The following is a 72,089-nucleotide window of genomic DNA, read 5'->3' as shown; positions in this document are numbered from 1 at the left end:
GGGCTTTTAGTGTCAAATATTGGTGGTAGTGGTTTAGTTACTAAGTCATGTTTGACTCTTGCAACCCCAAGGACTGTAAAGTGCCAGGCTCCTCTGTCCCTGGGATTTCCAGAATACTGGAGGCGGTTGCCATTTCCTTCTCCAGGAGCAGGAGAAGGGATCCTGATCTTCCTGGATCAGGGATCAAACCTCAGTATCCTGCATTGAAGGCAGATTCTACACCATCCAAGCCACCAGAGAAGCCCAAGTGTCAAATATTATGCTGATGCAAAATTGAGATTGTTTTTATCTCTGTTAAAACGGCAAAATTTTCTGTCCATTTAGCATGAAGTTTTAAAATATTATTCTTTGCCTTCTGCATAATGTTTTAGTTCACAAAGATTTTGTGTCTTAACAGAATAACCCTCTATGGTTTAATGTTGGTTTTAATGTATCTTTGAAGATTTAAGAAAATAAAAGCTTATCACTTAGGAAAAAGCACGTTACCTTCGGTGTTTATTTTTGGATGTTCCATTGTCACTTTGAAACAAGAAGCAAAATGTCTCAGGCACTCATGATGCAATTCTATCTTAGATGTTCAAATTTCCTAACAACTTTTGAGTTTTGTATTTCCAAAATACAGTTATAAATGATATCTTTACACCTAAAACTGCCTTTGGGATTTCCCAGAGGGCCCCTAGAAACTCACAGAGAATTTGTTCTTTCACCTTATCAAAAGAGAGGTGCTAGAAATAATCAAATTTATTTCCTATGTTACTATTGATGAAAAGCAAAGAGTTGTCAAATCAAAAGAGATGCTTAGCCTTCCCTAGGTAAATTTGTATGGGTGATATTATTAATACAAACATTTTAAATTGTATGTCATAGAGGAAGTTCCTAGTGATCTGTCGGTGCCCTTGCTTTCTACAGTATGTTTCTATTTATCAGATTCCTGGTTCTTCATTGCCTTATATTAGATAACATCAGTGTAGTATTAGTCATATTTTCAGTATTTAAAAAAAATTTAACTTTGTTGCAACTTTATTTCTTTACTTTAAATCTGATAACTTCTAGAACTGAAATCTGACTGCCTAGATCCCTATTAGGATACTAGATTGCCTTGTAGCTGGTGCTATTTCCCAAGATCTGAAGAGGCCCTGCAAGCTGAAGCCCAGCAACTTGCCATAAACTTCCAAGGGCTCACCACTGCAGCAGAATTCTCCCTGTACAAGCTGTGTTTGGATCACTAAGTGAGTGCAGTGAAAAGTTCAGATCATACATGCTCTTTTACAAGATGTAACCAAGACAGTGGACAACATCACCAAGAACAACAACGTCTCAACTGGAGAACTTTAAGAAATCGAGTACTGCCGAACAACCTTCTCCAACCTCTTGGAGTCCATTGGACTAGCTGCCCTTAGAATTCAGCTTCTGGCTCTTTACCTTAATACAACATTCAGTGCTAATATTTACCTTTCTAACTTTAGGTATCCCTCTTTCAAGATGCCTGATCTCCAGAACCCTAAAACGACTGATCTTCGCTACCACTTCTCAACAGATGGTTCACCTGGTCTTACAGGAATGGCATTAACAAGAATGCTTGCATTGCAGGAAGAGGGACCCTGAGAGTGGATTCTTGTCTAACACTTGGAAATGAATTGGCACCTCCTTTTGACTTTCCCAAGTTCTTCTATTAATCATTGTTGGTGGCTTGTTAGTTTCATGTTCCTTACCAGGATCACTTGTCATCAAATAACTCACACAAATTGTTACTGTGGTGGCTGGCCAGGATAGGCAGTTTCAGTCAGTGTTTTCTCTAACAACTACCTTCCTGCAACACCTGGGAGACTATTTCTTAGATTCTACTTTGCCCTCTCAAGAGGCTTATAATTACCTCTGAGTTGTTCAGCAATGAATGATGCTTGTCTGGAAAAAAGGGGTTCTGACAATGTTGAATTATTTTCTGAAACTTGTGCTCTCAGAAAGTTGCAACAGTTAAGAAATCCCTACACTACTGTATATAAAATAAACAAGGTCCTACTGTGTAGCATAGGGAACTATATTCAACACCTTGTGATAGCCTATAATGGAAAAGAATTTGAAAAGAAAATTAGTTGTGCATATGTGTGTGTGTGTATAACTTTGCTGTACACCAGAAAATAACACAGCACTGTAAACCAACTATACTTCAAAAAGTAAAGTAAAAATGAATGCCAAAAGTCAAAAATCCAAAACCAACCAACCAAACAAAAAAGAAACCTTCCCCCTAACCCTTCCTTTTTATACTCCAAGATCCATTCCCATCCTTTCTCCTGACTTCCATAAGACTTATAGATTACTTCCTTATTTATCTGCTCTACAAAACCCAGGTTCTCTTCCTTTTTATGAGATGCTCTTCATTAATGAATGTTGTCCTTGTTGCAATAGCCTGAACAAAATCATATCCTTAATTATCTGATACAATCTGTCACACTCTCATTTCTACGGTTGAGTTCTCTCAATTTCTTCATTTCTCTGAGCCTCAATTTCCCCATCTATAAAGGACCATTATGTCCACCTCCAAAAGATGTGAAGGTTGAGGCAATACACAAGATAGAACAAGCTAGTCTAATAGCAGGTGGTCAATAAGTAATAGTCCTTCTCCCTAGAGGAAAACAATCTCAATGCAATTGGTAGCCAGAGTGGGAACTGTGGTGACTCAAGATTGAAATAGCAGATGAAACCAAGGAGGGGCTTGGAATGCAGGAACAGAAAAGCCAGACCCTTATTGTCCTTCCCTCCCCCATGTTGTAACTATTAATGGATTTCAGGTCCTCCTGGGCAGTGTAACCTGTCTCCCCTCCTACCCCACAGGGAGAAGGTATTTGCCCTACTCTTCCCCCCACCCACTACATGTGCCTTATCCAATCAGCAAATGACCCGCAAGACCCCTATCCCACTCCTTGTACCCTGGGTATAAAAGTGGACTAAGGACCCCTGTTCAACGTCCCTTCTCTCTTGAGCTGGCCAGCTGTTCTAACAGCGCCTCCCACTCTAATAAACTGTATTTCCCTCTCATTCTGTCTCATGTCTGGAAATTCTTTTCCTACTACTGCCCGGACCACGACCTTTTTAGGGGCCTGTATGGGGACTTGGGGTCTCTTCCCCACCGCCTCAATTCTCCTTTCTCAAAGGGACCCTCTGCGAACACACAAGTGCTGTGGAGCAACTGAGGCACTCTGGCCAGGGTTATCCTCTGGTGTGTTCCAAAGGGCCCGCTGCCCGCTGCGCCCCAGTAGCTGCCGCCAGAACGGGTGAGGGTCTTTCCTTTGTCTTCTTTCCAATTGAGGACTAGGCCAACCAATATCGTGTGAGCACAGGTTAGGCACTTAAAAGCCACATGAAGACTCCCGTGTGAGGATAAGGGGCACACGGAACAGATCAGGCCACAAGGGCCTCCGCCCACAGCAAGACAACTTCCATGCACTGTGTCAGGCTCACAGTGGTTAACGCAAAGCAGAGCCCACTGTCCCCTGGCCACCGCCTCCCCAGGAGGCTCGGAAGGCAGATTCCTCAGCCTTCTTCCCTGTCACTCTCCCTTCTTTCCCTTTCAGTCCGGATTCGGTTACAGGAGCCTCGGTGTTGCCTCTGGGCCATGCCAAGAGTGCCCTCCGCGTTTCAGGGAGTCTCCCAGCCGTGCGTCACCCTGTTGCTCCCGGGAAGCTGTCTTTCTCTGCCCGGGTCACACGGTGCCCTAGCTGCACGGCTCTCGGGGGTCGCCTCTCACTGTCGGACACGGCTGTGGGGAAGGGCAGCCATTTTTATGCCGTTAGTGGCACAGAGAGATCCCTGGGACAAAGGGACGCCTTTCTGTCAGCCGGTGACTCTCAGGACCCACGTTCTATGGCAGGTAGGCTAAGAGTGGGTTCTGGGTGTCCTGGGAGCCCTCTCAGACTCACCCCCTGGCTACATTCTCAGAGACGGGAAAATTCTGACCTTGTGAAAGGTCTGGCCTCAATACAAACTGGGGGACGCCCCCAAAATGGCCTCTGAATGGCACACTAGCTCTTGCCAAGAGCAGGGAAACGACCCAGAATCTCCTCACATTCAGTCCTTCATGGCCCTCAGTCAGAATTCGGATTTCAGGACTCATGCCTCACGTGTCTGTCTGTTGCCTCCTTATCTCCCGTCCCCCTCTGACTCTCTCCACCAGATTTCCTAGGCGACCCCTACTCGACCTTTCATATCCACATGATTTCTAGGAAAGGATTCTGAGGTTCCCTTGGGTCCAAGTCTTTCTCCTATATTCAAAAGCCTGAAGGATTAAAACCTCTCCTAACATTCTAAAGAATGTTCTAACTACACTCATCTCACGGGTGTGGAGGGAACCAAGCTTTCCCCACTCCTGAACATCCTAAAGAATTCCCTTCTAACTACTTCTGTTTCTCAGGGTAGAGAAAGACCAAGCTTCCCCCACTCCTGCAAACTCCCTTAACCCTTCAGATTCTTCTGATGTGACGAAGACCTCCCTTCCCACCAGAGATTTTTATCAGCTGATATCGCCTGATATCAGAGTCAGTTTGAGCACTATTTGGTCTATATTTTAGCTATAGAACTATGACTACAGAAAGGAAAGATGACTTTTTGACACAGGATGGCCATGATATTCTTTAGACTCTGGAGAAATCTGGTTAAAATGAAATTTTTTTTTCTTGGAAATTGCAAAACCAATTCTTTTTGCATATGCAATTAAAAAAAAACTAGCTTGTCAAAAGGCCTGCCTAGGGAAAAGCTTGAAGTTAACCCCTTCCATGTCCTTGAAACACACAACCAATTTTGAGACCTCAACCTTGGCCAAATTAGAACTGCAAGCCAAAAAAGAGGGTGGGGGCCGGGGAGGTGGTGTCAAAGTGATATTTTAAAGCTCAAGCAGAAAATTATGAGATCTCGCAGAAAACTGAGATCTCTGTCTGTCTGTCTGGATTTATGCATGTCTCAGTGTGTGTCTTTTGTGTTTTGTTTTTTTGATAATATTGCTGAAGTTGTAAATGAGTTCTAAATTGGCCTAAAGAAAAGTAAGCACTTACAAATGAGATAATTCTAAATACAAGAGAAATTAACCTAAATGAATTTAAGATTCACATGAACTGGGAAATATTCAGTATTAGATATCTAGTATTAATGTTTGCTTGTTAATCTAATATAGGCATGTCCAAGAGTTATTAACATTAAGCATACTATTTTCACTGTCCCTAGGTTTATTATAAGTTATGTGTTATTATATTGTTATTATCTATTACAAGTTTATCCACAAGGAAAGAACCTCAAGAGAAGAAACTTCCAAAAAATATGTAAATGAGATATGAGCTTTTAGATAAACTCTGTTAAGAATAACCATACTTTAGAAATGTCTGTCTAAAACAGTCTCTCTAGATTTTGGTAACCTGAATTTCTAGGGTTGTGCTAAACTAAGTAACAGAAGTTTATTGAATAGATAGGTCATTTCCAAATAAAATAAGATTCTGAAACATTCATTACTGAATACTAACTTCCTCTTACAGAGAAACTAGAGATTTTGGACTATTAATGAATAATGTTTGATGGCATCCTGAGATGTTCTATAGAATTTTTTTTTTTAGAAATTGTCTATGTTCACCAATCTATAGAATGCTAATATAAAAGTCACTTCTTGGTTGCTTGAGGAAGGTAGGATGTGTGTTTTCAGTAAAGAAGGTATGAGGAATGAAATTACATTTTATAAATGGAAACATAAGTAGGTCTGACTTATAGGTGGCTGTTTCAGGATGGGTGAGGAAAGTAATGGGTACAGATAGTGATAAGAAGATTTTATGGAAAGTGGACCCCAAGGGAAGAGTTTTTTGCATAAATACAAGTTTTCTTGAGATGTTGAACTGCCTTTGATAATAGATTTTAAGTTTCTTTACCTCTGAAGTGATATGTTCTATGTTTACCTTTGAAATCTTCCTAAATACTTTGGTTAAATGAATATATTGTTTTACAGTGATCTATATGATTCTATCTGACTGTTATAAACCCTTTTGATATTTATCGACAAAACTTCTTAAATAACTTAACTTCTAGCTAACTTTGGGATGCTTCAGAGGGCCCCTGAGACATCCCAAGGAGCTATTAAACTACCTGGGTTCATTGGACATGTTAAAGTACATGGGAAGTACTATTGAAGGGGTGACAAATCTTCTCAGGTTATACTGAATGGTTGATGTTATTAATATAGATATCCTAAAGTTATATGGAATTCATATAGATCTGATATACCCTGAGAAAATGTGGTTAACTATAATGCTAGTTAGCATATTGAAGTGTTACATCTCACAGCAATGACCAGGCTATTTTGTCAATTGGAATTTAATCAGATTTTAAACATGCCTTCTATGGTTTCACTCTGATAAATGCAAGAATACTGCTACTTCAAGATTTATGGAAAAGACTTATCTAAGATTAACCAATAAACAAATTTTCTTTGTTTCTTATCTGGTAAACTGGTAACAGACTGGAATTTATTCTACTCTCTTTGTTAAGAGAACAAAGTTTTCTTAGAATGAAACTTTTGTTAATGGATTATGAATTTCTTTGCCTTTAAGTGATTTATATTTGTTTTTAAAATCTTTTGTTACTTTGATAAAGTAAATAAGTATTATTTAAGATTATGGTACATATAGGCAAAGCTCATTCTGCTTCTACAAAAAATAAGTCCTCACTGTTAGACCTTTGCTATCCTGATGTCCTTAAAACATGGCAACAGTCTACTCCTAAATCGGGGAATTAGAAATAGGTGAACAATAGCTGTAAATCAAAGAGTCAGGGCTGTGGGAAATCCAAGGTGGCCGCTTGGCTTTCCTTGCTCCCTGACAAACCTCATTTTCATTTGATGAGTTAAAGCCTTCCCTGGCTACAGGGTTAATGTCCTCACAATGACAAAAAATTATATTTCACTTAATATTAAGTTCTAGTTTTGCTAATTAAGGCCTGGTTTAGTACGATTCATTTCTGAGATAGTTCCTTGTTGTTATGTTATATTGCTAAAAGGTTTAATTAATTAAGTTATTAGAAAGGACATTCTAAGTTTGTTTCTAAAGCTTATCTCAATGACTAATCTTTGGATAAAGGTCAGAGGCTCCATGATGTACACCAGGAGATTAACACATGGCTATAGTCATTTAACTAAGTCAGATGACCTGGGGTATACTGGGCTATACCTAATGAAAGTTCTTGACTTAAATTCTTGCTTAAAGTGAAGTCGCTCAGTCGTGTCCAACTCTATGACCCCATGGACTGTAGCCTACCAGGCTTCTCCGTCCATGGGATTTTCCAGGCAAGAATACTGGAGTGGGTTGCCATTTCCTTCTCCAAAATTCTTGCTTATGACCTTACTAATACCTGCTAGCTATATCATTTTCTGTGTCACTTGTTTCAGAACTGTTTCTTATGTTACTAAATGTGTGCCTGAGCCTGTGATAAAATGCTGATATGCAGTTCCATATAAGATCAATGATTGTAATAACGGAACTCTAGAATTGGGAAGAAGCAACAAGAGGGAATACTTTCCTGGACCAAGAGGCTAGTAAGACAGGTATGGTCCAGAGACTTTTGCTACTCTCAAGGTCTGGTCCAATAACAGCACACTGAGTGGCCTCTCAATGGGATCTTCCCAAGACCTGGGAATGAGCCTTCCCAGCACCGTGGGACACAATGGCCATGAAATGCCCCCCAAACATGGTCAAATATGTGACTATGAAGGGATCCTGCTGACTGGAAATTGGTGCTTGCCAGCTATCTCTACAAAGATTACATCATGACCATTGCAAGCTGTTGACCTTCAACACCCCTTGAAAGAAATTCAGGGTGGAGATCAGAAATAAGGCACTCTGTGCTCTGGGAAAAACCCAAAAGAACTGGCCTTCAGAGGGTCAGATGCTTTCAGGTAAAGGTTTTTATGAGCCCAAATTCTTGCATCTTCTCTTACCTGGAAAAACACTAATGTCACAAACCAAAGTCTAGTCCTGGTTCTCCTGGCTAGCTCCTCAGAATCTTTTCTACTTCTATTAGTCTTTAGGCCATATATCTTTAAATTTCTCATTAAGCTGATTTCTTCTAGAAAACAAAAAATCTCCGAGTGATAGTTTGACAAGAATATTCCCGACCAACACCTAGACAATGCTGAAACAAGCCACTTTATTATTCCATGGACTCTCATCTCCCTCCATAAATGCACCCTGACAGAGAGCAGGCAAAGGGAACTGAAACCCAGCGCCCCAGTATGCCCCTACAGCCTGAAGAAACCAGAGTGGTCATCGCCTCTTTTCCTTTGAGACTGGGTTCCCAAATGCTTGAGAAGGAAAATAGGTAGATAGTTAGACGTGAGCAGAGTATCAACAGGGGCCAAAAATTTGGTCCTAAAAGTAAAGAGAGGGAGGAATGTGGTGACCCAAGGACGAATGAGCAGATGAAACCAAGGAGGGTCCTGGAATTCAGGAACAGAAAACCAGACCCTTATTGTCCTTCCTTCCCCCACATTGTAACTATTAATGGATTTCAGGTTCTCCTGAGAAGTATAACCTGTCTTCCTCCTACCCAATAGTGAGAAGGTATTTGCCTTACTCTTCCTCCCACACCATATATGTGCCTAGTCCAATCAGCAAGTGACCCGCAAGTCCCCTATCACACTCATTGTACCCTGGGTATAAAAGTGAGCTAAGGACCCCTTTTCAACATCCCTTCTCTCTTGGGCTGGCCAGCTGTTCTAACAGCCTCTTCCACTCTAATAAACTTTATTTCCCTCTCATTCTGTCTCATGTCTGGAAATCCTTTTCCAACCCGCACACAGACCATGACATAGATGATATAGATGTAGAATAGACTTATTAATAGATGGTATAGATATAGTGCAACTGAGTAGGATTCTAGGGGACTTTTTCAGACAAGCCTTCCTCGATGCCGTATGCTTCTCTCTAAAGTACCTAGATTTGATGCACATTTCCCGAGTTGTTTTGCAGATGTGAAAATCCCTCCACAGATTCAGTGCAGTTCAGTTCAGTCGCTCAGTCGTGTCTGACTCTTTGTGATTCCATGAATCACAGCACGCCAGGCCTCCCTGTCTATCACCGACTCCCGGAGTTGACTCAAACTCATGCCTGTTGAGTCGGTGATGCCATCCAGCCATCTCATCTTCTGTCGTCCCCTTCTCTTCCTGCCCCCAATCCCTCCCAGGATCAGGGTCTTTTCCAATGAGTCAACTCTTCGCATGAGGTGGCCAAAGTATTGGAGTTTCAGCTTCAGCATCAGTCCTTCCAATGAACACCCAGGACTGATTTCCTTTAGGATGGACTGGTTCAATCTCCTTACAGTCCAAGGGACTCTCAAGAGTCTTCTCCAGCACCACAGTTCAAAAGCAATTTTTCAGCGCTCAGCTTTCTTCACAGTCCAATTCTCACATCCATACATGACCACTGGTAAAATCATAGCCTTGACTAGATGGACCTTTGTTGGCAAAGTAATGTCTCTGCTTTTTAATATGCTATCTAGGTTGGTCATAACTTTCCCTCTAAGGAGTAAACATCTTTTAATTTCATGGCTCCACAGAATAGAAGACACTAATTACTTGACAACTAAAAGCACACAGCCTCAGGCCTCCTGGAGCCTAAGGACTGATAATGTGACACCACCCTGTTCCCTCCCCAAATCAGAGAATTGTATACCAGCTCACCCCTCTCCCCTCACCTGGCTTTTAAAAGTGCTTTGCTAAACTCTTAAGGGAGTTTGGGCTTTTAGGGTGTGAGCCACCTGTCTCCTTGCATAGCCCTGCAATAAACCTTTCTCTGCTTCAAACTCTGATGTTTCAGTTTGTTTGACCCCAGTGTGCATGCACAGGAATGTGTGCTAACAGTAGAATAAGTGTAGTTGATATAGATATAGAATAGATGGAAATAATAGAGACATAGACTAGATGTAGTTCATATAGATGTAGATGTAGAATAGATGGAGATGATACAGATATAGAATCTGTGAAGAGCACCCTGGGGTGACAGTGGGGATGATACTGGGCTGGTGGAGGGACCAGATCCAGGGCTGGCTTACAAGCAGTGGCAGTGACACCAACGAACCCAAGGTGGGGGCCCGCACCATCATTGTGAGGCCCGCCATTTCCTCCGACCTCAGCAGCCAAGAACACATGCCTCCCGCCAGCCCTGAAGTCTCCATGCTTATTCCTGACTGGCTTTGGGATACCATTCAGCAGCAGGAGAACCAGGAGTCAAGGAGAAGACCAGAGAGCCTGCCACTCCCTCACCCTGCCCGGAGGCGAGGACCGTCACCCCCAGCTCAGCCCCCTCCACTCACGACACCCATGATGACAGCAGCGCCCGAACCACCGATCACGCCGGTGACCGCCACGACACGTGCGGCGCCACGGCCGCGGGGGACCACGCCGAGGCAAGCGCTGCGCTCACGGGCAGGACCGGGCCCCCCGGCCCAGCCGCCGCCGTCGCCTACCACAAGCAGGTGTCCCTGTCGCACGTGTAGGAGGAGGCGGACAAGGGACCAGGAGCCGGGCGGGAGTTGAGGGAGCTAGGTTGTTTTCCGTTGGTAGCTTTGCCAAGGTCACTTCCGTTTTACCTTAATGGTGCAACTTGGAGAGGAGGGGAAGGGGCTGTTTCCAGGGGGGCACCTGTCCCAGGACTTCTCAGAGGGGCTCAGCTGACGTCTGCTCTATCTTCCTGCCTTTTTGAGGAGAACCATGTTTTTAATTTATATGTCGTTTTCTTAATTTTTAACTTTGTTGCATTTTGGCAACAAAACTTACCTTTGCTTTGGGGGGGGCGGTTACAATCCTGAGGTTGGCATTATAATGAAGGTCCACTTGGTTCACGGTTCTGTGAACTGTGTGGTCTCAATTGGGAAAATGTATTTCCTATACTTGTGTCTTTAAAAATAATGTGAACAGTGAAAGTTTAGGTTGCTGTGAGCGGGAAGTTTCCCGTGGGCTTCTCCAGCTTACTTCTCCTTCCACTGCTTAAAGTGTCCCAGATGCTTTAAGATGAGCTGCTTGGCCCTTTCCCTAACTTTGGGGATACCCTAAGTCATACTGAGGAGGGGGAGCATAATGGGTTTACACCTCCGGAAAGTGACAAGGTTAGGAAATGTTGAGAGTTTCTGTGTGCGTCCTAGCTTTGTTTAGCAAGCTTGAGTTTCTTTTCTGTAGTCCTTGTAATCATTCTCATTCTTAACAGTGCCAGCTTTGCTTGAATGACTTAGAGGTAGCATTGTAAGTGTCCAGAATAAATGTTTGGAATAGTGCTAACCTAAGGGATGGCGATTGGTTGAACTTCAATTCCAGACTGTTAAGATGGCAGCTTTGTGCTGGAGGAGTGGGTGGTTCTTAATAGACTCTAGTGATCTTACTTAAAAAAAAAACAAACAAAAAACTTGTGTTATATTTTGGTAAAAATGAGCCCACTTCCTTCTTCTGAAAGTACTTAGTGATAGAGCTGAAGGGGTCTCCTTTTTACATTTAAGGACTAAACTGGATATACCTCCTGTAATTAAGTAAATTTCCAACACTTCTCTTATCTGCTCCTCCCCCATCCCACCTCCTTTATCATGTTAAACAGTCCTTTTGCTTTTCTTATTCCTCCTCTCCTGGAGAGCTGTGATTAGAAACCACACCCATCCTTGAATGAGGTGCTTGAAAGGGAGGCTGGCTACCTGTGAACAAACATTGGCAGCAATGAGGGAAAATGACTGTCCCTGGACATTGGACTAGATTACAGCCAGATATTTCAAAAGCAGCGAGACACTGCTCTCTGCAGCCTCTGACAACAAATGAGACCCATAACACACTTGCTTAAGCTTTTGAAACGTGAATCAGTGTAGCAAAAGGAAAGCCGTTTTCCCCACCCCACCTCAATATATTTTTCTTTTCCTCCTCTTCTGAGAAAGCCTGTATATTGGTGAGCACACCCTCACAAACTTTACTGTTAGAGAATTCTGTTTGCTTTTCTAATCTGTTGAACCATTCCCTCATTCTTATATGAAAGCCTGCGTATTGTTGAATACACACGTACACACACTACACACACACACTTTACTATTGAAAATGCTGTTTGCTTTTCTAATCTGTTTAACCATTCATTCAAGAAGAGTGTGAGGCTATAGTTGGGGAAGGGAGTGACAGTGCATTTTCCGGTAAAATACTGGGGACTAGATTTAAGAAGCTAAAATGGCAAATGCAATTAAAATTTGGGAAGGCCTCTCTAGAAAAATGACAAGTATAACGATTTGCACTTCATTTATACCAAAGTTGGAAAAGTAAGATTTAAGCCCAGGGCAGCTTTTACTTTATGGATATTAAGTAAACAAGTGTGTATTTTCCACAATGGATTTAAGCACTATGCTGATGGAAAGAAGCATGATGTTAATAGTCTTCATGAACTTTCAAAGGCTGTTCATGTTTATAAAAATGCACTGCTCTTAAACACTCACCTAAATCAAAATTAAATTTCAGTATATTTGACAAAACCTGGTACACCGAGCTACAGAACTTTCTGCACATCTAATACGTCTGCTTTTTCTGCAGCTGCTTAGAACCTTGAAATAGATCCCCTGCCTGAGGGCCAGTTCCTCTCCTGTTTTTCAAATGAGGACCTTTTCTGATCACCTTGACCTCTTCCCAGAAAATACATAGATTATTCTGCTGCCTTCAGTCATTGTGTCTAATTTGGGTTGTTCCTTTTCCTTTTTTTTTTTTTTTTTTTTTTTTTTGTGGAAGAGTGTAAAGATGATGCAGAATTTATCTAAAAGTTGTGAGAGGATGTGGTTGAAGTGATTTAATTCTTACTTTTAAAACAATTATTTTTTTATTTCGGCAACATACCAAACCTAAAAAGAACAACCAATTTACTTTAAAAACAATTTAAGACAGTTAAGAGAAAGGATACTAAGGCAAAGAGCAGTAATAGAGGTAATGCACTGGAGGTTTTTTGGTTCATCCCAGTTGTTAGCGTTGCCTGTTTTCAGTCTCTCTCTCTCACCCCTGCTCTCCCTTCCCTCAAAGATTAAGCCCACTGCTTCCTGAAGTCTTGCATCAGCCACCCCTCCCCCTACCCAGGCAGAGAAACCCATCTATTTACGCTCACCCCCTGTTTCCATCTCATACTCAATTCTCTCCTGATTTTTATTTTCATTAGGCAGACCATCCATACTCATGAAAGCAATTATAAAATGAAAGGATGTGAGGTAGTTTAGCAACTTCTTCACAGGTAGCTCTGATTTTAGTGAGGATTTAAGGCCCAGTTTAGTCTCATACACAGCTTTTGGGCTGTCCCTTTCGTGGTTCAATTTTAAGCAATGTCTCTCAGCATAGATAGGAGGGTGAAGATTTAGAAGGAACTAATATGCGACCTATCAGTGAATCAGCTGACAAGAGCCTTAGGAAGTCTTTTTACTATGTATTATTAACCTCACATTCTGAAGCTGTCTAAATTGACTGGAAGAAAGTTCTCTTGGTGCCTTATTGGTTTATCCTTGCAAACCTTTGTCATACTTTCTTGCCGTCGCTTCCAACGACGGGCCCATGTGTGTGTTGTGTGTCACTGTGCGCATGTACAGGCTTAAATAATGTGCCAGCAGCCCTGTTTCCAAGTTGGTATTCATTAGGCCCTTTCCTCCTGGGCTAGGGCTGCACTAATCCTGACACCGGCTGCCAGGAGAAAACCTCATGGATCCCGCACCGAACCTTAGTAACAGCATCCGTGACCCGCAGTCTCAAGTACAGAATGGGAACCCCAGAGCTAGGAGACGTAGTTGTATATTTTAATGAACTGCCACCCCTGCTAAAGAGGCTTCTTTCACTTTTGTGCTCTACAGAAAGACCAAGGCGGGTAGGAGGGACAAAGCTTTGAATCACTGCTTTCTAACACTGAATGGGGCCAACAGGACAGAGAACATCACAAATCTAGGCAGGTGTGAGGTACAGTGGCTGAGAATTGCCTGCTCCCTCTGCGTGCCCTTTCTTGCCTCCAAAGTCCAATCAAGTGATCCTGGGAAAGAAATCTGCCTGGGTTGAGGAGGGTGGTTCTGAAAGAAAAAGCTACCAGGACATGAAAGCAGGGTGAAGGGTAGGCAGGATGAAAGTAACTAAGTAACCCGACTCAGAACTCTCAAAAGCTTCTAGCAGCTTGATGACAATTACAGGATTTATTTCAGCCAGGATAATGTCTGTGGTACATCATTTGAAGACAATATTACTTCATGTTGTTAAAAACTGTATGCATAGTATGTATGTGTTGTGGGTGTATATAAATAATTTTTATATATGGGAGATTTAGTGACTTTTGATACGGGTTTGGTGCAGGTGAATTTATTACTGAGCCAAATGAGGCACATACCGAGTCAGTAGTTTGAGCCCAGGGCATTCACTACTTTTTCTGATTTCCACATATGTGTATTGCCTGTCCCATGAGGTATTGTCGATGTCATGTCAAATCCAGAACTCATAAAGCAATGCCAGTGGTATTTTATTTGTAGACAATCAACTCAAATCTATAAATTATTACTGCCAGATGATTATAATATTGAATCTCTTAACACTAACAAAAGGAAATCCAGAGCATCTTGATAAAAAGTTTTTTGTTTTGTTCCTGGAAGTCAGTAGAACAGCAGTTGCATGTGGTTATGTTAGTTTCAAGGTACTTAATTTGCTGACACTATTTCAGATAAAAAATCTGTATGTATTATATTTGTGGGAAGCTAAAATAATGGTTTGAGATTTTTATCAAATATGGAGAGTAGCTATTTATGAAAAACAAAGAAATGTCTGTTTTTGTTTCTTTGTTCCCAATATAGATAAATTTTAAAGTGCATTAAAGCAATGGTAAAGTAAGTAAAAAGATGCTACACAAGTATTTTTCTCCTCATGCTTTTTACAAAGAGACACACTGCTTTCTAAGGGATTCCCTGGAGTAGGAAATGGCAAACCACTCCAGTATTCTTGCCTGAAAAATTCCAAGGACAGAGGAGCCTGGTGGGCTACAGTTCACGGCATCTCACAGAGTTGGACATGAATGAGCATGTGCTGGCTGAAGGCGCTATGTGGATTCTAACTTAATTATCAGATTTTTCAGATATGAGTGGCAACCTTTTTATTGATAATGAAATTAAGCAAACTCCAATCACAGAAGCAGAACTAATGAAAACATGTTTTACTTGAATATACTTCTTAGGTTTCTCCTGCCAATCCTGTGATTGTTTTATGATTCACTGGAAGAAGGGAAATACACAAGAACAGAGGCACTGCCTGACATTGTGTTGTTTTGTCAGCTCTGTCTAGACTGCTGAAGCAATTTGGATGGAAGCGGTGCTGTTCTGTGTGTCTGCTTGGCAGTCATGAACTCCCCAAACTTGATCATTCAATTTACAACTTGGTATGAAGGCCTCCCAGGTGGCTGAGATGGTAAATTATGTGCCTGCAATGCTGGAGACCTGGGTTCAATCCCTGGGTCTGGAAGATCCCCTGGAGAAGGAAATGGCAACCTACTCCAGTATTCTTGCCTGGAGAATTCCATGGACAGAGGAGCCTGGCGGGCTATAGTCCATGGGGTCACAAAGAGTTGGACATGACTGAGCAACTAACACCTTCACTTTCATTAAGGTCTAAACACCAGTCAAGGAGCCCAGATAAGGAGATATATATTCTCCCTCTATATTTGTGGAGTACTGGTTCCAGGAACTTTCCCTCCTGCAAATACCAAAATCCACAGATGCTCAAGTCCTTTATGTAAAATGGTGCAATATTTCCATATAACCTACACACAGTCCTTCCGTCTTCCCCCTGCATCCTCCCATATACTTTAAATCATGTCTAGATTACTTCTAATGTCTAATACAAATCCTCAGTAAGGAGTTGTTTTAAGTATAATGCAAATGGTTGGTAGTATGCAGCAAATTAAAGTTTTGTTTTTCGGAACTTTCTTAAATTTTTTCCCCAAGTATTTCCAACCCATGGTGATTGAATCCACTGATCAGAATCTGTGGGTACAGAGGACCTATTGTAAGTTGATTTAAAGTTGCCACTTCCCTGACAATATGGACAGATGCTTAGCAAACCTGAGAGAATGTAGTGTCAAAGTAAGATGAGCATTGTTAGACTGGTACACATTAGGGCATTTGAGAGAATAGAAAATACAGCAGCTGAGCTGGATCCTGGTAGAAGAGCCACTGTGCCTTCCCCATACAGGTCTCCATAGTTGACACATCTTCCTGATGCTTTCTAAGACATTGCTTATTCCCCACCAGTAGAAAAGGGGCCTGTTAGACTTGGGTGGCTAGAGAAGTAGGTCATAATGCATTTTTAGTGGCTTAGTTGCACAGCTCTTTAATTGGTCACATCCAGCAGAAGGAGAGGCAGTATAAGCGTTCTATGCATAGATTTGGGAGCTAGACTGACGAGGGACTCAGATTCCAGCTCCATCAATCATGGGCTGCTTGATCCTAGACAGATGGCTTAACCTTTTAGTACTCTCATCTTAGCACTTTCTCATCTGTGAAAGGGCGATAATGATAGTATTTATATTTTAGAGTTGAGAGGACCTGAAGGATTAAACCAGGTTAAGGTAAGTATCAATAAAATGAGGAGGAAGCAGCCATTCAGGCATGGGATGGGAGAGAATTGAAAGACTAGTTTTCAAGTTTGTGTCTGTGTAAGAATCATTGGGGGTTCCTATTAGAAATGTAGATTTCCTGGCTTCGCTCCAGGAACTGAGATTCGTTTAGTCTAGGGCCCAGGAAGTGGTTCTTTTTGTTTTGTTTGCTTGTTTAAACTTTTAGAATTATTTTAGGTTTACACAGAAGTTGCAAAAATATATACATCTTGCCCTAATATTAACATATTATCATAGCACTTTTGTTAAACTGAAGTCAAGATTATCATATTACTATTAACTCCAGACTTCATTTGGATCTCACCAGATTTTCTACTAATGTTTCTTTATCTGTTCCAGGATTCCACTCATTTCTTACAAGTTTTCAGCCCATGAGAGGCAAGATGGTCTAGCGACCACATCTTGTGAAATACTGGGACATGTAAAGGACCAAGCAAGGTCAAACTGCCCTATCCTCATGTTGGGAAGATGAATGCAATTTTGAAGCAGAAGGGAATAAACTGGTGAGGTTCTGGAGGGGATGGGGGTGGATATAGCAGTTTGATTTTAAGCCTTGGGATGGAATTGCCTCCGTTGGATGAGAGGGGTTACCTTAAGAGTGAGGCATCTGTTCCTAACGCCAGGTGAAACAAGTTGTGGAGTCTGCACGTGGGGTTGCTGCTTAGCCTGAGGTGATACGTCTAGAATTGTGGGCAGGTCAGGGGACTGAGTGCAGCAGATGGGGAACAAGCACCTTGAGGAGGGCCCAAGTAGTTGATTCAAGGGGATCACAGGGACCAGTTAGCCTGTGAGCCATATAAATCCTGTACTTCCTGGAACCTGCTAAGGCTTTGGAAGTGGATCACAGTAGTAACCAGCATCAAGCACTGCCACATTTGGCACTAGCAGAAAATCAGAGGGTGAAGCTGAGATGATCCTGAGAGAGGCCAGTGGGAGGTGACCGAACACTCAACCTTTGCCCTTGGAAGGGTCAGTTCCCACAGGGAGGTAATACAGGGCCACCGTCTGGGGAGCCAGAAGTAAAGGTTGGAAATGAGAATGCTAGGATGAAGGAATAGATGTTTTAAGAAAAAGTCAGAACAATCTGAGTAGATATGGACACATTCTTGAGTACCTTAGGTTCTGAGGCTGTCGCTGAATTTTTCTAATATTCAAATTACTAGCTCCCTTCACATTTACCTGGGCCTTTTTTAAAGAATGTTAACCACTTTTCATTTGACTCTGGATTCCTCTTAATTTCTGTTTCACTTTCCTAGTTCTTTCTGCATCCTAGAGTTCCCTAAACCACAAACTGGTATTCTTAAAATTTGTTTCACATTAAATTGTTCTCTCATCTGCCAAACCCATTTAAAATAGACTAAATTGCCTCCGAAACCAGACTGCACCTGTGTACAAGGGACCAGACTTTGCTGAAGGGCTCCTGGATTTTATTTTTGCTGGCAGTGTCAGGCCGGCCAGGGTGATAAGTGGCCAACAGTTGAGATCTTAGGTGATCTAATCCTTGGTAGATGCTAGGGATAATCGACAGATTCTGCACAGAAACTAGCGCTTGCCTGAGAGAGGCTCTGCCAGCCATCAGGTGCTTTACCTAGTAGCTCTGAACTCACAGACCACGGCTTCTGGGCGAGGAACAGTCCTAGTCACTCTACACGTGGTAGAAGGCTTGTGTGATCAAAGAGTTCAGGTAACCTACATGCTGTATGGAAACACTTCCCAAAACACTGCATAACCTGAAATATAGAGTGAATGATTTTCCAGTAAATACTGACTTCATCAGCACTTTTAAAAAATCAAGTAATGGTATATCTTATAAAATGGGAAAACTAACAAATGAAACATGAGTTGTTATAAAACCAGGACTTAGTAAGGTTGAATTTCAATAATGGGCATACAGGGTACTTTAGATGTGATAGAATAGGGTCATGATAGAATCTGATACAGAATGGAAAAAACTTCTCAGAAACACTGGGCCCTAAGTTGTCTTAGGGTGAACCACGTGAATTTAATGTAGAAAAATGACAATTTCATTTGGTTCATACATAGATTTGAAACCTTTGCCTTCTCCTTATCAAGTTCAGTTCACAGTATTCCAGTTAAAATTGCACCGTCAGTATATTCCAAAAACTAAAAATGAAAATAAATTTGAGTTGAGGTATTCTTTTATAGTCTTAGTACTTTAGGGAATAAACTCTTCCTAGGTATAAAATCTCAACACTACCCTATTGCCCCTACTAGGAACTAGTTTTCATGCCCTATAGTACTTATGAGAATCTTTAAGTTTTCCATTTATCAAAATGGCTGTAATTGTCTCTAGAATTAACACTGAAAGAGCAATGTTTAGTGATTCTAACTTGTCTTCAAACTACAGTCGTGTCCAAGCAGTGTTCCTACCCCCACTTTTTTTTAACCTTTGACCACTCAAGATGTGACAGCATTTCTGCTTAGTAACTGGCGTATTATTACATGGTACAAACTATCTTAGTGATTTGTCATAGTTTTTCTCTCCTTCTGCACTAATTCAGATTATTTCTCCTAATCAACAACTTACCAAGAACAAAGTTAAAAGATCTGACCTTAGGTAGTGAATTAAGGTGGATGAAGACACAACAATACTATCAGGAGTGATGGAATATTGCGTGAGTGCAGTGACTAGGGTCCTAGAGAAACCTGATGGTGATCCGGTACATCACATGGCTTGTTTAACATCACCCTCTTTACAACAACCGCAGTTCTACTTCCTCTTATTCCATTTTCTTTCCTGTTCAGTGGCTTGAAATCCTCAAGTAACTCATGTTCTGATTCAACAGTATTTCTGTAACTCCTTTCTGTGTTTTACCTTTTATCTTCCAATGTGCTTTTTTCCCCTGTTGGTACAATAACACACAATTCCAAAGTGCCATCTAATGCATTATGCCACTGAGCACCACAGCCAGTGATTTTAAGTGTACTAAATTATCTTCTGGTTGAAAAGAACATAAGCCGAAGAAATAAATGCCTCTTAACTAAAGGCAACGGTCAAAGAAACTTTTGAATGGGTAGTCGGAAAATGCTTTCAGGCCTGCCTATCAGAGCGGATTGAGAACATTTGCGCTAAGCAGAGCCGTGATGTTACGGGAGCAGTGAGAAGGTGCACAACAGCCACATATTTTAATTAAAATACTTTTATTTTCTTTTAATATAAACATGAGGAAGAAAAACCACACAAGTTGTAGCATCCTTTTCAAAATAAAACTGCAATCGATACTTGAATCTCCAAGCTCCATAAACAACATTTTTTGAGGTGGTAGACTGTAATATTTTATATCCATTATTTATCATTTATGTCTCTGTCCTTTAAAAATGATGGAACCTGTGGCACTCAATATAATGTGAAGCCTTGCTATAAAGAGAGAAAGTATTTATAGCCCAGAAATGCTTTGTTTACAGGCAAAATTCCTAGGATTATGTTTGAGAAGGTAGGAGAAAGATTTTACATAGTTGAGAACACTTTTTTTTTTAATGTTTCACGTTTAGGTGACATCATTACCAACTTCCTAAAAGACTGATTACTGGACCTCCCTGTCTTTTAATGGGCTTCCTGGTGGCTAAGTGGTACCCTGTGTTTTAAAAAGCCTGAGGTAAGGGTTCCTAAGATTTATCTTTCCTCAAGTAACAACTTGAACTGACACACCTACAGCCAGGTTAACACGCAGAACAGAAAAGCTGTTTCATGTCGCTTACTTCCCTGTCACTACTACTAGGGTCCAGTTCCTTTCAGTTTATTATCGATAACTAATGCTATTGTTCGTAATTCCTTTACCAAACCTATAAAAAAGAAACTTCCGGGCTCAAGCAGATCAACAGCCCAGCCAGGCAAAGGACTATTTTAAAAAGAGGAGGCCAGGTCTATAAAGATACAAGATATCCTCCTGAAGTCTTTGTGCAATTTGAAGCTTTGATACTTGTAGAAATATAAATGCTACAAACTTACAAAACATCACCTGAGAGTTTACTTGAATTTCTTCTAAACTCATTTAGTTTTGTAAATTTTAAACATTAAGCTCTTAATTTTAATCTTTTCTTTCAGCCTATTGTTTGCCATCTTCAAGAGGGACTGAAACAAAAAATTCAAATTAAAAGCTTAACATCTAAGATTTACAAAACCAAATGAGTTTAGAAGAAATTCAAGTAAACTTTCAAGTCACATTTTGCGTCTGTAGCATTTATACTTCCACGGCAGTGTCCTGGAGTGTCCAAGCACACTGTATTAAAGCTTAAAATTGCACCAAGACTTTTGGGACACCTTCTATTTCACTATCTGCTTATTCCTGGACTAACAGGTTGGCTGCAATTATGAAAATATCCTTTAATACAAGTATTTAACAAAGAGGAAAATCATCAGAAAATGAGAAGCACCATTAGAGTTAACAAGAAACGCAGCAGGGACCCAATAGAAGCAGGTAACAACATACTTTCTCTGCTTATGATCCCAAACATGCTAATATGCTAATAAGTAGTGCTTGCAAAAAAACTGAATGACAAGTGTTATTCAGCAGCTTTTTGGTTTAAACTGATTGCCAAAAATGACTAGCAGCTTCAATGAAATAGGGAGGAAGAATCCTTCAAAACCTAACAGTGCTACAGCAGTCTGTTCCTAAGTGGCTATATGAGTTGTCAGGAGTCCCGTGTTTGAACGGCAATACTGCACTGATTCTAAAGGAATATGCAGCAATATGGGCGAGAAAAATAGGAAAAAGTAAAAGTTATACAGTTAGTGTCTTTAAAGTCTAAAAATTTAAACTATTAAAAAAAACTCACATAGTTCACAGTTATCGGCCTACACAGTAAGCAAATATCTGTGGGTGGGTTGGGAGCTTTTAGCTTTGGAGTGGTTTTTGTAACTCTGTTTACATTAAAAAGGACAGAAGAGTGTGTTGTCTTGACAAGGTCCAGTTTTTTCCTATGACCATAACCTTTGCTGTCTGCAAGTCTCTTGAATTCAGTGTCTTTCTTCTAGGTGAAAATACTAACTTTGCTGGTTTCTGAGCAGGAGAGGTGGTATTTCTCCAGTCCTTGTTACGAGGGGTTCATGATGTTACAACCCCTCACCTCTCTCTGTTCATGAGAGGATGGCATTGGAGCGCTGAATACCAAAGAAATGATCAGCGCTGAAAGACCTTCTCACAGCAACTCTGCCCAAGTCTTTGTATTTGTCTTCACACAGTCTGGAGATGGCCTAAGAAAGTCAATCAGATAGAACATAAGTATAATTGGGGGAAAAAAGTTCCAACCTTAAAGAAAGCAGCATTGATAAGCCACACATCTGCATTCATTTAGGTTGACAGTTGCTGCTACTTTGGATAGCTCATATCTACACTGCTGATTCCCTAAGATAATATTCTTCAAGGGCTATGATGAGATTGCTGGGGCAGGGAGGAACATATTTAAAAACCGGGTTCCCAAAATAGGCCCCATCTAACAGCAATATGATGTTACCTACATACTAGGTCCTTAAGCATAATGAACACACCTGAGCAAAATCAGTGTTTACCCAGCTATTCAACTTCTATTCAGTCTTCATTATTTACTACACTACGAACATTTTAATGAGGGTAGGTGTGTGTTGAAGGCAAGAAAGGTCTAGTGATGAAGCACTACAAGGTGCTATTTCACATGCATGTAAATTATTGTAGAAAAATGTCTTATTTCTAAAGTACCAAGGTACCAGAAAAAGTGTCAACTTTATATGTATTCATTTCAGTTGTAAATTTTGCTGTATACCCACCAGAAATCACAAACTACTTCAAATTACTCTTCAAATCACTACTACAAATTCCTTCATCCCATGTATGTTACCACTTCCATTAAAAACCCACCTACTTTCTACATCCAGTTTCTGAACCCACATTCTAATTTCCAAGTATAGGTCTCACAGGTTAGCCCCTGATGCTTCTGGTCTAATAAACTCATGGGGCTGAACTGTGATACACAAACACACACTACAAGCTCAGGCAGTTAAGAGTGGTAAGTAATTATCAATGTACATATGATTAGGGACACAATTATAAGAATTATTCCTGTATGGTTATATGTAAGTGTGGAGGTTCAAATGGAAAACCATTAAGAACAATTAAATCTGATTTAAAATATTCTGAATTATGGTTACATAAGAGATATCTGTAATTTTTTTAAAAAAATAATGTGATATCTCTGTCTAACCCATAAAAGACACAGGGAATAAGATGCCAATGGGTTAATAAGCTCTGCAAACTGTCAGTCACTGCGGAGTGTAAGTCAGCCACAGACGCTGGCTTTGGTGGCTGACAGAAAACCCAGTTAGTGAATCCCCAGTCTTACCTCTAGGCTCTGTGCTCTTTCTGTGCTAAAAGGAGCAATTGGAAAACTCAGGTTGTCGTCATCTGCTAAGGAGAAAAGGTCAAAGTAGTATCTGGCATAAACACTGGTGGAAACATTAATATGAAACTGGAGGAGCTCCACAAAGTGCGTTTCCGCCTCATTCCTGGGGGAGGAGAAGACAAAACCAACATAGGACAATTTTAGTCAACTGGGCTATCTTCAGAAACCCCATTCTGTGCCACAACAGCTCTAAATACAGCTTGGAAACAAACAACAGCTCCCCAGCTGGATTAATACACTCATGTTCAAACAAGGGACAGCTCTTGGTGGTTCTTCCTGCGTCCTGGCACTTGGAGTTTGGGACAAGGGGGGGAGGTTACGGCCCTCTTATGCACCCATGCTGCTGACTCGGGGGCTCATTCCTCAGAGTTCCATCAGTGCAGCTGCGCATTCATGCTCCACGCTCGCTCACACGGCCCCGTTACAGTCATCAGATGACAGGAATGATGTGTGCTGTTTACTAGCTCTGGAGAACTTGCAGACATTCCCACAGATAACAGGAAGGGGCTTATTGAAGTAGAGACACACCAACAAAAGGAGTAGGCACATCACCACGGCAACAAATGGGGCCATGGAGAGCCACTGCTATTATCTCCGAGGGGAGAAGACTCTTGAGGCAACAAGGATTCATCTCAGATAAATAAATAAATAAGCTACACTCGATGCGAAAGGGAATCCCCTCCCCCCGCTCCAGTGCAGGGGACTGTGGCAAAGGGCAGAATGCAAGTTTCTGTTCCTCTTAATCCCAGTAGGAGCAGAAGGTGTTCCTGGGACAGGATGGGATACACTTTTCAAGCTATGGGAGGCAGTAGGATTAAGGGGAGACGTCTTGGCTAGACTAAATGCACCTGAGCAATGACCCCGATGGAGCAGTTCCCCCTGCGCTCCGTCCGCCGGCCCTGACTAGGACAGAAGGTGCATAGGCACGCAGGGGGCGAATTCAATGAAGTGGGAAAGTAGGGTCCTGGGAGCAGGTCTTTCCTGTGGGACCATACACAGTCATTAGCTTGTCTAATGTTTAAGTAAATAAAATCAGAGTAAGTCTTACCACTTTCACAGCAATCACTTTAAAGAGTTAATTATATACAAATGATAAATACCCAGACAAATGAAAGTGACTTATTTTTCAAAATATTTGTTTCCTGGTTTTAAAGTGTTAATATTTTATCCACTGGTAAGTCATCAAATGTTTGACGTTCTCCTGCGTGGACAGCAGAGTGTGAGCAGAAATGAGGTTTCTCATTTGCTGAACTTTAAACCTAACTGAACCTACCTCCAAAATTAATTTCCTGTTCATATGGCCATAAGTCTATAGAAATGTAAAACAGATAATGTTTTGATAATCAGCTAATGAGGACTTAATTTACTACGGGAATAAATGCACTTCACTATCCCTTTTATATTCTCTTCCACTAATACATTTTAATTGTGTGGAAATACAGTACTTCATAGGATTAACATGTCTATTAACAGAGCTTTACTTACTGAAGAAAAAGGCATTAGGACTACAGAATACGCTTCTGCGTTGTTTTTTTTTTTTAAATGACTAGATGACTGAAGAGCATGCCATTTATAGGCGCAGCAAATTTTCTGAACAGCAGCTGCTCAATATATTCAAACAAGATACATGAATGTTAGAAAACTTTTAAGGAAAAGCTGATAGATGCCAATTTTTCAATTTAGACTCAAAATGAGACCATTACAAATAGCAGCCAACAGCAGGGGGATGACACAATGTGACTTGAACACTTGGCTGTAATGCTTTCCAGTTTCCAAAGATCATAAACAAAAGCAACCTATTACGAACATAGCTCCTGGTGATTCTGTTGTACACAGAAAAGGGCTGTTTACAATTAGCTTCTTCCTGTAGCTAGACACTGCCATCAGTGCTATTGGGCTCACATCTATGAACATCCACACACTTCCCTGCATGTTCTCTGATGCTGTAACTGGACCCAGAGCCCCCGTCAGCTTAGCTGCAGGTTCTGAGAAAATTTCAGCTGCCATCATGGCAGACCTGGTGTTTATGATTACACATTTTCCTTCCTTCAAGGAACCAGTTTAAAGATGGATGATAGTGGTGCTCAACGTCACCTTAGTTTCTACAAATTCCAAAAGTACTTCTACTTATCTCGAATTATCTGCCGTAACACTAAGGTGGCTACCAGCAATATCACCATGACACTTTCTATCATCAAAGTGGACATTTTCACCAAAAGCCACTTTGACAGCTACCAACAATCACTGGTCCCTTCTCTTAGTCACAAGCTTCTTTGCTTCAGTTGTAAATATGCACTTTGGTAAATCTGAATTAAGAGTCAGGGGCAAAGGGAACAAACTCTTGCCACTGCCTGCCATGACCTTGATCGTCCTCTGCTGTTCAGTATAATAAAGAGGTGCCCCTTTACATTTTCCTAAATGCCACCCACAAGGACATTTTTCCTGTCAAGTGAGCACTTCTAGAGTCTGCTGCAAATACCTCTCTGGTTCCTGCTGCCTCCCACCCTCGGGGCCCTTCCCTGAAGCCAGACAGCAAGCCTGATGTTTCACGCCCATGGGAGCATGCCATCTGTGAGGAACCCCCCAAGTTAACTCGAGGCCCCACCAAGTACCACTGTGGTTGCTGAGTGCCCCGGGTGAGGCCCCACTGACACTTCCTCGGCTATCTGAGACAAAGGAGTTTCCTAACTCAGCAGACCTACTTCTAAACATGGGGAACACTCCTGACAGTGGAGGAGACAGAACACAGAGATCTGAAACCTTTCTATTTGGTCATCTGTACATCATGGTTTCCGTAACAACAGAACCTTAGAGACAACCTCAGATTACAAAAGAAAAGACCTGCAAAAACAAACATACAATGTGTGACTCAAGTTGAAGTTATAACCTCAGTAGTCTGGAGGTGCTAAGACCTCAGCAGTGACCACTTAACTTCCAAGGCCAGACATGTGTCTCTTAAAAACAGACTGGACCTGGTAGACAGCTTTAAGAAAGACGTGAAGTTATTTACTGCATCATGTTGTTCTGGTAGTGAGCTTGTAAAATGGCAAAAACCACCAGAAAAGTAATTTCAATTTATCAAGCAGAATATTACAACAGTAACACACCAAGATTTAACTAATTAATGATGGGAAATACAAATGGTTATACTACATCTAGACAGAAAGAAGTCTAATTTTATATTTATACCTAATTCAGCTCTCTGCGCAATGTAACATTTCTTAAAATGTAACATTTCTTAAGCTGTAAACTTTATGGGAGCAAATAAGGTATTGGAAAATGGTTAGACAGTTCACCGTAACCTTACAAACTCACATGTCCTCAACTGTAATGTCCTTTAGGATCTGGCAGTAGTCCGAAACAGCCTTATCGTCCCAAACCTTGGAGGCAAGAAGAATGGCTCCCAAAACAATTCTTTTCCAGTTAGTGGGGCAAAGGTCGATCTCAGCATAAGTTAAAAGCCTTTCTAAGTAAACCTGCAAAAGTAGAGGACTGACCTTTGATTTTAGTTCAGTTTAAGAGCTGTCATAGAATTGTTAGGAATGATAGGTTTCATCTGTTTTTAACATATCTTTTATTCTTTGGTTCTACAGAGACTTTTGCTTGGCCAGCCAAGGCCAAAGGGCAGGTCACAGTTGTAAGGCAAATATTTCTGTCAGTCTGGTATTTCTACTCTGCCCATGTGAATTTCCAACCCAATTTTGGTCGCAGGAATGAAAGGACATCTCAGCATTCTAAAGACAGGCATTGTGTCATTACCTTCCCACTTGTAAAAGGCAGCACGTATGGCCCAGCATTGATTCAACCGTTCAGTAAATGCTTGAGTGCCTACCGTGTGCAATGTACCTACCATACTGGTGGTGGGTACGTGGCAATTTTACATAAAGCTTGAGTATGTAAAACTCTGGTAAGACTGAGCATTTCTTTATCTTCTCTTCAGAGGGTGAACTTGAAGATAATAACTGGTGGTCAAGGAGCCTCCCAGGTCAAGGAGCCTCCTTGCTGCGCCCCACAGGGCAGGCAGCACGGAGCAGCTGTGCTTTACACTCAGGGCCTCTTCAGGGAAGATTCACGCACAAAGAGCTCTTTGTTCACACCCCGATTTTTCACATCTCCATTATTTCATAACTCATTGGTCTTACATATTCTGCAACTTAGTCAATTTGTTTGGTTCTAAGGTGGTTAAGAGCTGCCGATGTCTGAATCCCTGGGGCTCCTCTAAATCTGCCAGGTAGTTTGTGGGATGACTTCATGGCTTCTTTTATATGTGTCAAATGGCTATTCTATAAAGAACCAGACCAAGTTAACAGCTGAGTAAAGACTAAAGACATAAGTTGTGATGGTGTTACCTCTGCAGAAGAAAATATATGCCATTTGACAAAAAGAAAAATGTCCCGTTATCAGACTGACAGCTCCGATCTGCCAAAGCTCTCCAAACTCAATTGTGTTTCAAACACGGTTTCTGAGATTATATACCCTTAGTGAACTTCTGCACCCCACTCCCCAGAGAACTCCGCACGCGCCAGTACTCTCCAAGAACGAGTCTCCCGCAGGGTCCGCCCCTCTGCTGTATTATGGCACTGACAGAGGCAGTTCAGCCTTAGGGGCAGTCCCTCAGCTTCCTCTCAGCTTCACTTTATAAAGGCAAACCTGGTCTCATTTACACCACTTGCCCTCCTGTCTCAGTGGAAGTTACACTTCTTTCTTTTCCCTGAAGCTAACTCTTCTATGAATGAAGTCAGTCCCACCTCTCATTTCTGCAGAACACTGTTCCCACAATTCATCTCTTCTTGAACAACCCCCTCTCTGTCAGAGATTTTCTCCAATGTTTTCTTACATGTTCTCAGCCCATCCATCACCACCCCTTAGAACACTTCCTTCAGGAAATGTTCTGACACTGGCTCCTCATGACCCATCCTCTCCTTAGCCCATCTAGTCTGCCCCTGGCCGCCACTGCCCCCCTGAAACTACTGAGGCATGGTCACTGCTGCCTTCATGACGAACAGCCAGCACTCTTCATCACAGCGCCCCACTCCCCAGGCCTGCCCTCAGAGCTGAGAGACACTGCCACACGCCTGGCTGCCGGGACCAAAGACCTCCACTTGAGTTATCTCACTACCATCTGTTGGGAATTCTTATCTCCACTTTCACTGGTCACCTGCCGGCTCTGCTCTTCTGTCCGTCACTTCTGGCTTCTATCACTGCCATTGCCTCCTAACTTCTCTGCTTCCACTGAAAGCCAACCACAGTCTGTTCTCCCCAGAGCAGCCAGGAGAGCCTCTCAGATTAAGTGCACTTCACGGGCCTGCTCAACATCTGCCAGGGCTCTCCCATCAAACAGGTCACTTCTGTGGCCTGCTAGTCACGAGGCCCTGGGTGAGATGCCATCGTCCTTCTGTGCCCTCATTGCCTGTGCCTTCCCTCATTCCCTACTCTGATCACAGCGGCACCCTGCTGACCCCTCAGCACAGAACCCGCTCCTGTCTGCGCCTCGTGCTCTGCCCCCTGCCTGTGCTCTCAGGCCCCTCATCTTCCTCAGTCCAGCCAGGTCCTGGTTCAGATCTCACCTCTGTAAAGAGGCTCTTCCTGGTCTTTCTAGCGTGCATGTGTTAAGTCGCTCAGTCGTGTCTGACTCTGTGACCCCATGGACCCGTCTGGCTCCTCTGTCCATGGGGAATTCTCCAGGCAAGAATACTGCAGTGGGTTGCCACTCCCTTCTCCAGGGGATCTTCCCAAACCAGGGATGGAACCCAAGTCTCCTGCACTGCAGGCAGACTGCTTCCTGTCTGAGCCACCAGGGAAGCCCCTCAAATCTCTCCATCCCTTTACCTTGCTTTCTCTTTCTAGCTTTCACTACTACTTCAAACAGTCATCTTTTTAAAAATACTCATTTTAAAAAGTCTTACACTCTGTGGTACACCCGATACTTACACACACTGTAAATGAACCATACTCCATAAAAACTAGAGAAAAACAAAACCCTTATGTCTGCTATACTTACCTCAGAAAGGCAAGAACTCTCCTCTATGCCCAGCACTTAGAACCGTGACACGGGCAGGCATTTGGTGCCCATGTATGCCCTAAGGAGTTCCTTGGCAGCACTCAGCACGTGCACCATGCTCTCCTTCTTCAAGCTCTCCTGGCAGCTCTTCTGATTCTGTCCTGGGTTTCCTACCACTCCGGCCACTCCTCTGGGGATGTGTCCTGTGAGTGCTGACAGTCCCCACAGATCTATCTTCTCCTCAACTTTTATTTAACGTACTTTCTCTGCATTTGAACAGCTACACGTAATTCCCTGCCTCTTGCTCAGCTTCGGGCTCCAATCCCATACAGTCAAATGACTGCTAGACACTGTCACTCTGCTGTCTCACAGGTCCATCAGGCTTAACTTGTCTACAAAGAAATGCCCCTCTTCCAACCCACACACCCTCTCCTGCCTGCATTTCCCAGCTCTCCACGTGCCAGCGCCACTCCCGCCTCTCTCAAGCACATGCCAACTGAGCCCTGTACCTGGCTCGCAGCTCCAAGAAAAGGCCTGCGTCTGACCCGGGCCCACTGAGGGGAAGCCTCCTCTCCTACACTCTGCCTGCAGGGGCGCGGGCAGCGGTGGACGCAGGCCCTCCCTCCAGACCATGCAGCTGACCTTCCCCTATGGGTTTGCTATAGGGAGGAGTTAGGCAATCCCAACTACCTCTCAGCTGAATATGATGTATTAGTCAAATGATGAAATCTTACCACAGGAATTCAGTATGGATGACAGAAAGGTCCTCACATAGCTGGAGCTCGGCAGGCTAACCTGAGTAAAGCCTTTCCAAGCACTGCTGACACCCCAGTCCTGGGTACCTTCACACGCCGGCACCAGGGGACAGTAGAGATGGTTAACACTGTCGTCCAAGGTCAGGGAGGTGAAGGCAGTCAGTCTCAATCAAGACACACATCACACTGCCTAGGCAACACAGCCTGAGACTCAGAAACACACTGAATCTACACCTGCCGTGGGCCAGGAAGTTCAGTGATCGCCTCCATCCTACCACCCAGCACACTTTGCCGGTGTGCGCCTGTGTGCCCTGTGTGTGCATGCATCCTGAGGTGTGGAAGGAGAAACCAGAAGTCTCTCCTGCTGCCTTTAACATCAACTGTTTTGTGATGAGAAAAGCAGTGGCAACATTTTAAATCATGATGATTACTAAAGCTCAAATCTGTATGTTTTAATTCCTTTTGATACATTTCTCTTTAATAAAGTTCTGATGATCATTTCAGGAACCTACTTTCATTTGAAAAACAGGCCCATACCTTCTGTACAAGAAAAAAATTTCTAGAGATGCTTCTATTAAGAGAAAAATATATTACCAAAGTCACTATTGCACATTTAATAGTAGTCAGCTGGGCGGCACTGAAAAGAGCATAAACAAATCTGTAGATGTATTTGGGTTCAGGATCATGCTGAAAGTACTCCTCCGGAACCCTTTCTCGCTGAAAGAAGAAAAAACACAATGTTAAGTATCCACTGAAGAAAAATACTTAAAAGTACCCTCAAGATAGCAATCTTCACACGTGGGCCCACCTGCTACTTAAAATAATTTTGACTACGTGACATATCTTGTAGTCTTTTAAATATAAACAATTGGATCCTAAAGTACCATAGTGATTCAATACTCACTACCATTCATTAAAGAAAAATGCAAGCACAACCTCAGAAAATGTATTTTCACCTTCTTCCCCAAAGAATTCTAACCAAATGCAAACTATTTTTAGGCTCAAAGTCTTGCTGATCATTGTACGTCATCAGACTTTTCTGCAGTCAACTATGAAAACACCTTTCCAGTGTCCTGTAACCAGAGGCTCTAAGAGTGTGCTCTCTTACACAGAGGTCACCAGTCACATGTGTCTACTGAGCACCTGAAGAAGTGAGTTTTTAAACCCTGTCATTTTAATTAGTTTAAAATTTAAACAGTTTTTAAATTTTCTCCTTAGAGGTCTTACATATGTGTTAGGAAATGTTTATATTGTGTGACGCTATGGAAAATCATCCTTTAAAAACCTACATTTTCTGTTACTTGTGTATGTTTACTTACCTGCTCATTCGTCATACAAAGCATAACTTGGTTCTTATCAGTCACACCCCTGACACAACATGCTTTTGGTAAAATTACTTGACATAATATGGGGTGGGGGAAGAAGACTTAAAGGAAGACAATCTTGGCTTTGAGCTGGAGGCAATAATTTTCTTCTAGTAATTAATTTCAAAGCAAATCAGCATGAAATAAACACAACTGTAATAAGAGAAAAATACACCTTCAATAAAAGTGACACTTACTGTGAGTGGATGTGATCTCTCATCAAAAATGTCCAAGGACCTATTGGTATCTCTATAAAATAAGAATGTGTATTTTAAAAATTAATTCAGGAGTTACTAGCTTAGTAAAATATCTGCTAAAAGTAAAGAGAGGAGTAGAGGAAGCTTAACCTTAATAAAGCAAACAGTTTTACATATTCTCCTGGATTCTGCCCTTAGAAAGGTTTTCTGACCTATTTTATACTCAGCACACCAAGTTGCATGAAATCTCTTCTATAACCAGCCAGAGCTGCCTTTACCCACACAGACCCCTTCTAACAGGCAATGTTCGTAGACCAATACATTTCCACTTCACTAACCTCACAATGGAATATACAAGAACATTTTATAAAGTGGTAGTAGTAGGCAATAAAGTCTTCTAACTTCAATGAATGTAAATATGACATTCATGATTTTTTCTTGTCTCCACCCCCTTTTGTTCTTCATATTATATTCTTATTGTTTATTTCTTCTTGTCTCTTTTAAATAGTTTGAGTTAAAAATTTTAATTGTCTTTTAAGAGAGACCAGGCTTTTTCTTTTAAATTCCACCACACTACTACACTGTGCCCATTTAAACAGTAGTTCTGCAAATGTGGTCTATAGGCCTCTATAGGAATCTCCCCGGCCCCTCTTCAGAAATCCTGTAAGTCCAAGAGGTCAAAACGTTTTTTATAAGAATACCAAGACATCACCTGCCTTTACCCTGTTTGACACTTAACTATGATTGTATAAAAGCAAAAGTGGGTAAAATTGCTCATTTCTGAGTGTGAATCAAGGCAGTGGTATGAAACTAAATTAGAAGTCATTCACTTATTCCTGGCCAAATCAATGTAAAAAATCTGCTTCACTTAAGAACATCCATGATGAAAGAGTAAAAATTAAGTGTTCTTAAACCTTTACTCTTCTTCTTCATATTCTGAGTAAGCGGAAAGTATGCATTAAGCGCTTGTATGGACTGAAATATGGCTGTGCTAAGGAGGAGCACTTGTAACTTACTGGTAACCAAGTCACTTTCTTCCCCCTAGAACATCATATTTAAACCACTTTTTTCATGAAACGCCAATTGACAGTCATTTTTTCAAAAATGAACAAAGTGAGCCTGTCACTTCAAAGAAAACTCTAAAGTATTTGTTGCCAATGATAAAATTCAAACCATCAAGCTAAAAATATTAGGATTTTTGGGAAATTTGTACCTTCCAGTGTGTTATTTATGGTGAGCTTGATTTATCAATACTTAAAGACTTTCCCGATAAGACTGGTAGTGATACTAACAAGAGTGAGTTTTTGACACTGTCTGAAGACATGTGAACCAATACTTTGCAAATGACAATGTATAATATAAAATCATGTACAGATAAAAAGATCCACTCAGTATGCATGACAGATCAATGGGCATTAATTTAACATAGTATCTACCTCAAGTTCACTGATAATGACTTGGAACTCCATCTTAACTAATTTAATAAACTGGCACATGTGGATTTTGGGGACAGTATCAAAGAATATGTCCAATTATCTCAAGGCTTTAAAAATTCACCTTTTCCCAACTATATGTCTGCATGTAGCTGGATCTTCATATTGCTTCTTCAAAGCAAATGACTGAAGACAATGTTGACATGAGAATCAACTGTCTCCTATTAATGAGATACTATCCTCTCCACTATTTTGTTGTGGAAAATGGTTATTTTTCATTAAAAAAATGACTTATGTTCAACACTGGCGTCCCCAGTCAGATGGTGATCTCATCCCTCAGGAGACAGTGTTCCTGTCCTAATGTGGAGAGAAGCAGAACACCTTACTTGCACCTACAGAGCAGAGGCCGGGGTGCTGCTAAACACTCTGCGGCACACAGGGTGGCACCCCACGCCAAAGCCTCATCTGGCTCAGAACTTCAGCAGTGCTGAGGAAAGCCTGTTTTCACATACAGTGGATTTAATTTTTTAAATTTTAAATTTCAATTTCTAATACAGTAAATATCCATGTAAACCACATAAAACTTAAAGAATTAAGAGTCTCAAAATAAAAATAAATGATTCACTTCAATACTGTAATGAAAGGACTCCTAACAGTAAAAGCTTACTCTAATACTGTCCATTGTTATTAACACTAAACTTGATACTGTGTAAATTAATTAGCTGGAATAACAAGACAGGTTTTAAAAGAGCTCACCTGTTCTTTATGTGGTAATATATTTCTAAGCTCACCCTGTGGAGAAAAAAAAAATATTGTAATAATTGGTTTTTATCACATTAGGCCTGAAGACATTTTAAAGGGTTGGCAGAGAGGTAAGACCATCCAGATGCCCGGTGGCCCCCACACCCCCTAATTCAGAGCAGTACCCATAGGTGGTATCCCCCATGTTTTAGGTTCTTTGGCTTTTAGCAAAATTAGGAGACCCAAAATATAGATGTGCTCTTAGAAGACATGTTTGGGTTGATTATTATAATATATAAATTCTTACATATTTCCCCGGTCATTTGTCCTTCTATGCACAGAATCTTTCATCCCATACAAGTTACATCATCTATCCACATGGTTAAATTTAAGCCATACAGATTTTGTGCGTGTGGCTTTTTGTTAGGCACTGCATTTCAGTTGATTCCGTTCGGTAGTCCCCCTAACACATCTATTTTCCATTATTTCTCTAAAAGTAAGTAATACAAGTGCTCCATATCAAATAAAATGGATTTAAAATCACTTTCACACATAATTATTAGAAAATTTAATAGCAAAATTTCATAGTCACAAAATTGATGATAGGCCTAGTTATCCTGAAATAAGCACTGCTAATAAGGCAGCACAATACAGCACAGTACACTATTAATGACAGGTATTTCCACATTATTTTAAATAAAGTATTAACTAACCAACAGGTACAAGTCCTCAGATAGTTTTTACACTACTATAGCCCTAAGTTATTCACAGATGCTGTGTATTAGGCAATTAAGGGGTTCTCTGGTTAAGTTATTTGCTTCCCTTTGTTCTCAGTATCTAAAATGAAACTCAAAATAATAGAGAGAAGGCAAATCTGAATTTTGTAACTCCTCTATAGAATCTTAGCATTTGCAGAAAGGCCTGTAACACTGTTAGCATCAAAGATGGATACTTCTATAGTGCTTCAAAGTTTCTTCAAATTGATTTTAAAGTCACAGAATTAAAAGTTACACGATAAAAAGGGCAACTGAACCTAATATGATACTTAACCCATTTTACAAATAAGAGAATCAAGGCTTAAAATTCACTTACTCAACGTCCCACCAATTATCAGAAGTAGTTCTCTTTCTCCTACCCTCAAAGCAGAGAGTGGTTCCCAAGGTCAGCTGCACACTGGATTACCCGGGACGCTTTAAACACTGCCTGGCTTCTGCTTCAAAATGTTCTGATTTAACTGCATTAGGTACGACCTGGGCAACAGGATTGTATTTAAAGCTCCCCAGGTGACTGCAATGTGCAGCCAAGTCTAGGAATGAATGAGTCAGGGTTAAGATCAGAATCTCTCAGGATGCTTTTGTCTATGAAATCATGCCTCACACATCATTCCTCAGCTTGTCAAAAGGGGTGTGTGTGTGAGAGAAAGACACACAGGGACAGAGAGGCAGATAGACCCACAGACTGTGTCTTGAGGGCAGGGAGGAAAGGTGGAATTCATGTATGTGTTCAGAGACATACATCTTGAAAAAGTTGCACAAGTGATTCTAATAAGGCTCACCTACCCCAAATGAAAACTAATCCCATTGTATTTTTCAAAATCATTCCTAAAAGCCAATTTGCCCTATTAATTTTCTCAGTAAACCTTTATTTCATCAATAATGAATGTGAATGGTCATTTTTAAAACTTAATGAGAAAAAAATTTACTTTATTTCCAAACACTAAGACTAGGTTGAGAATAAAAAGCATGAAACCTACTTGTCTGAGCAAGGTTAATCTTTAAAACTACTTCTGAATTATATACTGGAACATCAGGCTCTTTTGAATTCAAAAGAAGCTGTGAGTCTAGCCACAGTGAGAGTAGTTTTTAACCCACAGATTTAGAGTCTTGGCTGAATAAAAACATTCAGTGATTACGAGAGAAGTGCCAAAACTCAGGACTTTAAAGAGCAATGGGGCTCAGTTTTTGTTGAAATACGATCTGACGGAAACTAATATTATAAGAAAGTTACATTATTATGATTGTGAACTGGTTGTTTTTAATTAAAGTTAGAAGTTACTGATCATTTAAATAGCTAAAAAATAAAAAGCCTTGCACATTAAAAATTAAATTAAATTTATAAGCTAATTATACTTTTAAGACAGAAAAGTAAAATTAATGATAAGGATACTAATATTTTCTTTCTTTTTTTTTTTAATTTTATTTATTTTTTCAGTGGGTTTTGTCATACATTGACATGAATCAGGAATAGATTTACACGTATTCCCCATCCTGATCCCCCCCTCCCACCTCCCTCTCCACCCGATTCCTCTGGGTCTTCCCAGTGCACCAGGCCCGAGCACTTTGTCTCATGCATCCCACCTGGGCTGGTGACCTGTTTAACCATAGATAATATACATGCTGTTCTTTCGAAACATCCCACCCTCACCTCCTCCCAGAGAGTTCAAAAGTCTGTTCTGTACTTCTGTGTCTCTTTTTCTGTTTTTGCATATAGGGTTGTCGTTACCATATTTCTAAATTCCATATATATGTGTTAGTATGCTGTAATGGTCTTTATCTTTCTGGCTTACTTCACTCTGTATAAGGGGCTCCAGTTTCATCCATCTCATTAGAACTGATTCAAATGAATTCTTTTTAACGGCTGAGTAATATTCCATGGTGTATATGTACCACAGCTTCCTTATCCATTCCTCTGCTGATGGGCATCTAGGTTGCTTCCATGTCCTGGCTATTATAAACAGTGCTGTGATGAACATTGGGGTGCACGTGTCTCTTTCAGATCTGGTTTCCTCAGTGTGTATGCCCAGAAGTGGGAGTGCTGGGTCATATGGCAGTTCCATTTCCAGTTTTTTAAGAAATCTCCACACTGTTTTCCATAGCGGCTGTACTAGCTTGCATTCCCACCAACAGTGTAAGAGGGTTCCCTTTTCTCCACACCCTCTCCAGCATTTATTGCTTGTAAACTTTTGGATAGTAGCCATCCTGACTGGCATGTAATGGTACCTCATTGTGGTTTTGATTTGCATTTCTCTAATAATGAGTGATGTTGAGCATCTTTTCATGTGTTTGTTAGCCATCTGTATGTCTTCTTTGGAGAAATGTCTGTTTAGTTCTTTGGCCCATTTTTTGATTGGGTCATTTATTTTTCTGGAATTGAGCTTCAAGAGTTGCTTGTATATTTTTGAGATTAATCCTTTGTCTGTTTCTTCATTTGCTATTATTTTCTCCCAATCTGAGGGCTGTCTTTTCACCTTACTTATAGTTTCCTTTGTTGTGCAAAAGCTTTTAAGTTTCATTAGGTCCCATTTGTTTATTTTTGCTTTTATTTCCAATATTCTGGGAGGTGGGTCATAGAGGATCTTGCTGTGGTTTATGTCGGAGAGTGTTTTGCCTATGTTCTCCTCTAGGAGTTTTATAGTTTCTGGTCTTACATTTAGATCTTTAATCCATTTTGAGTTTATTTTTGTGTATGGTGTTAGAAAGTGTTCTAGTTTCAGAATCCAGATAGGAAAAGAAGAAGTGAAACTCTCGCTGTTTGCAGATGACATGATCCTCTACATAGAAAACCCTAAAGACTCTACCAGAAAATTACTAGAACTAATCAATGAATATAGTAAAGTTGCAGGATATAAAATTAACACACAAAAATCCCTTGCATTCCTATATACTAACAATGAGAAAACAGAAAGAGAAATTAAGGAAACAATACCATTCACCATTGCAACAAAAAGAATAAAATACTTAGGAGTATATCTACCTAAAGAAACAAAAGACCTATACATAGAAAACTATAAAACACTGATGAAAGAGATCAAAGAGGACACAAACAGATGGAGAAACATACCATGCTCATGGATTGGAAGAATCAATATTGTCAAAATGGCTATTCTACCCAAAGCAATCTATAGATTCAATGCAATCCCTATCAAGCTACCAACGGTATTTGTCACAGAACTAGACCAAAGAATTTCACAATTTGTATGGAAATACAAAAAACCTCGAATAGCCAAAGTAATCTTGAGAAAGAAGAATAGAACTGGAGGAATCAACCTGCCTGACTTCAGACTCTACTACAAAGCCACAGTCATCAAGACACTATGGTACTGGCACAAAGACAGAAATATAGATCAATGGAACAGAATAGAAAGCCCAGAGATAAATCCATGAACTTATGGACACCTTATCTTTGACAAAGGAGGCAAGGATATACAATGGAAAAAAAACAACCTCTTTAACAAGTGGTGCTGGGAAAGCTGGTCAACCACTTGTAAAAGAATGAAACTAGGATACTAATATTTTCAAGTAGCATTTCCCAAACTGTTCTGGAAAGTCAACATTCATATGCTAAGAAGACATTATTTAATGTTCCATGGACAACTCCAAGGGAGGTAGGAAGGTCTGCATCCTGTTTCGTTTTTAATTCTCTCTCTTAAATAAACTTGAACATTCCCATTATTAGGGCGTTTTGAACTGTGCATCTCCAATTGTGGACTATGAGGGGCTTCCAGAAGTTGAGGAATAGTTTTCGTCATTGTAACACTGTTCGTGTCTTCTTAAGTATAAGCCTGGCCACAGCCTTGTTTCTGAAACTTCATCTCTTTTTTTGTTCTCTGCTTTGATTGATACAGTGTGTTAGAGATACACATATATAAACAAAAATTAAAAAAAAAACAAAAACAAAAATTAAATGTGTCTATTAAGTTAAAATCTCAGTTGAACAAATTTCATCTATGGAGAAATTAAGCTTGAGAGTATGCCCCTTAAAACGGTTTTGATATATTTTCCCCCTCTTTGGGGGAGAGGAAGGAGAAGTAAAATTTCCTACAGAAATATTGCAGGAAAAAAATGCACGGTGGGATAAATCTGACCAAGTCCAGTTAAATTTAACTGCAGATTCACTTCAGTGCCAATAGGGGACAAGCTGTTCCTTCTTCTAATGGTAGCTTCCAAACTAGTATACATAGTTGTAGGACTCTCCCAACTCATAAAGAAATAATTTTTTTTCTAGAAACATACAATAAACAGGTACCTCTGTTTCTCATTACGTTCAACATTGTCTTAACAATAGAAATGAATCAAATGAGGTTTACATTTTTCCTGGGATTTCTCACTTGCTAACTGACTTTCCCTTCTATCATGTACTCTATGATTAACATGGAAACTGAAGACTCATATTGAGAGGTCCCTGAAGCCAACATAGAGTTGACACCAGTTTCTTAACCTGATCACTGAAAAGGACAAACCAAACGAATGAAATAATGTATGGCGAGGATGCTTTCAGCATGAAGGGGGTCTGCCACTCAGCCTTGGCAACCTAGTTGTACTCACCATTTTATTGTGGTTCTAAGATTAGGCTCGCTGACTGTGCTGTCATCTGGAAATATGGTTGGGCATGAGCTATACTTTTTAGTAAGCTTCCCTGGAGATACCTGAAGGGGAAGGGAGATAGAAGAAAATGTCACAGTAAGTTAAACCTATAAAAGTGTGTTTTTTCCTTGGTTAAAATGTCAAACGATAAAGCATTAAGATTTTCCTTATACTCCATGAACTGCTGAGTGTGGCATCACGTGCAGCTCCATGGGAAACCTCTGTACTCTCACTTCCACAGGCAAGATCTGAGAAATGTGGTATAAACTGCTGCTCTTGAAAAAGGACCCACAAATGAACCTGGAAAGCACCTATTATAAATTGCCTTTATAGTAATGAGAAAGCTTTTAGTAAGACTTCAGTGTTTCTTCCTTAAGCAATGAAATGCAGCGGAGATTTCTATTTCTATTCATTTACTACAATAAAATGCAATGCTTTATATAATATCGATGTGAGAGCATTTCATTGCAGTCAATGAACGCCAATCATAAATGTATTAGTTTGGGAGACAGTGTGAGGAAACAAGCGTTTTTGAATCAGAGGCTGGGCATGCCAGGGCTGCTCTATCACTAGTGACCTGAAGGCCATAAATCTCTTTGAGCCTCAGTTTCCTTATCTGGAGGATGAAAGGGTATAGCTTTAAGATTCTCTCACAGCCAAGAAACAGACAAAGCAGCTCTGAGAATTTCACGGTTAAGTAAGACTGCCATTATATTACACAAGGGAGAGCCTCAGAGAATACTTTCCACTCATCTCACAGTTTTATTAATTCTACTCTACATGTTATCTGCCACTCATCATGGCACTCTGCTGCCTTGCGCATGCTGCTCTCTGCCTGCAGTGGCTTCTTCCTCCTCCTTGTCCCAGCAAGCTTGACCCCATCGACCTCCAGCAAACCTCAGCCAGCAGCCACACCACCAAACTTCTACCTTTCTGCACACTTACACCTCTGTTTCACCACCTGTTACATGGTCTCAACTGCTTGCCTGGTATCCCCCTCCTAAGTAAGCAAACAAGCTCCTCCAGGTGACAGATTCTTACTGCTCCTCCTCCAGCTGCTGAGAACAGAATCTGGGACAAATTAGGAATCAAGAAGCATTTGACCAATTATTTAAGATCGATTACAACTGGAAGGTAAATCATGCTAATGATACACATTCAAACTATCTGCAGTGGTGCTGGGTAGGTGACAAAGAGCTTTGTCAGACCCTCTAGAGAACAAGCTATCTTTAAAACACTTTAGAAGTATCCATTTATTTGTGAAGAGCCCAAAACACAGCCATAGTCAAATACTAAAACAGCCTGAACTATGTGAGGACAATTCTCTTCCTTTAAGTAAAGGCCAATAATCAAATCCCAGTCACTGTCAGTAGCTCTGAGTAATAGCATTCTTTAATACCACAGAACACAAGCAGTTTTAACACTTGGTTTTCTTGGTTTTTGTTTACTAATTCAGATGAGCCTTCCTTCCTTCTATTAAAATAGTTTTCACCACGCTGTCACACTCTATCCGTGTCCTCCACAAATGCATCAAAGGTGAAACAAGGAGAAAATCTAGTCAATGTTTTTTTTAAAATACAGAGCATTTAAATAAACATTGCCAGTAGCCAATAATAAGAACTATCCAAATGGGTGTATAAGCCACCGTTTTGCTTGTTTCAGGTATTTTATGGCAAGGCCACTTACTCCTTATTAACAAAAAGTTCTACACATAACATACCTGAAATGCACCACTATTTGGAAGAATTTCTCCTTCAAGCTAGAAATGATTTCAACTGAAACTCATATATTCCTTAAGCCATCTGGTTAATGTGTAATTTCAGAATCTCAAAAGAGACACAGCATGAAAACTGTTCATTCAAATAGTTATATTCTAAATGAAGTTATCTTTTAAAAGGTCACCACTATTAAGAGTATGACACATTACACACAGTAAAAGTCAGTTCTGACTATAAAATCTACCTATGAGGGGAATAAAAATAGTAAGAAAATGCACCAAAATATAGACTAGTTTGTAGAGCTTTGGCTTTGGGTAACATTTATCCCGTTTTTCTCTATTAAAACTTTTTCTTTATTATGAATTATATCTGTTTATCTTTGGAAATATTAGTGCTGAAACGTTTAAGAAGTTTAATCAGACGTAGCCCTACAGACTATGGGCGCTCATTTAGTCTATCAGTAACCTACAGACTACTGGCTAGATCCTACCAAAGAAATAGTGAACACTTCTCCAGGCCTACTCCTGAAGCGATTCAAACTTTTGGCATCTACTATTCACTAAAGGATGGCAGAATTAAAGCCTCTGAGCAAAGCCTGGATGTATTAGCTGCCAACAGGTTACTTTCCCCTCATCTCACTTTAAAATTTAAGGTAACTGTCCTTTATGATTAAAGCCTTATCATCACTGGCTCAAAACCTCAATAAACTACACTGACAAAGATTAATGATATAAAATGCAAATACAAAAATCAAACAGCAGAACCCACTCACTGATAGTTTAATGTTCAATGAAGAAGAGTATTTACCTTCATTCAGAGCTAAGGACAGAACAGATGGACTTCTACAATCTTTACAAGAAGGGAAAAGGCTTACTTAGTAGACTTCAGTTTTAATGGCAAAGACTAGAAAATCATCATACTGGAAGACTAATAAGTAACAATCCCCCCCAAAACTTATCATTAAAAGTCAAGCACCTGTTGAAATTCTGCCTCCACCCAAGTGAATCTTCCCATCCTGCCTACTGCCTCTGAGTTTAACCCATCAAAAAAATTAAGCTGAAATTCACTTTTTTCTTCCCCTTTCCACAAGCTTTAGATGTGTTTATTAATAATTATTAAGACTTTAACTTAAAATTTTGTAATATTCTATGCATTAGCCTGGGGCTTCCCTGGTGGCTCAGTGGGTGAAGAATCCACCTGCCAATGCAGGAGACGCAGGTTTGATCCCTCAATCAGGAAGATCCCCTGAAGAAGGAAATAGCAACCCACTCCAGTATTCTTGCCTGGAGAAGTCCATGAACAGGGGAGCCTGGTGGGATACAGTCCCTGGGGTTGCAGAAGAGTCATGTCTGACTTAGCAACAAAACAACAAGAAGTGCATGAGTGTAAACTACTCCATCCACATTATTGCACGTTAATGGCCAATGTGGCAGGATGAGTAGTCTGAACAGGATTCTTATCAAGGCCTTAGTAGAAATGTGCAGTATTCTAATTGTAGGTATAATAGAAAGTACTGTCTGAATCAGTATCATTAACTATACTGAATTAAAACTTTTAAACTGAGAATTTACATTCAAAGTATAAATCCAGCTTTGAGTGGACCAACCACAAATCTACTTCTTTTCCCACCTTCTTTCAGAGATATCATCTCATTAGAATTAAAAGTATTTTTTCAAAAAAGCTGTACCCAAGACAGGATAAACTGCAGATGATTTTTGATGTTTGAAAGATGAAAAAATGAGATAAAGGAGTAGTAACTGACATGGCATAACAGAGGAAGCACAACCTTGGAACTACAGAGTGACTGGGCCAGGAACAACAAAACCAATCTGGCTTACAGAACCCAAGGCAGGTTCAAAATTCAGAGACGTGGTCGCCAAATCCGTGCAGTGAGGTCTATCAGTTAGCAAAGTGATGCTTCCAATTAGATCTTAACAGACAGCGAGGGACCATCACATGTTTGAGGGAAACCTCCAAGAAGTCACAGATCAAAGCAGGGAGAAGGAACTGATGGGAATGATAAAAATCCAGGAGCAAATAAAAACTTTAAAAAAAATCTTCAACATCTACAGAAAGATGAGAAATTGCGTCAGTGAAAAAAAGAATGAAAGGATGGAAGAGAACTCTAAAAAATAAGGTAGACAAAACAATATATTCAATAGAAGGATTAGAGCAGAGTCAAGGAAACCTCCATGAAGTAGGACAAGAAGACAAAATGGAAAACAGAAAGGGAAAAAAATCTGTGCAGAAATATTGCTCTAAAATTTTCAACATCTAACAGGAATCCAAAAGAAAAAAATAGAAAATACCAAAGCAGCACACAAAAAAATTCACTAGAAGAAAAGATGTTCTGCATGTTTAAATGCCCCAATAGCGTGACAAGGTCTATACCAAACCATGTTATGAAATTTCAAAACCCCACAAAGACAGAGGGTACTACAAAGTTCCACAGGAGGAAGGAATGGAGAAAAGACTAACTTGGTAATATACAATGTATCAAATTCAATAGATTTAAGAGCAACACTGTAAATGAGAAGAGAAGAGGGAAATGTCTCTAAAACTGCAAAAATTAGTTTCGACCTAGAATTCTACACTGTATCAAATAGAAGGAGTTTCACAGAGGCTAGGTCTTTATAAAATTTTTGCTCATGTGCCTTTTTCCAGGAAAATGTGCTCCAGTAAAACAGGACAGAGGGAAACCGAATCTAGGACATAGGCGATCCAACACGAGAGAGCAGTGATGTGAGATCCCAGGTGACTTCACACAGATATCCCAGGAAAACAGGCACAGAGCTAGTCCAGGAATCATTAGTATGTAGGAGGTAGGAAGAAAAAAGGTTGGCGAAGAGTGTCTCCAAGAAGAAATGGAACAGATGTGGTTTTCTGGATGGTAAATATTTTTGATAGGCATGTGACAAATGTTACAACATTTGGGGGAAAAAATAGCTGTTAGAGTGAATATAGTCAGGAAATTAATTCCACAGAACAAAAATGAAGAATGTGAAAACAGGGAGACTGGCCAGGGAGCTACTCAACTATGTTGGGCTGTGTGAGATCATGTTTGCTCGAAAAAGCAGAACTGGATTATCCTGAGAAGTGTAGAAGTGCTCAGATTTCATTAATATTGAAGAAAAAGAATGAAAGGTGTATAAGGAGGTGGCACAGAGAACTATATGGCTCAGCAATGAACAATACTTGCTTAGTCATAATAAAGTAAACAGTGATTCCGATTTAACAAAAACTGATGCATGTAAAGGGACCAGAAGGAGGGAAATAAAATCACGGTGGACGAGGAGGTTAAGCTTTCACCTGTTGTACCAAGAAGTCAATGGACGGTGCTAAAAATTAAATTACCTATTACACTTTTATTACTTTGGTTAAAAACTAAGATAAAAAATTTAAGGCAAAAGAATTTAAGGTAGATCTTTATGCTATAACCATATTATTGAAATTTAACTTAAATGTCAGGACCCTTAAAAAAAAAAAGGGTACTACTAAGTCAAAAACCTTTCTGAATATACTTGATAATTAGGAACTAGAGATTCAGAAATTTTATAAATAAGAGGTTAATGCTAACAGTATTGGATCCATCATACTTTTTAGGAATCATGGCAGACATACTTTTAATTAATCAAACTATTGATTTCTTAACTTTTCAACTATTTACTTACATGGTTTAAATGGTTGCTCTTCCTCTTTTCTCGCACTAAGAATAAAAAAAAAAACTAACTGATGAATTCTGATAAAACTACCATAGAAAAATAAGTCACTAATTATCTGATGGATTACCAATATACACAATGAGTTAAAATTTCATTCTGTTTTTTAAAATAATTTCCAACAAAATATATAATTTAAACCACCCAGCAAAATGAATCCTATAAATAATATCTAAAAACTTAGTTTTACTATTTGACTAATACTAACAGATACTCTGTATTAGGTACAAATCAAAGACTCTCCATTTACAAAAGAAAAGGACAAAGCAAATTAGGCCAGGTGAGATATTTAGCTGATAAAAAAATTTACCAGCTGCACAGTATGTAGTATTTTCTAGTTCTACATGTACTTTAGTCACCAGGATTAACAGATGACAACTCCAAGTTCCAGTTTCTGGTCAAGCACCCGTGTCTCTGGAAGCATCCCGAACCCCTTATTGGCCACCTACTCAAGCACCCAACTTAAAAAATACAGGTTCTTTACACACTGGAAAGTAATCTATAAATTTTAACATACGTGCTGACCTCACTGAACATACATCGACAGCACACAGAACTGTTTTGCTCCAACAAAGGCCAGAAGAATATAAGCTCAAAGAGGGTCTTAGGCCATACACTTTCCCATGGCATCACAAGCACAAATTCCTTCAGACTGAGGAGAGACAGGGGCATGGGAGAGTGTTTCTTTTCCTCTCTCCACCGTCTCTCTACAGTGTGAGCAGCTCAGGAGTCTGGAAAAGACTGAGAAATACAGTAATCCTAACTAAAAATAATTGCCTCAAGGCAAAGTACACACACTTTAAGAAAATGCAAACTAGAAACCCCAGGAGCTCCCAGGTTGGAGAACATGTGGTACACTCTGGGCCCTGCCCCCATGCCTGGCCCTCTTCCGTCTGGCTGTTCCTGAGACAGACCCTTTGATAAAAACCAGTAATCTAATGAAAATAAAAGAGGAAAAGAACCCTCTATTTTTTACTGTGCTGCATTACTTCAAATATTATAGAACGTTCACTTCTGGTATTCCTGCTCTCATAAACAACCGAAAAACCTGATCATATATGGCTTTTTAGCAAATAAACTAGGATTTAACATATATTAAGGAAGACAAGCAGGCAAGACAAGCAGGAGTGCAAAAACTTCTGATTCTCATCTTAAAACAAGCAGGACACTGGAAATTTACACAAGGTTTCCCACACTGAGGATAACCTTCTGGAAAATCCCATATGGCAGGCACATTGGTCTGATTACCCTGACCCAGCACTACATCAGGATGAAAGAACTTTGAAGAGCTAAAAGTTCTTATAAGAACTTTTAAAAGAACTTAAAAATTCACATGAATCTGGATGTGAGAGAGGTTCACCCGGTTGAGCACTGTGCAAAATGGTGCCGAAATCACAAGCCTCGACTCCCATACATAACAACTGATTATGAAGACCTAACTGTGACCTAAACCGTGTCATTCATCTTTAACTCATGTGCTCTTGGAGCGAAAGGAAAAGGACAAAGTAGCATGGAAAAACAGACCACAACTAAATTGTGTGGCAAGCTGACTGCTGATAAAGAAATAGCAAAGTGTATAAACAGATGGCCTGGGTGTTTTTCCTCATTAAAACAGTGACACCTAAATGAAAAATGTATCATCACATATTAAAATAAAACATCACATATTAAAATATTATCACATATGAAAAAAAAAAAATTTAAACCATTCTAAGTGCTTTTCTGTATCTTCCTATAATACACAAAACAAAAACAGTTTTCAATCTTTTTCTCAGGGGGGGAAAACACTGTCTTACCGTCCGTTACAGATTTGCTCCGGAAAATTGTGCTTGCCCTTGGGTGGTCAAAAGGGTTTGATTCCAAAGCTAAGTCTGCACAGGAAAAAGAAAAAGGTGTGACAATTTAGTTAAGTAGAAAAAGACATGACTTTTAAAACAGCTACACGCTGATTTTAATCAAGTTTAATAGTCTTAAGAAGAGCGTTTAGTAATGACAAGAAGGAAACTGTAGTAAAGGCAACAATACAAAAATTCTATTGGGAAACAGAAAAATTGTAGAAATTCTCCATATATGTGGAATAAAACCAGGGCTATGTCTTAGGCTTTTTTTTTTTTTTAACTTGCACTTAATCTATGCCACTTTTAGGCAAATCATGTATGTGATTCCCCTCCTACATATTGATTAAAAATTCAGTCACCTCTCTTTAAGCTGATATTACTAGCACATTTCAAGAAGTCTCAAGAAGCAAGTTATGCTGTAGTCACTTACTATCAGATACCAGATCAATCAAATATGCTATAACCAAATGAGCTGCTTTTGGCAAACGTTCTTCAGACAATCTAATGGCTAATTCCAACTACACTCAACAAACCAACTCATTTAGTTGGCTGCCGTTTATCTAGGGGCTATTCATCATGGCAGATTTAAGAGGATTACATAAGAGTTCAATGTTCTGATCCATAGGAACACTTCCAGGATAGTGAGTTTTAACTTGGCCCTCTATTTCCAAAGCTAAACTCTCACTTCTTCCTTTCATGCTGCATGATTAATAGAGGGCTTCAGTAACAGTATTTCCTGGAGCACATCAAAGGGCTGCTTGAAAAAAATTTTGCCCATACCTACATAAAAAAGGTGGGTCTGCTGGCAGTTCAGCTTGCACGAAGGTGGGACAGTCTTCTATTTAGGCAGAAATATCAAGCAAGCACAGGCTGCCATGCTGGACAGTAAGGTTGTTGTTTAAAACAAACGTAAAAGCCCTATGGGCAGTTACTTAGTGAAGTCCACCTCAAACCAATTAAACAATCTTTTAAGAAACTGGACCAAGATTTTTAAAGAGCAACAGTTAAGGCAGCATTTCCCAAACCACATAATAATTGGCCTATTTTTAAAGGGGACTTTGGTGGTCAACGTGATTTACACATTATCGCTGAGAATCAAAAGAATATACACATTGATATATTAAAAACTAACCATGTGTTCCCCATCCCGTATGGCAAAAACGACTACAATATTGTAAAGTAATTACCCTCCAACTAATAAAAATAAATGAAAAAATAAATAAAAACTAACCAGTCCCATAGTGAATTCTGTCTGACCCAGCATTTAACAAATGTTATCTACCTAGAAGCCTTTTCTTCCCCAAAGAAAGAATTTTGCATGAACAGTAATTTGGGACTTCCTGGTTTAATGGGAATTTAATTGTTACTGCCAGCACTAGAAATTTACATAGCTAAACCGACTGCTTTGTTCTTCGTGAAAATTCCTTCACTGCATTTGGAGTTTATTAAGCTGTTTTTGGAGAAAATGTTCTACTCAACAGTTTTATGTAAAAGACCCATAAAATTATTTTAAAGTTTTTTCCCCCCTACAGATTTGAAAAGTGGGACACTGGGAAAATAAATTATTTCAGTTATACACAAAGTTGACAGGCACAGACTTTCGACCTAAGGCTTCTGAAAGGATTCATGACTACTTACTTGTACCAGAAAGTAAACAGACTACACTGGAATCTAAAAAATAAGCAGAAATGCTTGCAAAGTAGCCATATGGAATGGTAAAATTTAACAAGAGTCAATGGAAGTCCAGGAAAAATAAGTGTCAGGATCAAAGAGAAGCAAGCTTTAACATACACACACACACACACACACACACACACCCCTGCCAAACCAGGGTGTGTTACAGGTATGCTATGATGTGCTACTATGGATCTATATACAGAAATCAAGAAGGCTGGGATAAAAGAAATGACAACATGCAGGAAAAAAGTAAACTTGCCCAAGTGATCAGAAAAGAGCTGGCACTCCCCCTACCCTACCCTAGAGGTTTCAAGGGTGGGCACATGACCCAGAACTGACTGACAGATCACAGCTTTCCTGGAACTTTCCAAGACGCAGAAGAAGGCAGAGGGGTGCCCTAGGACCCTTAGCTAGTCTGGGGCTGCTGGACACTCCTCTTGCCATCATGAGGGGAAAGGCTTTTCAGGAGAGATCAATAGAGGACAGCAGAACTGAGATAGGCTGTGAGGTCATTGAACTCCTGGGTCAAGTACTGCTTCATTTACTCATTCAACTCCAGTTATATAAAAGTCAATATATATATTTTTTAATTTAAGCTATTCTGAGACATTTTCTCAAGCTTGCAACTGAAAGAGACCTGGTTAACCAGCAGTACTGATGATCACAATGAAGGTGGGGAAAGGTAAAAGTCACTTGCTCATTCCTTTAACAAATGTCATGAACAAAAATTTGCATGAGCCAAAATGACCCTATTTAAAAATTAACCCACAGACTTACAACCCTTACTTTTAGTTGTTTTCCTTATACATTAGAAAAAGCTCTAATTAGTGTATAATTTATGTCTTCTTGTTACTAACAACCCTTCTACATCTCACTGTTGCATATTTACTGTTTAATGAATACACAACAGTCCATCAAGCGTTATTCCTGTGCTGGACTTAGCCAATCCCCTATTGCTGGGGTTTAGGTACTTACAACGTTCTATTCTTTGATGAGGAAACTTTTCATCTATAGTTATACAGCTTTTTAAATAAATAATGGTTTTATCTCCTTAGCAAAGATCTTCAAAAGTGGGATGTCTAAGCCAAAAGGTTAGATCATTTTCATGGCTCAAGGTACAGTGCTAAACTGCTTCCTGAAGAAGGTGGGGCCACATTAATGTATAATACTACCAATCATGACAGTTTTAGTTCCGACCCCTGCTCTGTACAGTTGAGAGGCGGGGGGGAAGTTCTACTAATATAAATAAGGAACAGCACTGTAGATCTAATCTGTATTTCTTTCGATTACACAGTTTTTACTACTTTCCCATAATTATCAGCATCATTTCCACTTTGGTGAGCTGCCTATCATTCATACATACTAAACATACCAGGGCCTTACTGCTGTTAATTTGCATGAGGTTTTCAGAAAATATTAATCTTCTGTTTACAGCCTATATAACAATTTTCTATACAACTTGCACTTTTTGCCAGTGAAAACTACATCACTATTTTATAACAGACTTGACAAGTAAGCCATTAGACAGTAAACTCATACATACACACAATATTTCTGCACACTCCATTAACTGTTTTGCCAAGAGTCTAAGGAGACGATGAAAAAAAACTACCGTACTCTTCACTGTCACAAAGGTAAGACTGTCAACTCTGAAGCAAAGCATTACCACCCACACTTCCCCTCATCCCCTCTCCCACAAGCACACACAGTAATGTTAGAGGTATTTTGAGAAATTACTGTGCATTTTATATGTGAATTCTTCCTAAAATTACTTCTCCAGCAATCTTTAAGAATGTTTTAACCCAGGAGAAATATTCTTGAGCTTATGATTAGGGGTTATCATTAAAGTTATATTTTAAGACCCATCACTTTTATATTACCAATTTAAATTGCAACTTATTTGACAGCATGATAGACTTATGTGGAAAAAGGATGGCTAAAAAAATTTAAGTTGGGGTCTTAATATAAACACTCCCAGGAGGAAACCTGTAAAATACCAGGTCACTGAACATTACTTTTCCTCCAACCTAACATTCTATCAATCGTGAGATCCATCTCAATTGCAGATGTTAAAAATATGAAAATAAAGGCCACTTAGGACAAACAAGATGCATTACTGAAGCCTAAAAGTATTAAAATTATGCTGTCAAACTGTCAATAAATGATTTTTCCCTGTCAAAATATCAGAGAGAGGGTAGTGACCAAGAAATCATCTGACAGGAGGAGACTAATGCCAACATACTGACTTCAGTTCAGTTCAGTTCAGTCGAGTCCAACTCTTTGCGACCCCATGAATCGCAGCATGCCAGGCCTCCCTGTCCATCACCAACTCCCGGAGTCCACCCAAACCCATGTCCATTGTGCCGGTGATTCCATCCAACCATCTCATCCGCTGTCGTCCCCTTCTCTGCCTGCCCTCAATCTTTCCCAGCATCAGGGTCTTTTCAAATGAGTCAGCTCTCTGTATCAGGTGGCCAGAGTATTGGAGTTTCACCTTCAACATCAGTCCTTCCAATGAACATCCAGGACTCATCTCCTTTAGGATGGACTGGTTGGATCTCTTTGCAGTTCAAGGGACTCTCAGGAGTCTTCTCCAACACCACAGTTCAAAAGCATCAATTCTTTGGCGCTCAGCTTTCTGTATAGTCCAACTCTCACATCCATACATGACCACTGAAAAACCATGGCCTTGACTAGATGGACCTTTTGTCTCTGCTTTTTAGTATGCTGTCTAAGTTGGTCATAACTTTTCTTCTAAGGAGCAAGCGTCTTTTAATTTCATGGCTGCAATCACCATCCACAGTGATTTTGGAGCCCAGAAAAATAAAGTCAGCCACTGTTTCCACATCTATTTGCCATGAAGTGATGGGACTGTATGCAATGATCTTGGTTTTCTCAATGTTGAGCTTTAAGCCAACTTTTTCACTCTCCTCTTTCACTTTACCTTCATCAAGAGGCTCTTTAGTTCTTTTTCACTTAATATATTGCAATTAAACAGGACTGTCAGCATTTTCTGGGCCAACTTCTGGGCTCCAGTTTACTTAAAGGTTTACTCCATTTACTGAACTGCCCTATCACCCCTAGTAGTACAGTATATTAGTTTTATGGCTAATATTACATTTCATGTCTTACAGTCATCCGGTGATTTCATCTGAGTCCACACTTCACACCCTAGCCAAGCGGTTCTTGCCAGCAGATGCTGACCTGGGCTGTCTCACCGGAGGGCACACAGCATGCTCCTGCAACCCCCTCAACTGACCTGCTTCCCCAGTTTCTGACCAAGCTGGCTTCCAAACTGCTTCTCAACTTGCCTCTAACTTGGTTCTCAGTCCTGCCTTACCTTAATCCTCAATCAAATGCTGTAATGATGATGACCAAGAGATGATAGACAGGTAAGTATACCTGGATTTATGTATTTCTAAGGAGTACATAGCTCGGGCTTCTTGGACTTTTAGGAACCTTTCTGGGTTGCAAGCTATGGTGATTTCATTTCACATCATACAATGTTACTGTTTTAACTCTTCAAGTTTTATTGCTTTAATACCCTAAAAATAAACAATTTTTCTAAAAGGGGCGAGAAAAAAGGGAGTATTTCAAAGCAGAGCACAAAATGACATCAATAAATTTTATCCCTATATGTCATGTACATGGAATTTACAGTCCTGATCTATCAAGGTTTTAAAAATGAGTAAAACCTTGGACAATTCTATACCTCAGAGAAGAATCCCTACACTGCCTAACTCAGAACACGATAAGAATCAAATGAAATTCAAGAGCAATCCATACACTATAGCTTCACAGAGTTACACAAGCCCCTTCACCATGACAAGGCTGCAATCCATGAGGGGATATACTATATAAAGCATAATAAATGACACATCACAGCTTTCACAAATTAACTCAAAAGCCAAAAGTGAACATTTAGCATTTCATAGGAAAACTGATGTCCACTTATCACCCTCAGCCAAATAACATCTTAAGTAGATAGTGCTTTGTTGTTGTTCAGTCACTAAGTTGTGTCTGACTTTGCAACTCCATGGACTGCAGCACGCCAGGCTTACCAGTCCTACACGATTCTGTTTGTGCAAACTCATGTCATTGAGTCAGGCCACCCACTAAAGGAAAGAGGATAAGAGTACCCAAGGGCAAGCATTTCTCCTAGTGTTCTTCCTTTTTCTTCTTTAATAAGCAAATACATATCATTTCTCCTGCTTCTGTCCTGGAGATTGGTGTATATTTTCTCCCCATTTTTTTTCAGGTTAACATCCCCTGCAGATGAAGTCATTAACAGTGGAGAGAGCTCCTTCACAGCTCCCTAATTCTTCAGTGTCTGGATGTGCTAGTTTACCAGTCCCTTACTGGACATCTGAATTATTTCCAGTATTTTGCTACTGAAGATAATGCAACATATGCAGCCTATACCTTCAGAATAAATTCCTTTAGTAGGATCTCTGGATTAAGTGAGACTGTGCCAACTTCCCCTTCAAGGGTTGACCAATCTCCCATTTTTACCAGCAATATATGAATGTAACTTTCCTCAGTATCACCGAAGAATGCAGTGCCAAGTTTCTGAATTTTCTCCCAACACAAGCTACAGTAGTTGTATTTTCACTTCTCTTATGTGTGAGGATACACTTAAAAGCCATCCGCATTTCTTTTTCTGTGACTTATCCCATTCATATTGCTGTTAGCCTACTTTTAGATTCACTCAGTTTCTTCAAGTCAGCCTATTTTAGGCCCTTCTTAATGTTGCTTTTTTGTTCAAACCACTGTTGGCTCTCAGCTGAGTGACTACACCAGCTTCCTAGCTTGTCTCCCTGCTTCATTCTACCCCTGCCCACGTGAGAGTAGCGAGTAGCTCGTCTGATCTCCCTCCCCTCTCCCCACGTCTCCTTCCCCTTCTTTAAGAATTATCACCATTCCCTTGCATATAACCTTTCAATGGTTTCCCATTACAATTAGACTAAAATCCGTATTTTTTCTTGTCAAGGTCTACTAGACACAAGGCCTTAACCCCCTGATATTCCTCCTGGCATTCTTTCACTCAGCTGCAGCCACCCTCTTTCTGTCCTCTGCCTACACCGAGCATATTTCCTTCTGAGGACCTCACAGGGCTCCCCTTCACTCCTAGGATGCTCACTGTCACTTAAGGAGACCACCCCCAGTAACACTGCCCCCTCCCCAGTCCATGACCATCCTTTTCTTTCTTCTCAGTGTTTCGCTACTTGACATTATTCCTGTGTCAACAGGCCCCAGGGACCTCTAGGAAGTAAAGACCAGAGTTAGGGTTTGGGTTTTGTCAGTATAACCTCTGTTTGTCCTGCCCCTAAATCGTGCCCAATAATCATCCATTTCAGTGTACCCCAAATCATTTATGCTTCTCCCAATTTTCCTTCATCATCTAAGATTTCTTCTAATGCTGTCCTTTGATGGGTCTGTCACCCAAGACCAGCATTAATTTCAGATCTCTTCGAGCGGTAGTTTAGTTACTCAGACTCAAAGACACCGACAGGTTACCAAGACCCACAAAAACCTAAGAGAGGAAATCTACTGTTCAGTGACAAATCAATGGTAACTTTAATTTGGGGACAGAACATTTAATGTTAAAATACCTTAACTACAAAATGACTCACCCTATGAATTTAATTAAGTCGAAAGACAAAGCCACAAGACCAGAATTCTGCAGGGAAGTACGATACATCACTTTTTATGTCTGTGCCCAGATTAAAGCAATATAATGAGATTATAAAAGACAACCATAAAGGGTGGATAAATGAATGATGCTCCAACCATTAAACAGGTGGTAAAAAGCAGACTGCACAGCTACATGCAGCTGCGTGGAAATACATCCTGGGGCACGCTTCAGGTGTCAGCACGGTTCCAGGAGCTTCCCGTCTTCACTTTACAAGAGAAAGTTACAATGTGGCACACAAAGAACGATCTCATACAATAAACACAACATTCTGTTTATTCGTATACAAAAGGTTCAGGAAGAACCAACACCAAAATATTAATGAAAATTCTGGATATTCTGAGTATGAGTGAATGACTTTTTAGTATTTTGCAAATCTTTTACCTCAAATGTTTACTGGTATCAAAAAAGTAAAAAAAAAAAAAAAAGTGTTTATAATAGCTACTGAAAGGAGGAAAAACCTGTTGCTCAGAGGTTTTCCCCCATTACGTTGTCAATTCCTTCCCTACCCGCTCCTTGGAGGATGGAAGGAAGGAATCACTTGAGAGAGCAGCTTGCACCAGAGAATGAGCAAAGTTCCTAAGAGGAGAATATAAAGGCTGTTTGAAAAGCTGATGCATAATAATAAAATCAGATAATAGGACCTTAGCATCTTATTTTCTATTATTGACAGTAACATCAGTTACATTAGATACACTGTTAAAGGCAAGATAGCCACAAAATTCTTTTGAGTCTATCTGATATTTATACTAGGTTCGTAGGAGTTAACTGAAACAGCTTGAAGAAATCATGTTCTTCTCAAAGGTTTCTGAAGAAAAACACACAGCATCATTTATGTTTGGTTTTGTCTAAGTAACCAAATAATTCTTCACTGCAGAAAAGCCAAAATGTTTTATATCAATGGAGGTATTTCTCAGTTTCCAGGGAAACTGATATAAAATTGTCTGAAATAAAAACATTAAGAGCAAACTTCCAATGTGCTTGCACTTTACATTCGTGTTCTGACCTCGTATCTATGGAAACTTAATAATAGGCAAATGCTGAAATTGAGGTTTCTCTCATCACTTTATTGAATGCCAAAAAAGAGAGACAAATTTAAGTAAAATTTTCACAATCATGTCAAACATAAAAAGGTAAATTCTGTGCTCATGAACCCTCTTTTTCTAGTTCCCGGCTCAGCACTCCCCCTCACTAAATGCTTCGTACCTTACCTGCCCCCTTACCGGTTTCTCTTAATGTCCCTCTGTCCAGGGCATTCTCGGCTTCAATTCGAGTCAGCAGAACAAACTCTTTAAAATATACCAACATGTTTACCTGACTGGTAAATTGAGGCTATTTCACGACTTCTTTTATTCCTATCCATTGTAAGAAATGTACAGACACAGAATGCAGAGGTATGTGTTGCTTCTGAGTTGTGAACAATAAACTTAAATGGAAATAACCAAACTGAAGTTGAGTTAGGCCTATCTTATGGATAAATTATAAAATAAAAGGTGCATTCCAAACTTTTTTTTAAGCACCCAACAACTGAATTTGGTGTATCTACCATTCTCAAGTCTGTCTCTTCTGTTCAGTAGCTATGTTACACAGTTATTTCAGAGCTCTAAGTCTTGGCTTCTTCATTGGCATCACAGGGAGAATATTCACAGGCCTTATTTATAGATGGAAGGGTCAGGTGAAATACACCCGAAAATATGTTGTAAATCGTAAAAGAATCATACAGAAGTCCAATTTTGGTCTCCCTACACTAGCCTACTACTGTTTTTTAAAATCACTTAGAGGCTTACCTTATAGCAACAAGCTGAGCAGTTTTCACAGGTATGCACAAGCTTTGTTTTTAAAGCTACAATTAATTTACATTAATTTGTGCTTTCACAGTATCTGAGTATTCTGAAAAGGGAGTACTTTCCACTTACAAAGCCATGTCCATCATATGGGTGAGTTCACAGGCTTACCTATTCTAACTTTGAAAGAAATTAAGTAAACCCAAATAAAATTTAAATAGAAGAGCTATAAGACATATCCTCTATGAAATAAAGAAATACTCTCTGGCATTTAAATGAAACAAGTGGGCCAGTGGGGCTTTAACATCTTCATGGCACAATGTTTTCTACTTTAAAGAACACAGTCTTGATTAATGAGCCACAGTGTTATCCAGAATCTTTTTTTTTTTAGAACCTAGAGCCGTCCAGTCTCAAAATTCTAGAGGAAAAAAAAAAAAAAATCAAACATTTCCTCTCCTCTCTCTCCTCTTCTCCATGACAACCCACCCCCACCCCCAGCCACTTCGTCTTCAGAATTTTCCCTGAACTTTATAAAAGTTGACTAGGATTCCACGGGCAGGAGGGGGTTGGAAGGAGAGGTAGCCATGGAGACAACTTTCCTGCAGGATCTGCCATCTCAACTGCCAAATCTTTGCATTACAAATTACAGTCTGAATTTCTCTTTTCTCCTTTGAAACTTTTGACCAACAGTCTCAGGAACCACCCCCAATCCTCCCTTAGAAGAGGCAACATGCAAGTGAAGTTGGTTAAAGCTGGGGAGCTGAAGACATTTTTGTGTCAAAGTGGGAATCTTAATCTGAGCTCCGTGGGATCGTCTTTGGGTAAAAACAACAACAACAACAACAAAACTATTCCCTGCAGCCGTTGCAGTAACGTTTCACACCGTTCAGTTATTTTAAGACCCCCTCTAACCTTTTTCTTTCTTATCGTTTTCAAATTATAGTTAGAATAAGGTCGCTTCAATCAGGACAACTCTAGACAGAATATTACTTAACGCCACACTAACTCTGTCGATAGCAGTTTTGATTTTAAATAACAAACCCTAAAATCTGTCTTAATTGTCCCGGGTATCAACTATCCTAACGAGTGGAAGTGTATCTAGATCCTTACCTCGTTCCTTCTCTTAGGTACCATCTGAACAGGTAAGGATTGGAAGATGGGATGGATATCGCCGAAGTTGGGAGTATTTAAGTTTTCATTGAGAAAAGAGAGAATACATCAGAAAGTCTTTACAAAGTCCCACAAGATGTTAAATAGAATCACGAACAGGAGCCACAGACTTGAGGGTCTTGGGTCGGGTTGCGAAAAGGGAATGGGGAAGAATTGGGCGTTCGGGGAGAGAAGAGGGAGAAAGACTGGCCGGACGCGACGGAGAAAGAATAAGGGGTGGGGACGCCAGGCAGGGCCAGCCTCCGTCCTTGGTGCCCAGCCCCGAGAGAGCCAACTCCAGGCAGGAAGGAGCCCTAGGCGGCGGCTTCCTCCCGGGGGACCTGGGGGTCGGCGGAGGCCAGAGGTAAGCCCGAGCAAGGGGCGAGGCGCGCCGGCCGCTTCCTTACCTTCGGGCATCTCCCGGTCGCTGCAGGTGGTGGCCTTCACCCGCTCGGAAATCCAACTCGGTGGCTTCCACGGCAGCCGGCGCCGGTGCTACGGCCACCGGGTCTCCGGCCGCCGCCTCGTAGACCTCAGACTCGGAGTCTGGCTCCGCCGGCCCCGCGCGCCGGCCCAACTTGGGGCTGGCATTGGGGGACACGCAACAGGTCAGCGTGTGCCCCATGGGGCGCCTCCGCTCCTCGCCGCCGTCGCCTCCGCTCGGCCCCGGACTCCGCCAAGCTCAGAGACCGCCCCCTCCCCCAACAATGGCGCGGCGGGCACCGGCAGACCCGGGCTATGCCGGGGCTGCGCCGCACAGGTAGACGCGGCCTCGCCTGCCTCTCTCCTGTCCGCCACGCCGCCGGGGCCGGAGCAGGGCTCCGGCCCGGCCGCACCCCCGCTGTCTCGCCGCCGCCGCCTCCCCGGAGTCAGCTAGTCAGTGAAGGCTGCGACCAGCCGGGCTTATTTAAAAGGGGTGGGGACCCGACAAGCGCTGAGACGCACAGCCACTGCCGGGAGAGAGCGCGGTCGGAGCTCCTCCTCCTTCCGCCGCCGCCTCCAGACTGAAAGCCGCTCGCCTGGCTGGCCCTTGCCAACCAGAACGCGTCCTTCGGTCACCTGGTTACGACGGACCAATCACACACAGAGGTTCCTCCCCGCGCCCGCCTCAGAGAGCAGGCACGTGACTCACAATGCCCCGCCCCCACCCCGCGACTGCCCCGCCCCTCGAGTGGCGCGCCCGGGACTCCTGTTTCCATTCCTCGTGCGGCACTCGGGGCTTTCCGTGTCCTTCGGGAAGCATTGCGGGAGTTTGTGAATCGAAACTAGAGAGTCAGTGGACTCTATAGAAGGCTTGTTAGTCAAGAGTCAGTTCCGTTAAGCAACTCGGTTTCACCGGGTCTGACAGCTGACTCATTTGATGCATTCCTCAACGGACTTAGTTACACCCGAATTGTTGACAGTTTTTTGTAACTAAATGTTCCTCTCAAATTGACTTCGAAGGAGTGTTAGTTTCCGCCTTCAGTTTAACCATAGCAACCCCCCGGGTCCTCAATAAAGAGCTGTGTCCGTGTCTTGAATGAGACTCGAGGACACGTCACCCCTCCGCTTCCTCCTCGGTAAATTAGGGACCGAACGCCTCCCTCCCAACTCTGAAATGCTGGGATTCAGCCACTCGATTTTCTCGCTGTTTCTCTCTTCCACGGCACGAGTCTCCAGGTTTCCCTACTTTCACCGGTCACATAAAGCATAAAGCACGATTTTCTCATACAAAACTGAAGAGTCGCAAAGTGAAGTACCACGGTTTTGATTTAATGAAGGTGATGGTAAAGACAGGTTCCCAAGGTCACATGATTGCTCAGGGGTATGGCCAGGATTTGGTCTCCGATTGTTTGGATCCCCAAAGGCACCTTATTGTGATTATCAGAAAAGAAAGGTAGAAGTCAAATTTGATTGGAAGTGGCATAGGATTTTCTCTAAGGGAGAACAATTTTTTGAAGTGGATTTTAAAATTCTTTCCCTTCGTTCAACATTGGTTAGTCCCTCCTACTTTCTAGGCACTGTGTTCCTGCAATAGCCCTGCCCTCGATGAGCTCCGTCAGGCACAGGAGAAAACAAAGGTTAGAAAGTCCAGTTGTCTGAGGTCACTCACACTGCTGCCAAGTACTTGAACCTGAAATTCAAACCTAGATCTGTCTAACCCCAAAGTAGGTTCTGGGGTAAAGAGCTTGATTTTTTTTCCCCCCAGAAACATGAAAGCCTTTGAATGTTGTGACGTTAAGGAGTCACAATCAGGTGGTTTCTAGTGAGGACACTATGGACAATAAGGAGGATTGATGAAAGAAACAAGAGCAATGAAGAGACTTTTTATTCATCTAAGAGAGGAGTGAGAGTTTAAACTGAAGGCAGTGGCAGAGACTGGTGTGGTGGGAAAGGATTTGAGGTCATTTGGTGACTAGATACGGAGCAAGAGGGGGAAAAGAGAGGCAAAAATGGCTGCTAGGGTTCTGACTGAGGGAACTAGGGAGAGCACAGTGACTTTTTCCTAGACAGTGCAGAAAGAGGAAGAGGTTTGAGGAGGAAGATCATTTGGGGCTCTGTTAATGAGAGCATGGAATTAGAGCTCTCCAGTTGAAAGTTAGATGTAAACTTCTGTAGGCCAAGTCCATTTTGTGATATCCCATCTTATGTTTTTGAAAATAACACATACTAAATCAATTTTAAAATGTAGTTGGGGAAATCCCCTAACGCTGTGCTGACAGTTAAGACTATGATATTTTTCATGGAGCAAATTGGAATCTATGGTTTTAGTAAATGACATGTCCTATGTAAACTAAAACTGTTAAATGAGAACAATATTAAAATTGTCATTGGAGTACGTACAAAGTAGTTGAAGCCATGGGTGTAGAGGTAATTGCCTCGAGAAGACATGTATAATAAGGAAAGGGATGAAGGGAGGAAGAGAGGGAACTTCACAAATAGGGAAATTTAAATGGCGTTCAAGTAAACCTGCCAAAGGGAGAAGTGGAAATCAAGGGACCTGTGTATTAACCAGAAGTGGCTGATCAGCTGAGTTCCATGAGGGTAGAAATCACATCTGCTCTTTTCTGGAACAGAGCACCTAGCACAGTACCTGGACAGTAGAAGCTCTAATTTGTAATTCCCCAAACAGAGTCCAGTGTTGTCCAGAGGGCAGGAAAGTTACAAGTACCACTGACCGTGGTACATGGGTAACTGAGGATGGGTGCAAACTGGAAGGCAAGCAGTGAGTAAAAGAAAGAAATAGGCGGTGATAAAGTGGAGACAAGGATTTTCTTCCCAAACATTTGACTGAGAAGAGAGGTGTGCCAGTCATTAGAAGGAAATGTGCAGTTAATAATTTTTTAAGATGAAAAAAAAATGTGAGTATATTTATATGTTAAAGGGTATGAGCCGATGGAGAAAAAACAAGTTTGAGGTTAGAGGAGATGGGAAAATTGACAGAGCAAGGTCCTCAAGAAGGCAGAAGTGGATGTCCTCCAGGGCAGACATAGATTAGCTTTGGATTGAGAGAAAAGCAAGGAAGGAAACAGGACCTGGGTGACAGATGCCTGTTCTGGGTCTGTCAGAATAGAGACATTTCTGATAGAGAAGATGTTTAAGAAGAGCTCATCTGATGCCCTCTATTTTTCTCTGTTATAATAGGCTTCTGTTTGGAAAGCTACTCCAGGAAAGTGAGGATAATGTGTAAAGAAGTTTAAACACTAGAAAAGCTTGATATACCTAATAAAAAGAAAATGATAGCTTCCCTCAAAATCAGAAAAGTTGAAAATAAATTTGAGCAAAAAACCAAGGACTTAGGGTATAAAACAGGTATGTCACAAAAGTGAATGATGGGAACATTTGTTCGTCCAAATAGTAAAAAGAAATAGCAACAACGTTCAAGGGGGAAGAGTTTTTTAAAAAATTAAGGAATTACATGTAATTGCCAAAAATGTGAACTGTTACAAACCCTTTCATCGCACATAAGACCAAAAGGAAAGGAAAAAAACCCAGAGGGAGTAGTCTCCTTTGTTAAAAGGATACCAGGATGGAAAGGTCACCTCAAAAATCAAGGAAGCAAAGATGATTAATATTTAATTGTTTAAAAGATATAAGTAAGGTTTGGATACAAAAACAGGCAATATATTGAAATGTGGGAAACCATGGTAGAATGGGAAAGGATTCAAGGAAGTTCAGTTTCAGTGAACAACTTCTCGTTAAATCCTTAGGACCTAGTGACTACATTCCATGACAATAATAATACTGTCTGAAGTCCTAGGAATGTCATTAGCTACCATTTTGGATGATTCTTCTAGACTTGGGACAATGCCTAAGATTAAGTTTCAAAACACTGCCTGCATTTAACATCAGGCACATACAAAAATAGATAGGCATGACCTTGAAAATTAAAGAATTTTAAACTTGCTAAGCAGAAAAATTATTCAGAAGCACCATTATGAAAGTATTAATAGATTTGAAAATATTTTGTTTTAGAAGAACATTGGAGGGCAGTGAGAAAAAACCTTATCCTGTTATGACTGTGGCAAATCTGGGAGAGAAAAGGGAAGCAGAGCAGTAATGACGTTTGAATTAAGCTAGAGGCTGATTCTGTGATAGAACCTGATATTTGCATATGCCAACTGATGTATGAACATTCCCTGTTTTACACGGATCTGGAGTAAACACATTCATTAATTCAACTTATTCATTTAATGGCTGTTCAATACCCTGATGACTCCGAAGGTAAAGAATCTGCCTGCAATGTGGGAGACCTAGGCTTGATCCCTGGGGTGGGGCAAAGAACCCATTCCAGTATTCTTGCCTGGAGAATCCTCATGGACAGAAGAGCCTGGCAAGCTATAGTCCATGGAGTGGCAGAGCCAGGCATGACTGAGCAATTAAGCACAGCATCTGAACTCTTGGGCTTCCCAGGTGGCGCTAGAGGTGAAAACCTGCCTGCCAATGCAGGAGATGCAGGTTCAATCCCTGGGTCAGGAAGATCCCCTGGAGGAGGGCATGACAACCCGCTCCAGTATTCTTGCCTGGAGAATCCCATGGACAGAGGAGCCTGGCAGGCTACAGTCCATATGGTCCCACAGAGTGGGATACAACTGAAGAGACAGCATGCACGCTCCCGAGCTCTTACTATAAGCCACACTTTTTAGGTTCAGGTTTAGGTTGCTTTGACCAAGAAAAACAAGGTTCCTGTTCTCATGAAATTTATCTTCTGATAAGGGAGTCCACAAACCAGTCTTATCCATCACCCCTCAAGCTCATGGCCCAGGATGTCTATTTATCTCCAGCTATTGTGTCTTCATTCTAGACGGTAGGGTGGAGGAGTAGAAGGGAGATTTTTTCAGAAATCCACATAGCACAGTGCTTACATATCATTGGCTTAAAGCTTAGTCCCATGGGCATACATAGCTGCAAGGGAGGCTCAGAAAATGTAATTATATAGCTGAGTAACTAATGCAGAAGGGAGAACTAGACCTTGAAACTAGATATTGAAAGCACGCTTTGTAAGGAACAATCTGTAAGGAAAGATTAGAGAAATCTCAAAGCAAGAATGATCATGATAAAATTTCATAGCCTTTTGCAAGCATATTTGAAAAAGTTACACAAGGAGTTCTATAATGATCTTTTCTTAAGTTAAAAGGACAAAAAAATGGAGAAAGACAAACTGTAGAATGAAACTAGGTCAGATGCAAGAAAGAGTCCACAATGGTCAAGTAAACAGGATTATATATTGTATGTGTGTGTTGTGAGTAATTGGATTCTATCCTGAGTATTACAACTTGTTGGTCTTATAAAAGAGGATTTTGTGTGTAACAGGTACATTTTTTTCTGGATGTAGAGTCTACCCTTATCATCATATTCTCAGTGGCATGTGTGAACAAAAAAGTTGAGAATTACTATTATACCTGATTTCATATGGAACAACTTGACTTCTCTCATTCCCGACTTCAGAACATTATAATCCAGATTTTGGAGTAAGTGGGGGCATTAGACAATACTGGGAGTCATATTGTAATAAACTACCCCATGTCTGTTCCAGCTTTCTTCCTTCCCTACTCCTTCTGAACCGTTCTCCCACCTTCTTTCTCTTCTCACACCATCTAGGTTTCCTTCTGCCAAGTGAGTCTGTTGAGATGAGAATGCAAATTTAGCTGAAATGATGCTCTAAAAAAATGAAAAAGTCGTTAGTTTACCATACCATCAGGGCAATGAATGCTCACTGGACAAGTCACTGTCCCAAATATTGAAGCATTTTCTCAGACAAGTTCTAGGAAAAGTCTGCAGTTCTAGAAGAGTCAAGGGGTTTCCTTTTGCCTTCTTGGGGCCATCACTTTCCTCTGCCATTTAATGGTTTATTTACTTCTAGTTCCATTTGTCTAAGTATGATAGGAAATCTCAAATCTTTCTCAGCCCACCAGTGCTTCCTCTGATCACCTCCAAGCGAAGGTAGAGCAGCCGTTCTCTTCTGGAAGTGCCTTGTTGAGGCTGCTGGTTTCCTAAAGCAGATGCCAGCTGCTCCTAGCTCCAAAGACTGTAACAGTATGTGGTCTGTACTTAACTGGTCTCATAAGAGAGCTCCTCCCCTCTATACTTACCCAGGAAATAATTCACTGCCAAATCCACTTAGAACAAGGCAGAGAGATTTTTAAAAACACTCACAGTGGATGCTTTCAGTTGTTTGTTCTTAATCATGCCAACGCTCTTTTCCCCCAGCATTTCCAAATTTCACTATTTCCACTTGTTTCCCTTGTGTGTTATCTTGGGATGTTTTAAGACGTTTATTCTCTGCACTTCCATTTAATTTTATACACTTAAAACGGAATCCTTGGCCAAGTTGCCTTATTGAAGTTAGAACCATTTTCTTGCAGTGGTTCACCATGTCCCCCTCAGTTTCTCCTAGCCTTTTTGACAACGGCCTCCTGAAACAAAGTTGATGTTAGAAACACTGCAGAAAAAGGAGTTTCATTAAACTTGGCAGTAGGGAAAAGTCTGAAGATGTCTTTTTCACCAAGTTTGTCTCCTAGAAACAAAGCTCATGGATTTTTAGGACATGAAATGTTTCTCATATGAATCTATTGCCCTTTTCTGGAGACAAATCAATTTTTATTCTCATAGCATGGCATTCACCCTGAAAGACTTCTAGAACTTTTCTATCAAAAGGGATTAAGACAGCAAACTGGAAGGAGGTAGGGGCCAGGGAACTTGTCTGAAGAGTCAGATTTGAATAGACAGCACACTTGGAAAAAAAACAAACAAACCAATAACACAGGTTACATTGGGAGTGGGGGTGTAGGGGGAAGGGAGGGCTAAGGCCTTGTCCCCTGTGTTGAGTAAGTTTAGCTTATGTAGGGCACTTGTTTGACAAGCCTAGGTTGAGTAAGGCCATACACCCCATGACCTGTTTTTTCCAGTCATACTTATCATGCAGATAAAACCAAATACTCATCTGAAAGTAATACTCTGGTTATGCAATCAATGCTTTGCCCAGGAGACACAAGGAAAAATCGAGACCACAGGAGCAGCTGAAGCTACTGTCCCAAAAATGAATTCACTGTTCTTTGTAGTGATAGAATTTGCCCTGTCCCACCTTGGCCATCTGGTAAACCTCTACTCATTCTTTTGAGGCTTATCTCAAGCAGAACCTTCTCTGCAGTGCTCTCTGAATATTAAAACTAGGAAACCTCTGCATCTTCAGGGCAATCAGTTCCTTCTCTAAAGCAGCCTTGTATCCCATTGTATGGGGTAATAGCTTGACATCCTCTTTAAACTAGCCATTCCCCTGAGGACAGAGCTATTTTATTCAGCTTTTTGGGATCCCCAGCACAAAGTATACTGCCTGGCTTGCAGCAGGCTCAATATGTTTTTTCTTGAATGACTAAATGAATGATAAAAGTTGGAAAAATGAAAAAGTTGGACTAAGTGTACCAGCAATCACAGTTGGAGAACTGATACAATTATTCTTTACTTTTCAGCCTTCTCTCTTTTTTTTTTTTTTTTTTTTTTGTGTGTGTGTGTGTGTGCCTCTCCTTCTAGTTTCTGTTCCTCTAGAGCATTTTTTAAAAACAATCATCATTTTCTAATGGTATAGATGACTATATTTACAAGGCAAAAATAGAGACACAGACATAGAGAAGAGATGTGGGGACGCCAAGGGGGAAGGGGAGGTGGTGGGATGGGTTGGGAGATTGGGGTTGATATATATACACTACTGTGTATAAAATAGATAACTAATGTAGCACAGGGAAACCTACTCAGTGCTCTGTGGAGCCTAAATGGGACAGCAGCCCAAAGGTGAGGGGACATATGTATGCATATAACTGATTCACTTTGCTGTACAATAGAAACTAACATGACATTGTAAAGCAACTGTACACCAGTGAAAATCTATGTAAACAACAGTCGTTTTCTAATGCTCACAATTTTGTGGGTCCTCACAGGCAGGGCACGGTGGGGACCACCCCTCTCTGACCCAGAAGAGTTCGGGCCTCCTTTGGAATGGATCTCGCTGCTGGACACGGTTCATGCAGGGCCACGCAGCTGGAGGGTCTGTTCTGGCTGTCAGCTGAGTTCCTCACTCTCCCGTCAGATGCCTCGTCTCTGAAGGCTGGGACATCTGGGACTAGCCAGACAGCCATCAGCGCATGGTGGTCTCAGGAGAGTCAGACTTCTTACTGGATGCAGGTATGTAATCCCGCTGTATTTTGCTTCCCTAGTAAGTGTATTAATCTAAAAATACAGAGGAGGAAGGGAGAGGTATGGTGAGCAACATTCCTTAAATCAGAAAAAAAAAAAAAAAAAAAAAACCTCAAAGTTAACTTATTCACCGAAATTCATCAACCTCTGAAGATCATCCAGGCCATCACCTTATAATGTATTATGCTAAACTTATACTGTAACCAAATCTAAGTCTTATGCACTATCTGCCATTCAAACAATTCCTTTCCCCGCTTGGTCTCTGAGGTTTTTGGTAGCTAGAAAAAAACACAGATTTGTGCAGAAACAAATTTGCCATAGGTTATGTTCATTTTGTGATGTCTCCACTTATGTGTTTGAAAACAACATGATGATAGTTGTTAGTTGCTCGGTCGTGTCCAACTCTTGCAACCCCCATGGACTGTAGCCCGCCAGGCTCCTCTGTCCATGGGATTCTTCAGGCAAGAATACTGGAGTGGGTGCCCATTTCCTTCTCCAGGGGATCTTTCCCTCCCAGGAATCGAATCTGGATCTCCTGCACTGCAGGCAGACTGTGTCTTGAAAACAACATATAATACATTAAATGGAGAAGAGTAGTAGGAGAAATTTCCTAAAGTTTATATGCTAAGAATAGCTTATTTTTCTAGCGATTACCTTGACAGAGCAACTTAGAATCTATGGTTTCAGCACAAAAAAAAAGTGTCCTGTAAAACGGAACCACTGATGAAAACAAAACTCCAAACATTATTATTGCTGCTACTTTTTTCCCCTTTATTTACTTCTGACTGTGCTGGATCTTTATTGCTGCACAGGCTATTCTATAATTGTGGCTAAGAGGGCTACTCTTCATTGTGGTGCATGGGCTTCTCCTTGTGGTGGCTTCTCTTGTCATGGAGCACAGCCTCCAGGCACACAGGCTTCAGTAGTTGCGGCTCCCCTGCTGTAGGGTACAGGCTCAATAGCTGGGGCACGCCGGCCTAGTTGCCCCATGGCATGTGATATCCTCTGGGGCCAGGGATCAAACTCCTGTCTCTTGCTTTGGCAGGTGGATTCTTTACCACTGAGCCACCGGGGAAGCTCTCCAGCTGCTACATTTAACTAGTGATTTCCATGTGAATGTATACTGTGAAGTGTTTGATGTGCAGAAGAAATATCCACAAACCACCCCCATAATACAGTAATATGAAAGCCCTTCAGGGAAACTCTCCACTTGGGACCAATGGCCCATCTGATCCCATCTCACAAGGATCTTCCCTTCTCCAGGGAAGTAGGTGGAATGAACACGCTGTTTGCTATTGCCTGTTTCTGAAACAAGGTATATGCCAAGGTCTGTGTGCCCTTCCCTAGAAGCATCAGGGGAGGAGTTTGCAACATCTGCAAGTTCTGTTTAGCCCTCTTTTAGGTAGAAATACTGCTTTGCTGGCATTATTTTTCTATAAAAGAATAGGAAGAAACTTGCCCCTCAGGGTCTTCAACAAGATAAGGTTGTGTCTAGGTAGCAACTGTGATGAGGTATCTACTGAGGAGAAAGAAATAAATAGGATCAGAAAAATACACATTCCCTACCGTAGAGTCACAAAGAGTCAGACAAAACTGAGTCACTGAAACACACACACACACACACACAGAGGTATCCTTACAGGGCCTTGACTGAGGGCCAAACAATCACAAAAAGAGCAATGCTCGTTCTGAGACTCAGGACAATTTAGATAATTAATTATAAGTAAGTAGCAATTAATAATGATTTGAATAATTGACGCTTCCCCACCCTCAGTCTGTGAGCTGGGAGCAGTGCCATGCTGAGCCATAATGGAGCCTGAAACAAAGGAGGAATTAGCAATGCTTATCTGTCTCTGTTGAAGTTGTTAACATGTTGTTCATTATAGATTTTTGAACATATATTTATTAAAAATATTCCATCCAAATATTATTTCTCTTGATCAGTGAGTGTTTTGAGGTCCTATTAAAACTTCGGCACTTGCAGGAAGTGCCTCATTATTTCCGGCTGCCTGTCCTTGCCCAGGCCGAGAAGCAATGCATGGGGTACTCTGGATGTTGCCTGGCCTGTTCTTAACCAGAGACTAAAGAAGAGTCAGATCCTTGGATTGGTCCTTGACCTTTGGTGTCTAATCACTGAGCTCAAAAGAACCAAATTCCAGCCTGGGCCAGCGATGGAAGGCAGGCCCAAGCCCTGTGTGTACCATTGGCCCGTTGTACAGACAAGAAGCTGAGACTCAGTACAATTGGCAAGTACGCCTGAGATGACAAATCTAGAAAGTGACACATGAGGGCTTGAATCCAGGCTGGGCGGATTCCATGGGCTGTGCTCTCAGTCACTGGGCTCCAAGAGACTGCCCATTCACTGTATTTCCTACCATTCCCCAGTGAAAAGGACAAATAACGTGTTTTTTTCTCTCTTAACATAACAGTCAGTTATAAGTTACAGGAAAATATGTTCTATTAACTTTTGATAAATGTATTGTCTTTTTTCTCTTACAGAGGTAATACATATTCACTAAAGAGAAATTAGAAAATACACATATATGAGAAATCAAAATCTCACCTCCAGAGCCACCCACTATTAGTATTTTGTTGCATATCTTTCCAAGATTTATTTATTTTTGTTCTCTAAGCTTTCTTTTAATAAAGATAAATTACATGTGTATGATTTTAAAATGAAACCATGCTAAGCAGGCAGCTTTCTAAAGTGTGCTTTCTTCATTTAACAACATAGCTTGAACATCATTCTCTGTCATTGTTTTTGGCAGAGTAATTTGTAATGTCTTCATAATACACATTCATCCTTTCATGAATATTTATTGGGGGCCTGCTACTTTCCAACTAGGCACTAGAGATACATCGATTAACAAAACAAAGAATTTGGCCCTCTAGGGGTGACACTGAGGTAGAAGATGACCTTTAAAAAAAAAAGGACAATAAATGTATGCCACTTAATAAGGACACTATTTTGGATGTATCAGGGAGTCTTCCATGATAAAAGGCTTGTGTGGATGCATACTAAGTCACTTCAGTCCTGTCCGACTCTGTGTGATCCCATGGACTGTAGTCCCCCTGGCTCTTCTGGCCCTGGGATTCTCCAGGCAAGAATACTGGAGTGGGTTGCCATTCCCTCCTCCAGCGGATCTTCTTGACCTAGTGATCAAACTTACATGTCTCTGATATCTCCTGCATTGGCAGACGGGTCCTTCACCACTGGCTCTATCTAGGAAGTCCACGTATGTGCTTATTAAAGAACAACAACAACAAAAAACACTGGGAGAAATGCTTCTGGTTGTATATTCTTATCCTGCATCGCAGGCAAATTCTTTAACGCTGAACCACCACGGAAGCCCATTATGGGCTTAACAGTTCCATAAAACTGTCCCCCCACTGCACCTGGGCCCGCGGGCCCCGTGCTCCCCCGCCTGCTCCTGCACGAACCACCCCCTCCCAGCCGCGGCCCAGCCTTGCCTGCCCACGGCCGTCACTCCAGCACCTCTCCACCCTCCTCTCCCGCATTCTGACATTTTCTCTTTACGAGATCTTTCTCATCGACATAAAAGCATGCAGCTACACATCCTGTCTCCTGACCCCACTTCCCTTGTAGCTACTGCCCTATTTCTCTGCTCCCCATTTTTAGCAAAACTCCTGGAAAAGGTTATTTATATGTACGTGCTGCCTCCCAGTCTTTCCCTCCCATTTGCTCTGGAATGCAGTGGACCCAGCCCTTCATTCCTGGACTTGGCCACAGCAGCTCTGGTCAGGGTCAGGGGTGACCTCCACGCTGCCGAACCTGAGGTCAGTTCTCAGGTGCCCTTTGACATGACCCATCAGCAGCTCAGGGGCTTCCCAGGTGGTGCTAGTGGTAAAGAACCCGCCTGCCAATGCAGGAGACATAGGAGACGCGGGTTTGATCGCTGGATTGTGAAGATCCCCTGGAGGAGGGCATGGCAACCCACTCCAGTATTCTTGCCTGAAGAATCCCATGGACGGAGGAACCTGGCGGGCTACGGTCCATGGGGTGGCACAGAGCCGGACACGACTGAGAGACACACGCAGTGTATTCGAAGGGGCAGCTCAGGGCCCAGGGCCCCCTCCCCGCTGACTCCCAGAGCCCCAGCCTGCCCTTCTCCTCTCGCATCACTGCGGCTCCACCTTCTCTCCCTGACCTGGGGAAGCTGGGGGCCCAGGCCGGCTGCTCAGGCTTCTTCCCTCTCTGTCTCACGATCACGTCCAGTTCTGAGGCAGTGAGAGCATGGGTCCTAACTACTGGACCACCGGGGGATCCCCTGTGGCTTTAAATGCCACCATCTCCCAGGAGTCTGTCTGTCTTCAGCCTGGAGCCCCCCACCTCAAGCCAAGACTCTAGCTAACTCTCCTCTGCACCTCTTCCCCGGCCTATCTGAAGGCATCACCGGTCCAGAATTAGACTCTTGAGCCCCTAGCCCCAAGTTGCTCCTCTCAGTATATGGGGCTTCCTTTCCTCCAGTGGCTCAGGCCAGAAACTGCGAGTCTTCCCTTTGCTCCCCTCCCCTTCCCCCACCAGCCCCTCCATCGGCAGAGCCTGTGGGCTCCCTCTTCAAGACACATGTAGAAGCAGCACTTCTCTCCGCTGAGCCCCCAGCCCCTCTGCCCTGGATTGCTGCCCTGGCCGCCTTGTGGTCTGAGTGGCGGCCCCTACCCCTCACCTGTCTGCTCTGCAACCACCAGACCCACCTGGCTAACTGCCAGTCAGGGGTGGTCAGTCCTCTCCTGCCCCCCCGGGGGCCCTCCCCTCTTCTCCACAACTTTCACCCCTGGCCCACAGCAACACCCCAAAGCGCCTCTGCACAGCCCACCGCCTGCTGGTACTAAGTGTGAGGCCGGGCCAGTGCTGTGGACACCAGTGCAGTGCTGTGCCTCTGGCCACTCACCCTGGAGGCCTTCAGGGAGGAGGTGTCCCGGTGGACAGGACAGGCTGCCGGGGTGGGGGCACAGCCATTCTGCCATCCAAATCTGAGGCTCCTGCAAGGCTGCCTCGGACCTGTCCAAGGTGCTGAGTGCAGTGGGCCCCGAGCCAGCCCCTCTGGCCTCACACCCTGCTCAGAGCCAGTCCACCTGGGTCTGTGATTCTGGAAGCAACCGCTTTGGTCCTGAGCTAGGAAGGCACTTCCCACTGACAAAGCGGGTCACAGGAGGACCTGACAAAGAGGTTCACAAAGGTTCATGACCTCCTTATCCACAAGGATGGCAGAACAGGCTCAACTGTTTCCATTTTTCAGATGGGGAAACTGAGGCTCAGGGAATCCAGAACCCAGACCACGCTCTCCCAGGTGAAGGAAGCGCCTCTGACCCAGGTCTGCTGGCTCCTGTCCCTGGCCTGGGAGAAGCCGAGTGTGTGCGGTACACAGCTGTGGCGGAGCCTGGCGCACAGCAGATGCCCCAGGGTACTTATCAGGGGAGGAGAGTCATCGTCCAGGGGCCCCTAGCAGGAGGGTGGACACGGGGGCGCGCCTGCGGCCATCAGTTCAGGGCGGGCCTCTCTGGGTCTGCATTCTCACCAGGAAAACAGGCTGAGTGGTGTTGCCGCTCACAGGGGTGTGGGGGAGGACCTAAGAACTCACACTCAGAGCCTTGTATGGGTTCATCCATCACCTCCTCCCAGGCCCTCCCCCTGAGTCCTGCCTTGTCTCCAAGGAGCTGCCCAGGTGGTCCTGTGTCCCCAGAGGCTTATCTATACCCAGGGAGGGCCCATGGTTGCATCGTTGAATTCAGTATCCCCAGAGCTAAGCACTTTGCTGAAGGAAGGAAGGGGGCAAGGGGGAAGGGTCTCTCCTAGCAGCTCATAGAAGGTGTGGACTTGGAGTGGCAGCTTGGGCTGCTGCCTGGGACCATGGATGGATAGGCCTCACGGGTGCAGAGGCCCCCACCCAGGGGCACAGTGCTGAGTCCATACACACGTGATATCTGAGAGCGGACCCCTGGATTTCACCAGACCCCCACCTCCTGGGAATCCATGTGTGAGTCAGCGATCAGCCATGTCCCCATTTCTCCTGGAATGTGCTCCTGGAGTGAGGGGGAAGGGGGTGTCCCACGGACACAGCACCAGCCCAGCTTCCAACCAGATCCTTCTCCCTGGTGAAGCTGGTCAAGCTGGTCAGCCCCCTGGGTCCCAGATCCCCGTGCCCAGGCAGGGCTCCCCCCTCCCCCCATCTGTTGACACAAGGCAGGCTCTGGCCCCTCCATGCTGGCCCTGCTGAGTCCTCCTTCGAATTCACCCTCACCTGGCTCTGTCCCCCTTCCCCGCAGTCCATCCTCTGCCCAGGCCCAGGATCGACTTTCCACTGAGAGTCATCAGGTCACCCCTGCTCTCTGGGGATGACCCCAGGTCCACAGCAGGCTCTGCGAGGTCCCCGCAAAGCTATCCAGACTCCTCCTCTTCTGAAACTTTCCGCCCAAATAGTATGTAGTGGCTATATTCTAACACACCCCTCCGGGCTTTTCTGCCGCTCACAGCTCCTTAGCGCTGTCCCTGGAAATTAGTCTCCCTCTCCGGTACCCCTCCCTTCTCTGTCTCCACGTCGCCCCCCTTGGCCTCTCTGGCTCAGCGGGGGTGGCTGCGGGAGTCGCTTATCTCTGGCCGCTCCGATCCCTGCCGGCAGGCCCCGCCGCGCCCCAGGAGCCCCCGTTCCCGGACATCTACGGCGGGGACGCGCAGCTGTGGGAGGCGCACTTCCGCGGCATCGGGCGCGCCTACCGCGCGCTGGGCAAGGAGAACGACTTCGCCATCCGCGTGCTCACGGAGGACTTCACGCTGCCCTTCCCGTTCGCCTGGCAGCCGGGGCCCGACCCGGCTCGCGGGCCGCTCTTCTATGACCCGCACGACCGCACGGGCTTCGACTTCCTGCTGCGGGGCCCGGGCACGCCGCCCCCCGCGCTGCTGCGGCCCCTGCACAGCACG

The 72,089-nt window shown here is 41.9% G+C and overlaps 1 pseudogene; it reads right to left on the bottom strand.

The window, feature by feature from the left end:
• Window positions 1-20,253: 20,253 nt before the first annotated feature.
• LOC122710064 lies at window positions 20,254-57,479 on the bottom strand (annotated as a pseudogene).
• Window positions 57,480-72,089: the final 14,610 nt, after the last annotated feature.

Source organism: Cervus elaphus, chromosome 16 (genome assembly GCF_910594005.1).
Source record: "Cervus elaphus chromosome 16, mCerEla1.1, whole genome shotgun sequence".
Classification (NCBI taxonomy): Eukaryota; Metazoa; Chordata; class Mammalia; order Artiodactyla; family Cervidae; genus Cervus; species Cervus elaphus.
The sequence above is the reverse complement of the archived record's forward strand: the minus strand, read 5'-3'. Positions and strand labels throughout refer to the sequence as shown.